Source organism: Melopsittacus undulatus, chromosome 5 (assembly GCF_012275295.1).
Source record: "Melopsittacus undulatus isolate bMelUnd1 chromosome 5, bMelUnd1.mat.Z, whole genome shotgun sequence".
NCBI classification, from domain to species: domain Eukaryota; kingdom Metazoa; phylum Chordata; class Aves; order Psittaciformes; family Psittaculidae; genus Melopsittacus; species Melopsittacus undulatus.
This window is the reverse complement of record NC_047531.1, coordinates 37,847,889-37,919,977: the sequence shown is the minus strand read 5'-3', so window position 1 is coordinate 37,919,977 and position 72,089 is coordinate 37,847,889. Positions and strand designations below refer to the sequence as shown.

General features: G+C 40.2%; 2 protein-coding genes across 5 annotated transcripts in view; both read right to left on the bottom strand.

Moving 5' to 3' along the window:
• YEATS4 (YEATS domain containing 4) overlaps nt 1–5,141 on the bottom strand; it is a 5,480-nt gene extending 339 nt beyond the window's left edge. The window contains exons 1-7 of the mRNA XM_005142578.3: nt 5,006–5,141; nt 4,745–4,864; nt 3,954–4,020; nt 3,761–3,855; nt 2,159–2,251; nt 1,994–2,081; nt 1–230 (exon numbers count right to left, since the gene is read on the bottom strand). The exon at nt 1–230 is cut by the window's left edge and continues 339 nt beyond it. Coding sequence (XP_005142635.1) covers nt 61–230; nt 1,994–2,081; nt 2,159–2,251; nt 3,761–3,855; nt 3,954–4,020; nt 4,745–4,864; nt 5,006–5,056 — 684 coding nt within the window. The 5' untranslated portion in view covers nt 5,057–5,141 and the 3' untranslated portion in view covers nt 1–60. The remainder of the gene's footprint in view (nt 231–1,993; nt 2,082–2,158; nt 2,252–3,760; nt 3,856–3,953; nt 4,021–4,744; nt 4,865–5,005) is intronic.
• Nucleotides 5,142–18,254: 13,113 nt separating this feature from the next.
• On the bottom strand, nt 18,255–48,160 carry CPSF6 (cleavage and polyadenylation specific factor 6). 4 transcript variants are annotated; one of them, XM_034062709.1, is made up of 11 exons: nt 48,026–48,160; nt 35,578–35,787; nt 33,605–33,708; nt 32,737–32,882; nt 31,788–31,961; nt 30,226–30,730; nt 28,954–29,046; nt 27,844–27,959; nt 27,363–27,516; nt 26,170–26,364; nt 18,255–18,670 (listed from the first exon to the last, which is right to left on the bottom strand). In XM_034062709.1, exons 1-10 carry the CDS (start codon nt 48,083–48,085, stop codon nt 26,175–26,177), a joined length of 1,752 nt encoding a protein of 583 aa, XP_033918600.1. In that variant the 5' UTR covers nt 48,086–48,160; the 3' UTR covers nt 18,255–18,670; nt 26,170–26,174. The 4 variants fall into 4 exon arrangements, with proteins under 4 accessions (XP_033918600.1, XP_033918601.1, XP_033918602.1 ...); XM_034062710.1 differs by having other exon boundaries at nt 26,170–26,361; XM_034062711.1 differs by lacking the exon at nt 28,954–29,046.
• Nucleotides 48,161–72,089: the final 23,929 nt, after the last annotated feature.

The window sequence follows — 72,089 nt, the reverse complement described above, 5'->3', positions numbered from 1 at the left end:
AATTTCACGACTGAAGTCCTTCTGTTTTCAGTACAGGCTCTTGTATCAAGTCAATGCTTGTCACATATCCTTAGACTGATCATCTTCTTCAAGTTTTCTGATCTCACTCTTTAAACAGTTGATGGTTTCACGACTTGCTTTTAGCCTCTCTTTAAGCTCAGCAATTTCAAAACTAGTTTTCTTTTTGGCAGCTTCCAGCTTTTCCCTGGTTTTCACTTCAAGATCTGCAACTGTGGTGGCGACAAAATAAAATGATCACAGTGAGTCCCATGAGAAGTTGTGATCATGTTTTTTTAATTTGCAACAGATGCAATTTGGATGAGGTGTCCTGAAAAAAAATGTATTTTAATGTATTTTATAAATAAATTATATTGCTGGGCCTCGTTTAGCCTGTCAGTTGTGTGGATTGAGTTATATAATTCACTAAATCATAAATCATTTTCCAGAGCTTTTTGAAGATTAAGTAGGAAGAAAAAACAAAAAACCTGACGTGGTAATAGCAAATAAATGGGAGATTACAGAGAGTTACAAATAATTTGTATGTGGTGCCCAGTGCCAGGACACGAGGCCATGGGCACAAACTGAAACATAGGAGGCTCCATCTGAACACCAGGAAACACTTTTTCGACCAAGCAGTAGTACAGGCTGGTTAGGTAGGTTGTTGACCATCCTGTGAATCCTTTTCCATGTACTGTAACCACTTTCTCTCTCTGCCTTACTGGAGTTCATGTATCTCAAAGACTCAGTTGTGCTGCCACTGCTGTTGTGAATATCTGACATTAGAACACCTCGATCTGCTTTGCTGAGATGTTATTTTTAATTTGCTCATGCACAAGTTTTTGTACAAAGCTGGTAAAGCCAATACACCAGGGAGGCCATGGATATCTCTTCTTATCCCAGACATTACATAATCCAGGATCATGGCAAAAAAAAAAAAAAAACCCAAACAACTTAATTTTAACTGCTTCAGTTGCACATTTTAAGGGAATATATACCACAAAAATCCCAGTAAAATTTCTGTTTACTCTCAGGAGAAACATCCAGAAATTTTAAGCGAGAAAAGTTTAAATTTGGACAATACTTTATTATTAAAGATCTTCTACACATAAACTGTAACAACATGCAACGTAAGGAAAATCCACCTCAAGACAGGCTAAACAGAGGTAGAAAATACAAGTAGCTCACAAGTCCACACACTCAAACAGACATAAGGCAGATGGGAATCCGAACTTTGTAGAGCTCCAAACTGATGGCTGTTCTTAGCTCCAGACACTGACTGCCCAAAGCCACCCAGTAACATGTGCTGTCAGGGGAACATGCAGATGAGCCAAAGGCCTGGTGAGCTGGCCTATGCTGGCATTACAGTTTGTAATAACAAGTTAGGGTTTGGGCTCAATAAGTATTACATTTGCTTTCTGAGTACTAAAGAGATGAAATCCAAACATTCAGAACAGAAATCATCAGTAAGTACATCCTAGTTTATGAATTACTATATTTTAATTTCCTTTCTTCAATTCTCTTAGTATTCTGATTTAGTTTTAAAGACAGATTAAAGGACTCAAAGAACATTAAACTATACTTAAGAAGCATGTTACGAAATTACCTGTAGTTCAGTGTTTAAAGTGTGATCTTTGCATGTAGTTAATATCCAGATGAGCTAAACACGACTGTACCATGAACAGTGACCTTGATTAGTTATCTGGTTTAACTCATTTCAAAGATGTTAAACTGGATGTAGATCATGTCAACATCTTCATAGTGAGTAATCCATAAGTAATGTTTTTGCAGCAGGTACACAGATCAGAAAAATCTTAAAAGTTTTTAAATAAGCATTAATATCTTTGCAAAAGTCAAAGATAATTTAATGCGAAACCACCACTTTTTAGCAGCATCCAAGACCACCGTACTGTTACAGCCCAGAAAAAAACAACACTAAAAGCAAAACCAACTACTGTTCATTTCTAAGATTAAAGTATTTTCATTTTCAACTTACACTCTGTTTCATGCTTATAAGCACCTAACGTCAGTTGACGAGACGTTGTTAACAGCTGCTGCATCATTGCAGTAGGATCTTGAAATATCTAATGAAGGAGAGAAATACATGGTATCACTAATGCTCTTCAAAGCAAAGTAAGGATTATGTTGAAAACTTCCATACCATTTCATCATAGAATTCAGAAACTACAGTTTTCTTTCCCAGGATGGCGTTGGTATCGGACTGGAAAAGCTTCAGCAAGTGATACAAGGTTACCTGTACAAAGACAGAAGTTTATTAGATTGACAACTGTAGAGAAATACAAGTCATCTTCTGGATATCAACAAGCAGTATTTGTTCTTACTGAACAACTGTACAGGACTTAAAAATCTTTCAGGAACACAACAATTAATGTCATTTAACTTTAGAATAATTACTAAAGTTTAGTATGAATCATTAAAACACACCAACTACCCAGAGTTACTTTCAAATACTTTAATATGATGATTTTAAAATATTTTCATGATACTTTAAAAATGCCTGGGCAAGTGTTTTAGGATCAATGTAGAAAAACTACCAAGAACACCTTTTCTTAAACATTTCTGAACAGATGGTTTACTTCAAACCAACTCTCCCAATTAGAAAGTGCTTTCTATGACTGTGTCAACCCTTCTTGTGAAAGAAAAACACCAGGCAGGAACTGTGAAGAGCTTCTCACTGAAGTTTCTCTTTGCAGCATTACTCTTCCATTACAGCACTGCAAATGGCAGAAGCCGATGAAGAATGGAAGCCCTCTGCCCATCCCTGAGGAACCACTGACCATTTGGACTATGACCTGGGAAGGGGACACAGAGGTCTCCACTTCCATGAACACACTTGTGAAAGGCTGCGGAAAAGAGCAATACCTGACTCCGGTTGGTACCTCTTGGAAAGGAAGAATCTGACAAGCACTGAAACAGCTTTCCACTAACAGCAGCAAATTAAAAATACACCCAACCAACTTTAGGACAGCTTGGTCAAGCTGTGAAGGGAATTAATACTACAAGTCAGGATGCTGCTGAGCACAGTGGCACAGGAAACCCTTTCTAGTCTACTACCAGTTACCAAGTATTCAAGAAAAACTTAACAGTTTGCCCCTCATCTGGCAAAAAAAAACGGCTAAACAAAAGGATCGAGGTAAAAGGAACTTAGTCCTTCCTGAAATAAACAACCCCTTCCCCTAAAATATGGTAACTGCATTTTCTACCTAAGCCTAGACAAACAAACCTGCAAGATACATCGAAAACATGGGATGGGAAGACTGGGAAGGAAGAAATTCATGCCAATGATTTATGCAACTAGAGATGTGCCTTATCCTGGTTTTGTTAGGAAAGAGGCTACTGCCAGCATAGTACCTTGGCTGTTTTCTGACTGGTTTTGACCCAGTCTGATAAGACCAAGAACAAAAAAAAAAAAAAAGAAAATAAAGTAATTCAAATATCCTAGAAGTAAGAACCTACATGGAAGAAAAATCCCCAGTATGTGCTCAACCCAGGTAAGGTGCAACACATGGTCACATATTAGCAAACGTCAGGGAAGCCAAGCGCAGGTAGAGCAGGTATCACAAATGCAACAATAAATAAAGCACAGAAACAGGAAAACATGGCCAGTTTTCCAATACATCTCATACAGGCTCTATTAATTCTGTGGCTGATGGGGCTTATTTTGACCAGCAATATCCATCCCACAGCTCAGCTTCACATCACTGCAGCAAATTAAGCATTGATAGAAATTCATTGTACTTACAGGCCTTTCATTTGGATCAATGAAAAATATCTTAATGATGATCTCAAATTCACCCCAGCCTGTTTCGGTGATTTCGTAGGGTGGTTTGGTAACGACTGCAGAAGGAATCACAGAAGCGTTAATATGGGTGAGAGCTCCCCAGTAGAACTAGTCAAAATCCCAATCGTAGGAACAAGCCAGGCTCAAGACCTACCTCTCAAGGGGTTCCCATAGCTCTCATGCAACTTGAACTGGATTTTTTTCACATAGGCTGACATGTCCTAAAACAGAAACGCTATTATTCCCAATGATTTATACAGCACACCAAACTACTGGTAATCATCCACAGAATCAACCAGGCTGGACAAGACCTTTCAAGTTATCAAGTCCAACCTTTATCCCAGCACTGCCAAAGACCAACACTGAAGCAAGACACTGGGGGCCTCACCTATACTTCCATGGATGGTGATTCCACACTGCCCTGGGCAGCTTGTTCCAATGCTTGAGCACCCTCACTGTGAATAAACTTTTCCTAATATCCACTCTAAACCTCTCCTGGTGCGGCTTGAGGACATTACCTCTTATCACCTGGGAGGAAAGACCAACCTCACCTCACTCCATCCTCCTGTCAGGTACTTGTAGGGACGGTAAGGTTCCCCCCGTGAGCCTTCTCCAGACTGAACTTCTCAGGTCCCTCAGCCGTTCCCCATCACACCTGTGCTCCCGGCCCTGCACCAGCTCTGCTGCCCTTTTCTGGACCTGCTCCAGCACCTCACTCACTCCATCCATGCATCCCCCAGGCCTGTTGCTTCTTCTGACAAACACAGAATTTCCTCTGACTTTAAGCACGAAAGTCAGGCAGTAAACCCACACACTCCTGCCGGCTGGCGGGTCTGTCACTGCTCTGTCCCCTGTCCTCATAGCCCGGCTTTTTAAACCCCCAGTTCCCAACGCGGGGCTCGGCTGCAGCGGCCGGGCAGGAGCTGCCCCCGGCTCGCGCCTCACCTCGTTTCGGTAAGGCTTCACGTACACCGTCCACTGGTGAGTGTGCCCATCTTCTTCCCTCTTCTTCCCGAAGTACCGCGCCACGTTTCCGTACACGATCGGCTTCACGATGGTGACGCCCTTAAGAAGAACAAAACCAGGGATAAACCACAAGTGACACGCTCCGACAGGCGCCCGCAGCCCGACTCAGGCCGTGTCCGCACGGAGCCGCTCCCGCCCCGCCCCGCGGGGTCGGGTCCGTGTCCGTGTCCGTGTCCGCACCTTCACGCGTCCGCCGGAGTCAGGCCCGAACTCGGCCATTCTCTTGAACATATTGCCCCGGGGGGGCGCCGCCCGCAGCCGCCGCCCGCGCACCGCTCCCGCCAGGCCCCGCCAGCTCCGCCCGGCACCGCTGCCCCCGCCGCTTCCGGCGGCGTGCTGCCGTCATGGCGCCGCGGCGAGGCGGGGCACGGCGCGGGGGGAACATGGCGGAGGCTATGGGGCTAGCGCTCGGGTGCGGCCTTAGTGCTGTGGCTCTCGTAGCGTTACTTCACAAGTCTAACGCAGCCCTGGCCATGGGTGTAGCATGGCGCCCGGTGGAAGGAGCCGTCCTGCTCGAACGGAGCGGTCCCAGGGAGGGTTCTGTGGGTGCAGCGGGAGGGAGAGGCCCGCGTACCACACAGGAAAGGGGTGAAGGAAGGTGGCAGCGTGCTAGTAGCTGTGCGGCCGCACCGAGCTCCGGGACAGTAGGCTGAGTGCTCCAGGAATCCTTGTACATCTCTGGAATATACAGAATACCACCTTCGGCAAGACATGAACCTGTTCTCTTCCAGACAGGAACAAAAGCTGTGTACTTCTTTTTCCCTTGTCCAAAGGAAAGCAAAGAACTGCCCTCTGGCAACTCTCGGTTACCTGAATGAGCAGAGTAAGTCCAGTGAAGCAAGTCCACATCTGCTGCATCTCATGCATTTATCTTCACAAGATAAAACACAGAATGAGGTTAATGGTGTGACAACCAGCTGGCTTCTGTCACTGTTTTATGGTTACTCTGCAACAGAGCTCCTTTGCTCATGGGTAAAGAGCTATATCATCAGCTGGTCTTCTCAGCAGATACCACTTCAGTTTTGCAGCAAAGGGTTATCCCACCACAAGTTATGCTTCTGGCTCAGCATTGGACCAGGTTCAGAGTTGAAAGTTCTCTGGCTGAACAAGGTATAAAAATTAACCGATGCTTAGGTGTAAGCAGCTTGTGCTGGTGGTCCTTGTCTTTGTCAAAACAAGCTGGTTTATCAGGAGCAAACGCCTTTAAATTACAGCCTGCAGGAGGGCTGGGGGAAGCACCTTTCCCATAACAAAGGTAAGCACAGCCCTGTTTGAATTTCCATGAAGTCTGTTGAAACAGCAATGCATCACAGGACTTCTTGCAAGGTGCACATGGTGTTCTTGAGGTGAGGAGTGGCAATAAAGGATTACACTTGTAGAGTTGCTTTAGAGTTGGCACATCTGTATAGACTAGAGCTCCTATGCTCTCTCATTGCAGAAATGAACTCGGTATTTATTCATTTCTACTTCTAGAACAATTTTTAATTCACTTGGAATACTACTGGAATTTTCTAGATCTTCTGTATGTTGTTTCCCTTCACCATTTGAGCTGGGAAACAACCTAAGCACATCCCAGAGGAAGTAAAACTTGAAAGTTAGCTTTATTTTCAGTTCCAGTTGATTCTATAAACCTGAAACATGTTACTCAGAACATGCTGCAGTCACAGCTAAGTGGCTATATTCACTATCCACATATGCTCCAAGGCCCTCCTGTGGCTGGAGCCAAACAGTATTTTCCAGCCTTAGTCTTCATGATGGCCAGAAGATGCCACTCTCTCCATTTTTCGCGGGTGCAGGGAGGAAAGAAGTGAAGGAACTGCCTTCATTTATTGTCACTCACACAGTCAGTCTAACACTCTCCTACCGTAATACTAACTAGCAATAGCTCAGCCAGGAACACTTTTCTTTTTCAAAAGCTGTATTAAAAAATGCCAAATAAACAGCTTCTGACTTTCGGACCCCAAAGCTTTGGGACTTCATCCTTTACTTTGTAGGTGTGACAACTCCCCCTGTGCTGAAGAGAGCCCTCCTCTTTTTCTTGGGTATTGAAAACATTCCCTTGTTCCACACTCACACAGACCTAACAGCTCACAAGCATCATCATTAAAGGAAGACCTTGCCTTGGAGCTAACAAATTCCTGACATGTTCCCATCTAATCTGGCAGTTCTGACTAAAGCGTAGAGAAGCAAAGATGTAATGAAATATACATAAGCATCTACCTGGGAGGCATCAGCCAAGCAATAGTAAAGGCCTGAAAAAGGCTGTACAGAAATAAACAGCTTGGCTTCAGCTTGGGCATGTTCTTTGGATGGGCCGATTTAAGTTTTATTTCTAAACTAATTCTGAATAAAAGCCATACAATTATAACTAAATGGAACAGTCAGGGGATAACTTAAAATTAGAAGGGCACAGTAGGGATCCCACCTGACAACCCCCCCCCCCCCCCCCCCCCCCCCCCCCCGGTATTTTTCTGAAGTATCATACTGTTACCACTGTGAAACACCAAGGAAATGTTCCCAGGCTCCAGCTGAGATGGAAGGCAGCCAACAGATCTCTTTCATTATGATGGAGCATTTACACTAACACAGAGAAGCTCAAAATACAGCTTTTTATAGCTGCCAATAAAACACCGGCTTTCCCTGACCCTTTTCATTCAAAATAATTTATGTGTTAAAAGGCCATCGCACAGTTTCAACGTTATTTCCTGCAGTTCCTCCTGCAGAGCTCTGTTGGCCATTCTACACCATTCACAGTTCCTGTTACCTTTACACTATGGGTCTTTAAGAAAATAGGAGGTATGGACTTATCTCTTGCAAAGATTCCAGGCTAAATGACTGAGGAAAGTGAGAAGTGCAGTTTTAATTACATACAGGCTCTAAACGACTTTCTGAGGTGGGAGCCCAAGTTCCTTACAGCTTGAGCCATGAATAAGGATTCTGTTTGGGATGAATGGTCTCTGTTTTCATCCCTTTCCTCCAGTGTGGAGCTTTAACACATCCTGGCAGACACATATTTTTAAGTGAAGCACAGTCTGAGGATTGTAAGTGATGGTGAGGGCTGCTGCTTGTCAGTCAAACAGTAGATGGCTAAACAGGAAAAGGGGATACCAGCAAGCTTCAGAAATTACTTTTAAGCATCAATTTAACCATTCCGAAGTACAACAGCTTTGCGGAGCTTGCTGCTCCTTCAGAGAATGCTGCCTGTTCCACACAGGAACCCACTCATTGGTTTGTTCAGCCTGGAGAAGAGAAAGCTCTGGGGAGACCTTAGAGCAGCTTCCAGTGCCTAAAGGGGGCCCACAGGAAATCTGGAGAGGGACATTTTACAAGGGCTTGTAGTGACAACACAAGGGAGAACGATTTTAAACTGACAGAGGGAAGATAAGACTAGATACTGGGAATAAGTTCATGCCTGTGAGGGTGGTGAGGCACTAGCAGAGGGTGCCCAGAGAAGCTGTGGCTGCCCCATCCCTGGCAGTGTTCAAGGCCAGGCTGGACACAGGGGCTTGGAGCAACCTGCTCTAGTGGAAGGTGTCCCTGCCCATGGCAGGGGGGGTGGAGCTGGATGAACTTTAAGGTCCCTTCCAACCCAAACCATTCTATGATCTGCCAGGTTTTGGAGGTGTGTTCAATTACAGCCAATGTGTTCTCTGCCTGTGTGAACAGTATCTTCCAGTGTCACGGAAAGGCTTCTTAGCATATTATACAGAAAACACATCAATTTAAGAGCAGCACACTTGAAAGGCATTGAAAATAATATGTAGGAAATAAGGCAAGAAACGAGAGCTTTTTCATAATGTGTCACAGCAAGGACAAAAAAAATAATACCTGTTTATTTTGTGGAAAAATAAGAAGCAACTGCCATCTTCTTAAATTTAGGGCAGGTGGGGATTATCATATCTGGTTCTGCTGATAAAGCTCAGAATGGATCTGGTTATGTGGGATAAATGGCCAAGGTGTAGATATCACAGTAATTAGACAAAAAAGGATCGCAGACAATTAATGAGATTGTGAATTAAGCAAAAAGGAGTGGCTTTATGCCACTAGATGGCAGGAGAAGACCCTTTCACACCAACTCTGCACATTGCACTATTTTGAACATACCCTTCCTTGTGTGACAGAACACCCGGGGAGTGTGGCTTCACCATTAGTAATATACAGGATAAAACCTATTCAGTGAGTGTGAGTGCAAAGTATATCCATGTGCTTTGGATCTAATGTTCAGAAATATATATATTTTAAAACACCTGTTCATATTGGGTCATTAAATTGGGAAATCCCGTTTGAGAAGAAATTAATTTCCTCTATTTCCCACTCACACAAAGGGCACAAGGTTAACAAGACTTGCAGCTACTGCCGTCTGATGGGCAGCAGAACACAAATTTCTGCTTATCATTCAGAAGAGATGATGAACAGGTTCAGATAATTAAAAGGGATGACAACCTTCTACCTGCAGCAAAAAAAGACCTGCTTCCACAAATGAAAGTGGTCTGCAATTGTTTTTCACACCATCTCTCTGGGAGCAGAAAACAGAATAAGAAAGGTAGTAAAACTTATGATCAGTTCCTTGACTACCATATACCTTGTGTCTCAGCTTTAAAAGCATGGGCTGAACAGCATCTCACTGTTTTCTATGTTGTTACACGTAGAAAAGATTTTCTCTCTGCCAGCTCAAACTTAACCAGCAATATCTGTTCAGCAAAGCAAGAAACCCCAACCCATTCCATTTAGCTCCAGTCCTTCTCCCTGCCTCGGCCACAGGACAGCACCAAACCTCGCAGTCCGTGACATCCTTGAAAATAAACCTGCTCCCTTCCCTGGCTCCCACTTTCATCAAACAGCTTCTGCACCTTCCACAAACCACTCCCATCATCTCCTGTTCAATAAAGGTAATCCATTCTCACCCAATTTTCACTTCAGCCTCTCTTGTTCATCTCCCAACAAGTTACTTTTCCTGCAGATGGAGCAGGCTTGTCGCCTCCCCACTTGCAGCCATTTACTTGCATTTTTCAGAAGTCATCATGTGCTTTTGTATCTTCTAAGATTCAAAACAGATAAACATTCAATGTGACTGACACATTTTCTTCCTCATGCAGTCCTGGTTAATCTGTCCATGTCTTACAAGACACTCTCCAGAGCAGCAACTGCCTTACCTGTTTTTATAAAGCATGAATGAGCATTAAGTCTTCAAATTACTATGTCTGGAATAATCTGTTGTTAGCCAAGATCCATTCAGCATGTAAGTAGTGTCATGCTTCAAGAGCTTTAGGGCATGCCAAACCAACTGTGAGAGGTGCTGAGTGTGCAGACTACATTCCTTTAATAAATATGCTATGCTACTGGGTGCTTATCTTTGGAAAATGCAGAGGTTAACCTGGAAAACATCCTTTCTCAGTAGACTACTTGATTTCTGAGTGTGATGCTACAGGACTTCAAGAGGACACAGCTAATTCCCAATGCAAAACAGAGTTTCTGGCCCCAAAATGGTAAAACCAGCACTTCCTTGCCTGGCACACTATGATTGTTTATAGTCTTAGCATTTCAGGTTAAGTTGGTCATAAAGACACTCAGCTGCCTGCATCTGATTACCTTGTAATGTCTGTAAAATCTTCGTGATCGTGAGCTACAGATGCACCTATGGTTTACTCAGTCTGCACTGGACAAACTTACCTTTCACAGCTTCATACAGACTTCGCTGCTTTCTGCTTTCAATTTGCTTTCTGCTGCTCCTCTCTTTTGCAACTTACCATCTCCCCTGGACCAGCTGCAATAGTACAAAACAGAATGAAGGACAGAGAACAGCACTAATACTGTGAACCTGAGAGTCTCTTCCCCACCCTTAACATAACAGGGGTCAAAAAGGACAATTCTGAGAGCTTACTCAATGTCTGCTTTCCAGCAAGTGCTTAGGTGTCTTTCATTTCCGTAAAGTCAGATTTAAAACACGAAAGCCTCTCCCCGACCAGGAACACTCCTCTGTTGACAGGAAATGAAAAAAGATGCCACTCTGCAAGAGGAAGAAGTTCACTAGTGCCTTCCTTGAGGCTTCAGGTGCAACAGCAGCAGAAAGGAAGACTTCTTTCCAGAAGGATATCCTGGTGAATGTGCTGTGCCACTTCCTGGGATGCAAACCCCACAGCAGAACATCTGCAGAACTCTAGAGCTACCTCACAGAAACAGTTCCTACAGTCCAGAAATCTCCCATTAATTGCAGCTGGTGCAGGAACACACGGCTCGTACAGATGACTATTTTAGGCTCCCCTGCTAAACCTCACAAAAGCCTTCCACCACTCTCTCCTCCCAAGAAGCTGCCAGTCAGTATTGAGGGTTGCACAGGTACTCAGCCAAGTACAGGCTGTGCTCAGAACAAGTTTATCCCAGCGTGGGTCATTCTGATTTTGCCATTTTTCCTTGCAGTCCTCAGAGGTCAGGGTTAGCACTATCTTCGGAAGGCCAGTCAGCCTGCAGCCAAGAGGTGGCAGAGAGGCTTTGGCACCAGTGAGGCACTGTGAGGCACTGGAGGAACACACAAGAACAATCTCCTGCAGAAGTCTAGATTCCAGCAGGATCTCCAGCTCATCTCAGCCTCTGGGCCTTTTAATCTGCAGCAGCTACTGAGAAGACACTGAAAAGGGTTGGAGGCAAGGTTCTTGCACATAAAATTGAGCATGGAACAGTTCTCATAAGCATTATGAAATTGTTTCCAACTCAAGGAATGGTATTTTTCCCCAGAGAGCTTACATGGAAGAACACTCCCACAGCAGTACTCAGAGTGCTTACCTTCCTCATTCTTCTGATACCCTTTCAAATCACACCTTGATGATCTGGCATCCTGGTTAGGTTGACCTGTGCTGACACAATGAATTCATCCATGTCCTACTTAATCCTCACTGTGTTTACTTTAAGAGTGTACATTCTATGTTTTTGGGGCAGGATGCTTTACAATTCCCTCCCATTCACCAATGGGAACTGCTGAACACCCTAACCTGGAGGAAAATTCCAACAAGATACTTAAAGTCAAGAATTAGCAATCATTTCTCTCTGTGTTCTCCACCCAGAAAGAAGACTGAAGTACCCTGAGCCCAACACAGCTGATTACTCCTTCTCTGTCAATGAAGCCATGTCACTAAAAACTCAAAACCATGAAATTCAGACACAGTGCAGTAAACAATCAGTGGCCAAGTCAGTTTTGCTATCCTGTTGCTTGCTATTTTTACCAATCTAAGCCCTTTAGAGCAGGTAAATTTTAATTTCTTTAGTACAAGTTTAGAGCACTAGCCAATGAAATTCAGGTTAATTTTCTAATGAGCATTTTGTTTCTTCTAAACACATCTGCACAATCAGCCACCTTATTTCACTCACAAATCAGGTTTAAATAAAGTCGTGAATGTTGTGGGTTTCCAAGCCAATCAAACTGCATTTCACATTTCTGAAGCTATAATGATTAGAGAAAATATTTTTCCCAAACAACCAGTGTCCTAACATGATCTCACCACTGCCAAATGCTGGAGGCTCAGAGACAAAAGTTTGACCCAGTAATGCTGTAAAATGGTACCAATAATCTAAGATGTTACAATAGATACAGCTTATTCTGTGCTACAGTAAGTCAATTTCAAGAAGTATTATAAAAAGTCTGTCAGTGGCAGGGCATTGTATGACAATGCTAATGACCTGTATATAAGGATAGATACATTTTTTGTATTTGCCCAGAGAAGCTGTGGCTGCCCCATCCCTGGCAGTGTTCAAGCCCAGGCTGTATGGGGCTTGGAGCAACCTGGTCTGGTGGAAGGTGTTCCTGCCACAGGCAAGGGGGTTGGAACTGGATGAGCTTTAATGTCCCTCCCAGTCCAAACCATTCTGAGATTCTGTTTTATGTAATGACCTGATTTAGCAGCAGACTAAAACACTTGCCCATGAAACCGCAGTGCCCAAAGTAGTTTCAAAATCAGTATAGGGTGTATACTGTCATTGGTACCAGACTGTCGTGTGAGATGAGCTGACAACAGTTCAATCTGCCATAGAGCTGCTTTAGCACTGCAGTGTTTAACACACACATGCTTTGTAATGATTAATCTCTGCCAGGTTTAGTCAACTCAGGAAGCCAAGTTAAAATAGAAAGTTTTACTATCACTGGCAAGCAAACAAACAAGAATGTCTGCACTTATCACTAATTTTAAACTCCACAAAAAGTCTTTCAAGATCAGATGAGGACAAGAGCTAAAATGAATAAAACTATTTCTAGATTCAGAAACAATCACAGCACAGAATCTAGCTATAAACTACATTAGAATTCCCTGCTGTAAGTTTAAACATCTGAAAATCTGAAAAGACTGACAATCATGAACACTGTGAAGGTATCAAACAAGCTGAAATGAAGACAGACAAAGTATTTTTAATAAAAAAGGTCTTTATTTCTTCAATACAAGGTAAACTACTATTGCAGCTTAAGACCAACACAAAAGTTGGACAGCAAATTGCTTAACAGTCTCCTAAAGGCTGAAAAAAAAGAAACCCATGAAAGCTAAAAGTTGTGCAGTATTTCAAGTATAACATCTAAAAAAGATGAAATGATCCCTAAACTTATTAACTAAGTACCTCTGCTGAAAATGTATTAAACCCCACATTTGCCAGGATACCATCTTACCTTGTTGAGAAATACCGGTCTCCAGAAACTCAAGTATTCAACAGACTCTTTGGCCTGCCAGTATCAGGAAACTCTTTCATATATATGTGTATATATGTGTGGGTGTATATATATATATATATAAATATATATATATATATATAAAAAATCCTTTGGAGTCAGGCATTCTGACAGGCATCCATTTCCTTACATTCTGAATTCCAACTTAGACAAGCCCCACTCCTGTATTTCAAAACCATTTCTTGAACAGCTTACTCAAGACATCCTTGTGCAAAATGGGAACCGGGAAATGGAATGAATGGTACAATTCATTCAGGAAGACAATACAGCCTTTTGTTTAGAAATTCAGCAGTGCTGGCAATAGTCATAAAAACATTTAGGGTTTACCAAACAGGAATGTGTTTCACCTTTTAAAACACTTGGAGCTTTTTTTTTCTTTTTTTTTTAATATATATTTGCTTTTATTTTAAAAAAAGGATGCCTGCAGTAGTAAGGAAACTGAATTTGCAATCACTTGTATTTATAAAACCACACACATTCCTCCTTTTCTTACACTTGAAGATCAAGGGAATGTCTGTTTCATAATGTAATAGTAATATGCACAGTTTAAAATATTTTCTATTACAAAATACAGTATACAAGAGGGTGAGGCCAAAGTCTTATTAGCTGAATATATTCCAAAGTGTTAGCACTAAGTCATGTAAAAAAATCACATTACATGGTATGAATAGATGGGAATTTTTACAACTTGAATGCTCCATTTTATTGGGATCAAAGGTATAAATGTTTCATATTTTCAAGAGACTTCACTAAAACTAATGTATCTCCAAAGAAGGTTTAAAATACTTAAGCACAGGCATAGGTCATACCAGAACCTAGAACCCACTGCAATAACTGGGGATCCAGAAAGGATTCAAGAACTAACAAGTGCATAATGTGCAAATAGAATGAGATGATTTATCATATTTTGTCCAACATGGAACAAAAAAAAAATCCCATGAGAACAACAAATTGAGGAACTTCCATGCTCCAAAATACTCCTTAGTAATTTGTTCTCTAAAGCCAAAGTCAATCTAAAAGTACATGTCAGATCTCAATATGGGGGGACTGTGGTAGAGCAGGTGAGGGGAGTAAAAGTAACCAAAGAAAACCCCCAGAACACCACATCACCTCCACCCACCCCAAGCCTGCCTGCAACATGAACTGCAAGGCATCATAGTTGTAACAGACAGTACTTCTGCATAACCATCATAACTAATGAGCACACTGCAACCATTATGTTTAAGACCTGTGCAGTCAATTACCAAAATAATATAAATTCTGAGCAAATCAATGTTGCTTCTTTCCTACATCAAAATACTTATTTTGCAAAGAATTACTTTTAAGTATATGCACACTGACCTGCGCCTTCCTACATAAGATTTTGAAAGGTATCCATTTCAAAGCAGAAGCAATTTAGTGTCATGGATCTCTTTAAAGAGTACCAGTCTTAAACATGCACATTTTATATTTGAATCTACATGACTAACAGCATCTTAAGAGCATTATTTTAGAAATTTTAAGGCTGTATCTCAGTTTACACAAGAACTAATGATAAGAGTCTATGTATAAAATTCTATAAATAAAAATAGGAGTAAAGTCTGTTTAACCTGTACAGAAAGAATAAGTGGATAAGAAAAGGAAATCAGGAACTAGGTATTTCTATAAAGAATGCCATGTATTTGTACTAGAAACACAAATGACAAGTATGTACAACATGTAAATCTCCAATTATCCACACAGAACTACGAAAACATTTACAAGGGTTTGAATAGGCAACTAAACAATCAGGTAAAAAAAATGCAGTTAGAAAAACTAAGCCTCACCAGTTTCAAAGGAAAACCAGAAAGCACTCACTCCTTTAAAGAAATAAAACAAGAATTTCAAGCTAATGCCTAAATTTAAAAAGGTATCTTGCTTGTAACAAAACCAACAGCTATCCAAGCTTATAAGCCACACTGTAAATAAAATGTCAAAGAAGTTCTGACAAATGTTTCTTAAAATGGAAATCAGAACTAAAATTATTGGCACAGAAAGCAAAAAGGGAATGGGGGGAAAAGGCCTGTACAGTTTCCAAAATGGTATGTTGTCCTTCTGAAGAAGTATTTTTGACCTGTCAAAACAAGCAGTCCAGTAGAAATCTTACTTAAAAAAACCCCAACCCTCTACTTCTAAAAAAAATAAAAAATGGACCTCCAGAAAAACAGTTTCTGTTGCTAAAGCACTGTCACCCCTAAGTCACTACTTGTTGGTTTTGTCTTTCAAGGTAAAGGACACAGCCTTAAGATAGTATTTTCAACGTTACTTATAAAAATCAGTATTTGAAAGAAATACAATATTTCCTCACAGACTACTTTGTCCTTTCATCAGCAAAAAAAGAGGTGAAACACCACTGAACAAATATCAAAGAGCACAGCAGTAGCCATCATGGCATCATCACCAGCCCATAAATTACCAAACTGCTATTTCCTGAGCGTGCACAGGAAATTGCTGGCAACATTTAGTAAAACAAAACCCAGTAAAAATTCTACTACAGATCCAGTTATACATGTGTGCATTAGGCATATTCCTTTTTGGTGTCTATCAGGGTCTTTGGATTTTTTTCTGTACATTTTTTGATTAATTAAAAAAATTCTAACAAATGAAACTCACAATAACAAGAGAGTATTACCTAAATTGCAACACAGTAAATTTATCAGTTAAACCTAAGTATTCAGAACAGGCAGAAATAAGGGGCTTAATATGGGGATCTCATCTTTCAAGTCACAATGATCACTCAGTTTAGCTTATTTCCCCCCTGCTACTCCCTCCCTGCCATTTCCACTGCCAGCAATGGAAATCTATACACAAGTGAGAAATTTAAACTGTGTAAAAGGAGTAACAGTCTCCTTAAACCTATTTCAATGTCGAGTAAAATATTAGTTCCTGCATAAAATGCTTGTACATTTACTTTTTTATTTTAAGATTTAATATATCTATGCAATGGAACATTACTTACCTGCTGCCTCTCCAGTATTAGCTATTCCCCACGTATCAGCTACAGGCAGGTTATTTCTTCCTTAAACTTATTACACATAGCAGTAAACAACATTTTTAAGTAAAAAAAAAAAGTTACAACAGTACTGTTTGTAACCAAGACCTATTCACAAAAAGCAGGAAATGAGTCATGACTTGTTTGATACAACTTTCAGTTTTACAAAATTTTAAAAGGCAGTTTTAATTTCCAAACAGGATTAAACACGTCAAATATCTTCTCAGTAGCAAATAGTTCAATAAACACCAGTGATCCCATGCATGAGGAACTGAGGTACACAATTTAGGAGGGAAAAGAAGGGGGGGGGGAGGGGGGGAAGAGTCTGAAGCTGTAGCCAAGTCCAACAGCATCAACCTGGCTGCAGGAAAGCTGGCTGAGTGATAGGTGACAAAAATATTAGAGCATTTCAGACTTCAGCAAAACTTCCGCAGTTGCACAGGCTACTGGTCCCAACTCAGTAAAGCATAAAAATCACTGATGTATGTAACGAAGGTACTTAAAGCATATGTTTACGTTCCTTCAAATCTATGGAATGGAAGCACACACTTTAAATGCTCTGGAAAACCATACTGATTTAAGTGCTTTCCTGAACAGGGTTAACATCTTAGGTCAGCTACAAAAATCTTCAAAATTGGTAAAAAAGAGATCAAGACTTGTCCAAGAGTTGCCTCTTAAAGCCATCTGAGGTCTTGAAACTTAACTTAAAACATCAAGTGCAGCTATTTGAATAAGAGAAAACTGCAAGAATAAATCTGCTGCATAACAATTTAGAATAGACTGGAAGTAAGCCTTTGTGCAAGGCTGCCAGATACTAAGTTTTTGAAACTTACAGGAACTTTCTATTTGCTTGCATGTCACAATTTAATTTCAAACCAATTCTTAAATTTGAAGTCAACTTTCACTGCGAGCTCCAGTAATTTGTTTTTAGGTAAATTTACAAAACCTCATCTGACAGATGTCATTAGCACCACTTTTTGCTAAGACATTTTAATATTGCCCATCACTTCACTTAACAAGGACATACAAGTGTACCTTCTCTTGTATATGCATGTGTGAGTAAACCCCAAAGTATTAAGAAAATACCAAACCCATAAAGTCTGAAAAATGGAAGCATCTTGTTTCTTGTGGCACATTTCTGATATACAACTATGTACAGACAGCTACAGCCTTGGGGGTGGACAGGGAACAAACGCAAGCACTATTATTATAAAACTGTAAACAACTGCAGGGTTTGGTTTTATTTTTTAAACCTAACCTTTCCACCCCTTATTATGGACAGTTTAAGTTCATGTGAACAGTTTAAGTCTATATTAACTGTAGTGTCAATCAGGATCAAGGCTGTATGACAGAAATTCACAGACCTGGGACCACCTCTCCTCAAAACAGGCCACAAAGAGCTGCAGTTTTTACAGTTTTATATATGTCAATCAGCAAATTCACAAGCCACCTAGGTAAACACTGCTAGAAAGCAAAAATAGCTTTGAAGATTTTATGTAACCACCTATTTTCATATCAAAACTGAATGTGAGAGCAACATTAGTATGTTTAACTCACTGAATGCAATATTAGGTGGAGGCATATGCAAGAACTATTGCCATGTTTTTAAAAACAGCATCAATGTTTTCATTGTAACATTATCTTTAAATATTGCTGAACACAAGACTTTCCCTGAGGTGTAAACATCAAATAACTTGAACAGCTTTACACATCAGCCCCATTAAACAGTTTATTACAACACTACATCTATTGTAATCAGTGGTGCTGTGTACAGACATTATCATATGAACAGTTTAACATGAACAAACTACTATAAAAACAAGCATTTACTTGACTTTTTCCAATTGCTTGCACATTATAATTGTCAAATGTATATAACCAGTAATAAAGTTGCAAAAGCTATAAGGTTTAAATCACACAGGTTTCCCTCAAATAAAACAGTTAAGCAACATAAGAAAGTAAAAGAGCTACTGGTTACCATGTATGCAGATTTGCTTTATTCAGATCTATTCCTGTTCATTTTATCCATGAATCCTTACAGGCTCAGTTCAATCACATGAAGCAAACTGCTGGACAAGCATCTTTCCTTGAAGAATGTATCTTGTCTTGCACGCTGTTCCTCTTCCTTCAGCTGTAATGTGTCAAAATTTGTGATGTAGATTTTGCTAGTCCTCATAATACACAGAAAATTGTTGGCTTATCTATACATACACAAGTCGTGCATCTACTTCACCAGAATGTAAACTAACACAAAATACCCAGAAGCAGTAGCTACTTGTTTGTGCACGGAACTGTTTTCTAATACAATAGTTAAAAAGAAAATCAGTATTGTTGTACAAAGTTGAAAGAAGATAAATTTCACAGCTGAAGAATCGTATGATAAAGGGAGAAATAGCTACCGTTCCTGTGACTGATAGAAACATTTATATAGAATATTTCCTAAAGTATGCATTCTGCGAGAGTAAACGAACAAGCATGTAAGGTAGTTTTACCACAACTAGAGCTTTACATTTTTACCTGCCCACTTACAGAAGTTTTAAGCCGATTTGACATTTAAATAATGCACTGGTTGTATAATGAAGTGGATGGCTCACAACTCAATAACATTTAAAAGTGCACAGATGCTGATAACACTACTTGAAAATGTTCAGACTAGTGGCAAGCAGGATGGGCTTCACATCTAAAAATAAGACACTCACAGTTTAATCACAAGAACCCACTTTTCAAATAATACAATATAGATTTGCAGGTCTCCTCACGTACTTGCCCTAGGGAAAACTCCAAACCCTACTTCCTAATCTCACCTATTTTTGCAAATTAAGGAACCACGCTATTCAGAGTTAAGGACTTTAAAAGTTCACAAGATACTTGGGATGGTATAATTCCATACACTGGATTTCAGTTGAATTCCATTACAAAACAATTACCTATCTTCATTTCATTAATAATTCACAATCTCAACATTCAGTATTTTCATAATAATTTAAATCAAATTGTTCGAAAAAACAACACATTAAACTGTTCATTTGAGAACCAAGACATTTAGAGGAGCAATTTCATGAATGTGCACCAGTCACAGCTGTCAAATATTCTTGTACTAGCATAGTAATTTTAAAGCAGTAAGCAGCCAGGAAAAAAAAAAAGTACTCAATTTTTGCATGAACAATTGACACATTTCTTCATCCTCGCCTCAAACTGACCAATAACTATAACTTTGAAAACCAAAGTATAACCAGGTAGGCTCTATAGGCTACAAGTATGCACACAAATTAATCTAAATCCAAAGCAGCGACTCGAATTTCCTTTCTTATTCACAGACTTTATTCTCAAGTCCCAAATGTATCAACCAGTAACTACATTTAGGGAGGATCCTTCCCCAAGAGACCAAAATTTCCATAGGTGTTATACACTTTTAAAAATAATTAGTACCAAAGTGACAAAGCGCTGCCTCCACAAGATGTGTTCACAGTCCCAAGCTAAGTTAGCACAGAGGGGAGAATCTGTTTTTTTTACTGGAGAAAGTAAGTATATGACAGCTGTGAGACTGCATATCAGAATTTGCTGCTCTTATCATACAATTCCTGTGGCAAGAATTACGGATCTTTATCATTTCTATGGCAACAGTTAGCAGATCCAAAGCATCATATATATGACTTATAATGCTAGCATAAGAAAGATTCAGTTCCTGGAAAGAATTTGCTAGATTTGTAAGGGTAGTTATGGAACTACAGGAACTTTAAAGAATGAATGATAAACTGGATTTAGGATTAATATCTTTAATTATAAGGCTCCTTAAATGATCAGCACCACAATGAACCTTAATTTAAACAACATGACCAACTAAAATCCAAGGTGGTGTACGTTTTGGTTCCAAAGTATTCTGCCACTATATCTTGGCAAAACTGGAAACTTTTGTGGTTCCAAAAGGAAGAAATAGATCTGTATGGATTATACGTTTATGATCAACTGTTTTCAGTATTCTACAAGCAAGCAGAATACTGAAGTAAGAAACAACTTTAATAAAAAATGTTAAATCTCTAGTCAGTACTTCTTGGCAATGCTGTTTTCCAACTGCCTTTTCATCTGACTAGGCTCACATAAGCTATCAGTCCCAAGCATGAGTTAGGTTTGTACAATTTAACACCGTACAGCAGTTTCTCAGCATTTCTACGAATAAAGCCCAAATTTCAGACTTATCTGTTTGTTATTTTCTCATTTAAAAGTTAGTTTATGCCAGAACATTATACAAATTAAAGCCCCGAACTTAAGTGATCAGACATTTTTTGTATTTATGCAAGATGCAACTTGAGCAACTTCCACCCCCCAAAGACAGACTCTTACAACAAAATCCAACAATTTCTTATATATGTGAAGCATCTTGCAGTAGCAACTATTTTTCCCTTTAATCCCAATTATCCAAATAAGCATAAAAAAGCTTTAAATAGCTTTCAGAGGTGTAAAAATATACAGTACTTGAAAGCTGTATGTGCATACACCTGTCGAGTTTTGTTATAGTGTATTTTTTGATATTCTCAGAGATTGAATTTCAATCTCCCAACATATTCACATTTCAGTAAAATGCATGATACACATTTGTGACTATATCCTAATATGTCCTAAGAATTACTTCATGTAATTCTTCATTTTATTTTATTCTATACACAAAGAAAAATACACAAAGCAAAAATCCCACAGAAAATAGTATCAGCTTGAAAGCCAAAATTTGTTTTAGCTTAACCTACATTCCAGAACATCACAAACCTCCAAATAGTGTGATGCTTTAGCTATAATACAGTGAGAAAGAAGAAATTTCCAGCTTGACTCTATATTTTTTTTTCTGCATGTAAGCTGAGATACAGATGTGATTCTGTTCACCATACATGTACAGACTATTTTGCCACCACTAATACCTTGTTCCATTAGTTGCATATTTTTTCCCCTATTATTAGTGTACTTACCTGGTATCTTTGTTCAATCTTAGCGTGTAAGATTGACACCAGAATAACTTCCTGATTTTATAAACAATTTACAATGGAAGAAAAAGAATGCTCCCCAACTAGTTTCATTCATAGTATGTCTTTCTCCTATTATCCCAGCTCATCTATTCACCAAAAATAACTGATGAAGAAGTATGTTCAGAAAACTCAATCTCTGGTTTACAAATTGAAAAGATGTGAATTATTAGCAATATCTTTCACATTAATATATGAGGAAGACACAGAAAGGTAGATCAGGCTGCCACAGGAAAACATAAAAATGAAGATATATCATGTATCTTTCTCCTTTTTTTTTGAATAAAACCGAGTCTTAGTTCTCAAACCACAATGAGCAAAAGGAAGAATAAGTTTTTTCTTTTATAATCTCTGGAGAACACTGCATGAAATTAACAGTTTCACTTGCAAATAATTTCCATTTCAAATGCTGTAAAGTCTTAAAGTTTCTTGGGGAACTTTCACACAGGTCAAATTTGTCAAAACCACCGATTTCACAAACAAAAACAAACACAGGACATGGGGAACACAAATCTCTGTGTGTGTCTAAAGACACCTCAGAAGATATCAAAATAACAGCCACATGGTAATGGAAAAATTAATAAAAGTTACAGTTATGCATTTGAAAAAAACATAATATTTTCAAGGTTTTCAAATCATCTTATCTCACCCTCAAGAAAATAAGTCACTGATACTTAAGCAAAAAAAAAATGTATTTCTGTAAAGCACCAGAACAGTTTTAAAACAATTTTTAAGAAGCATATGAAACAGTGGCACTGCTTGCCTTGGTGCACTTCGGGTTACTGAATCAGTTGCACAAAGAACTATTTCCCTGAGGAACAGTGCCAGCCCCACATATGTGCTTCCTCAAAAATATGCATTTTACAAAAGAGATGAAGAAAATAACATTCACAATAGCTTAATACTAAGAAGATCTGAAATAATCCTAGACAGGTAAATATACCCAGGTTTTGAAAAATGCTAGCACAATTCACTGAAAATTCTGTTATTAACCAGAAGCTTATTATTAAACTAACTTACAAAAGTAGGCCTTTTCCTGTTAATTTACAAGTTTCTTAAAAAGGCTGATTTTATACTTGATGTTTAAGTGGTTGTTAATACACTGTTACAGGACGGTTCCTACTTATACAAGCAAAAATATGAGTATTACTTAAACAATCAGTACCATTTAAACTCCTACTGACAGCAAACAAAAAAACAACCATGTTACTTCTTAGACCTCTCCAAAGCTTGAATTATTTCAGAGAGAGCAGACAGCAGCTTTTGAAAACGCATATGAGCCTCAGTCTTTAGATTATTTTGCTTACAGTGGTTTGAGAGCAGTAAAATCAGGAAAACCATGAAATATGGAGTACACAGTCTACATACATATCAACTGTTACAATGTTGTGGTTTTGTCTTTGCAATTCAGTCCAAATCCAGTTTAAATAGGAAATAATCAACCCAGTAACAAAAACATAAAATGAAGATTTTAACATTCAGCAGTTATAGAAATTCAGACAGATTAAGATTGGGACAATGCATTAGCTTAGAAATACATCATTGAGTATCAGTTAAACTAAAAAAGAAAAACAAAAAAATATCTGTCTAAAAAAAGGAGTCAAGACTCATGCTGATGAAGTTACATTACTATTCTGTTTGTACACATTAATTTTGCTGTTAATCTTCCTAAATGTCCTATCAGGTTCTTAGTATTCTTGACTAATACAGGTTAGACATTTGAGTTAAATCAAATTCTCTTTCATATCTACAGGCTTTCTACAAGCAAAGGCAAGATGTTTCAAGGAAACATGCAGCATATAGTAATTCTGTGGAATGGATTATCAGTGTACACAAAGCCTTACTCAAGTGAAGGCACAAAAATCTTGCAAGAATATGATTTTAAATCATGAAGTGTACAAACAGAAGTGTAAATACCTCCTATGGTACATCTACACTTTTTAATTTTTAATAGAATTTATTATTATAAACACATTTAGTAAGTTATTCCAATTTAACCCATCTCTATAAACGTAATACAGTACAAACTGAATTTCACTGTATACAAAAATGTTTACAATGGACCTTTAAAATCCTTCTAAACTTTAAAAAAATGCCAGTACAGTATCCCAGTTATGACTACAGATACACAGTAAGGAGTATAGGTGCCATTCATAGGGACAGGCACAGAGGCAACTTCATGTTATCTGGCAAAACACAGTAATACGGGGAGTAACTCCTTTCAGCTCTGCTGATATTTATTAAATGACTGAGACTGTTAAATCCAATTATGAATATTAATCAAGGTAAAGAACAAAACAAAAAATGTATGGCAACATATACCTTAGTGAAAATGAAACATACAAACCAGAAGATAACTGTATTTCTTTGGGATATGTGTGTATAAATACATAAAACCAAAAACTACAATAAAGCCCTTCTTCATTAAGACGGCAACAAGACAAAATGTTTACAACTTAACTTTAAAAAAAAATATACCAAATGCTTTCATTTATGATCAGAATACTAAATTTGCCCTTTAAAACAACTTCCTAGGACCTATTTTTTTATTTTGCACAGGGAATCTTACCTACGTAACCCCCCTGAAAGAGAAGTCCCAGCACACAACAAAGTTGAAGGATATTGCATATATAAGTCCCACCTAAACTGAGACTGAAGCCACAGTCTCATTTTAAAATTATGCTCTGTAAATCATAAAATGCAACCTAATGCTATTAGATACGTTTTCCTGAGGTAACAGGGTAGGGAATCTGTAACTTGGTAAACAAATGCCACATCTACATGCACAACGCTAAACACACAAAAATGAAAGCTAGATTAATAAAGTATGCCATGGGTAAAAACAAAATTAATCTTAAATTCCAGGTTATTAACAATTTTTTAGTATGGCTTGCTCATCTCCACCAGAAGGAAAACAGTCTGGAAATACATCCATCACCCAGCTCAATGGTTAACAACTGTTTGCAAATACCACAAATACTCACTTATCATAAAAGGTAAAAATCCAGTTCAACAAAAGAAACTATAATTACTTTTGTTAAATCTCTATTTTTATGTTCCAATATTTCACAATTAAGAACCACAGTTTCTATTTTATGCAGTTCCAGAAATATTTCTACCAATCCATTTTCTATGACAAAAAGTGGCATTAATAAATATACTGCCAACTTCATTTCAGCTGCCACATTTCACCTTCCTATTTAAGCCCCTGACTGCCCTCCTTTAGGCTGGTTACTGTTTCATGTATCCTCTATTTGTATGTAAACCCAAGACAACAACCCACTTAACAGACTGGAGCATTTAGTATCAGAATCTGGTCTTTCCCAGAGGAGTCAGTAACACAAAATCCTGACTAAAAACCTGACATTTAAATAATACAAAGTTATATTTTCATTTAGGAAGATACTACATTTTATGTGATTTCTAGAAAACTTTCCTCTAACTTCTGTAAATGAGCTTCCCTGAATAAATACCACATGCAAATCTGAAAACTAAATCAGAGGCTGAATGTAAGAAATGGAAGTTTGGCGGACAGGCAAGTCTGCAAGCTTCAGTTCTAATGCAGATGTAGCATGAAGTTTTAAAAAGAGAAAAGACCACTGCAGAGAAACTAACAGGTAGTTAACAGTACTTAATAGATTTTTTTTCCAATTGTCAAATATAAGGAATCATGGGTAGCTTGAATTCCCAATCTCCAAAATGTTACAATATATGTGATGAACATTTCTATGTATTTTAAAGACCTTGGCAGTACACTGCAATAAGCCTGCTACTTTGCAGCTATCTACAGGGTTGATGCATGCAGATATATGAAATAAAAGAACACATTAGTTTGTGAAAACAAGAAAAGAAACAATCCTTGTGTTGTACATTTGTTAACTAGTCTTCAGAAAATTATTATCACAGAGGGGAATGAAAAATCAGGGTGGTGGGGAACAAACTGGGTGTAAATCTTATTAAAGATAACACCTGAATTTAGCTTGAAGACAGAAGATACTGGCAAGTCACATTTCACAGAATAAAGAGCAAAGTCTGGCTGTATTTCCTGAATTTGAGGAAAAACTCACTGGGAAAGAAAAGAAACAACCCGAAACCAAACCAAAACCCAACAAACAAAACCCCCCAAGAGCCCACTGCCATACTCGTGCAAGGACAGCAACTGTATGTATACATGTACCCTAAACTGAAATAACACATGACATATGAAGGGCTAAAAGCTGCAGTCCTTACACAGGGAGATTTTAAAATACAAATTTGGTATTTAAAAATACTCGTAAAAAATAGAACCATAAATTTCATATAATCTTCTAAGATTACAAAAAGAGCAGACATACTAGTCTGGCTTACTGCTTTCATAAGAACTGCAATTAATACAACCTAAAATTAAAAAGGGAGCATGCAAACTGCAGAAGAGAAGCACACAAATACTCCCTCCCTCCCAAGACCAGTTACCTGTTGTTACTTACCTACATTCATGTCAGACGCTGCAAGAAGAAAGTGATTCAGTACATACTGCATGACCATTTAAATGCAGACATTAATGGTATAAATAATCCCAAACCCAAGTAGTTACTTTTACTAAGACAGTGAAGTTGAAAAACATGAATTAAATGCTCACCTTCTTTAACGGTGACGATATTCTCTCTCTCTGTCTCGTTCTCTGTCACGATCTCTGTCACGATCACGATGCCTCTCTCTTTCACGGCTTCTTTCCCGGTAATAGTCATCATGACGATCTCTACTACGTGATTTGTGGCGCCTACTTTTTTCTCGTGACCTACTGTGGTCCCTCTCTCTGGATCGCTCACGTCTTCTAAAAGAAATTACTTCATTAAATTTTTCTTCATAACACAAGCCACCCACATGCCAATTTTGTATTATGAGTATGGATTTGATCAAAAAAGGATACAAGAGAAGCATCTGTTCACTGTGATGCAGATATGTTTCTGTATATAACATGAAAGACAGCCGATATAAAAAGTTGACTGAGAACTCAGAGATAGCAAGGTGCAGAGCCACTTAAAAAGCACGTCTCCAGAATGGAGGATGAGAGGGCAGAAATCAGCTAGGGGAACACACCATACCTCAAATGATCACTACAACATGGCTGCTAATCTGTGTACTGAAAGTATGTGCCAAAACCAGCTGGTTTTGCATCTTTAATATTCAAGTCCAACTACACTACTGCTACAGTATCCTGATGAAACAGAACCTCAGTGTATGTCTTAACACCGAAAGGGGTGTTATTTATGTTTTTAAAGAAATACCTATGTCTTATTTACACTAGATAGAAGAGCACATGAATTTAAAATCTACCTACTCTAGATTTTAGACTGACAAAGGACCACAGGCAAAAATCATTCTGCTCAGCTTCCCCCCCCCCCCCAAACTCAAATGTATTCCTATTGTGACAAGTATGGAGAAAATTAGGTTTAGGCAAAATGAAAACTGGAATCAAATATCCTCAATCTTAATTTTCAATAGCAAATTATAATAGAAATTGTGCACTGGGCCTCTTAATTGACAAAGAACAATGCAATTCTGAAGTTTACAAATTGCGAGAGTACCATGTAGGAAAGGATACCAAATAAAACTAAGAGTTAAGTTTAAGATAGTCAGATCAATTTTGAGAAGAGGGTGAATGAAAAGGCAGCTAAGTTTGGGGAAACCCCTATTTGGTTCTTGCACACTTCTTGCACAACTCAATAAATCACTAAGTTTTATACACGACTTAATTTCTTCTCTGTGAACTAGTCTTGTGCTACACCCTCCCTTTTATAAGTTAGGGCAGATGGAAGAGGAAAGTTTTACCTGGATCCAGAACCATAAGACTTGGACTCAATTCCATGAAGGCAGTCCTGGAGAGAGCTAATAAGTACTTTACAGCGATCATCAGCAGATACTTTGGACTGTTTAATTAAGGAAATTGCAGTTACCAAGGTCTCTATAGCACTTCCATAGTCCCCTGAAAATGACAGAAGATCATGATCAGAAGATGATGCAAATTAAACCAATGAATTTTATCTGTAATAATATTACCATTTTAAATCTCTTTTCTTCAACAGCCAGATGGATAATTTACTGTAGAACCAAGTATAAGGATACTGTCCAGATCGTACTCAGAAGGCATTCTCAGACACTACCTGGATCGCAGTACAAAATTAGTCATAGCTTGTACCTAGATTCAGCCTCCTTTTAGGAAAGCGTGGCTTCAGGGCTGCCAGTTTCCCAACAGAGAAACCATAAACTCTTTCCAGTTGGGTAGCAAACACATTAACCAAGTTTTACTAACCAGCACTGGCATCTGATACAGCTCTCGAAATGGCACTGCTTGAGATTGCCCTATTTCTATTCATAATTTCTTCAAATTCTGCTTCACTTAGAGGTGTCCTTGCAGCATCCATTTCTCTGCAAGCAATAAAATTAATATTTTAAAGGTTAAAAAAAAACAAACAAACCGAAACCCCCACAACTTTACAAGATATCATTGCAGTTTTAACAATCCAAGTTTGCAACTTCAAGCAAAGTGACAAACAGAAAAGAAAGCAGGATCTGGGTTTGGTTTTGATTTCTGTTTTTGTTAAGGAACATGTTACATTATAACATCCTGAAAGCTAAAAAAATTAAAACCAAAGTAAAATAAAAAAGGTAAACAATTCAGACATTGCTGTATAAGCAGACTTATTCTTGTTCATCCCGTCTATTTTAAATATTCAGCAGCACTCAATATTGTGCTTTACAAATACTTATAATTTTCATAAAATCCTTGACAGTATGAAAATAGGTATTATCCCAATTGAATAGATGTGGAAATACATGTACATATAGGCAATGCAACTCTGAGCAAAAGTAGAGATCATTTTTATAACAATACTGGAATTAGAACTATATGATCCTGTTTTCCAGATCTTAACTAAGACCAGAATGCTGTAACTTATGAAAAGCAAACATAGTCTACAGTATCTTTAGAACACTCAATTTTCTGAATGATACTTCAACATTTTACAGCTTATTTTAGGGTTTTATTTCTGGTCAAGTTCAAGGTGCTCCAATTTGATCTCCAAACCAGCCACAGTAAGTACACTTTTTTTTTTACTTTAATCAGTAGCTACCTGTATAGGGTTTCCAAAGTATCAGAAGGTAACCTATACAAAAACTTTCCTAAGTTTTGCAGTGTCCCATTAGCCAGTCTGGGTATCATATAGAAAAATTTGGAGACATGTTAGAAACAAATGTTGAGACTGGTAAACTGCCCCACTGCCTGGTATTTCTAGAACAGTGTTAGTCCTTCTGGTAGAGAGAAAATGCAGAATAATAAGCAATGCTATCCTCTTAATTGCAAGAAGTGGAACAAGATCCTATAGCCAGTTTAGCATAAGAGGAAATGTCTAAAAATTCATACCTCCCTGAGTTTTGAGTATTATTTTTCGTGTGCCTCCCATAGAATGGAATATGTAATTTTTCTCTTATGGACATGTTATTTCCAGTGAAACGCCTATGATATATAATTAATGACAATTTAAATAGTTATGGATTATAGTTTTAACATTATTAATGAAAAATACTGGACAGCAAGTTATACTGTCCTATTCCCGCTCCTTCCCTCCCCAAACATTCTACAAACTGCAGACAACCTTGATTTCTGTCTATCAAAAAACAATCAACCCCACATTTTTTAATATTTCAGGCAATTAAGCCAAATGCTTGATTTTTCTATAGCTTGTTTGAACATAGGATGTACAGATGCATGGGGGGTTTAAAACTTTGTGATAAAAGAGTAATCAAAGCAAAGTGTCTTTGCAGAAAACATTTTAAGTCTCTCATGCTAACAGTATAATCATACCTCAAAAACCCAACTGTAACTTTGAAAAAAGTGTCTTCCTTACAATTTATCCCCAAATTTTCTGTGACAAATACAAATATGGTGAATATCAAGAAACAGCAGCAAGGCAGAGATGTTTAAAAGCATAGATGAAAAAGATGTTTCAAACAAGACGTAAAAAACTTGACAAGTCAAAAGAGAGACTCGAGAACTCCATCCCAGACAGGATTAATCCTAGGAAAAGCCACGGCTACAAATACAGCACCAAATAAGCAGAAGTGTCTTGACAGGAAAGTAAAAGCCTTGCCGTAAATTCACACCTGGATTTTGAGACAAAGACTAACTTCGAATTGAATCCCGAAATAAAAAAGGGGCAAGCAGAGCTGATGAAAGACAGAAATGGTATGAGTTTGTTATGGCACTGTAGTCAACATATGTACATAATCATAATAAAAAAGGAGAACTCCAGAGCATTCTAAACAGACAGCCTGCAAAGCACGATGATAAAGGTGCAAGTCAGAAATTTGAGACAGAAGCACAGCCAGAAGCTGCTGCATAAGAAGCAATGTAAGTTTACATGTAGAACACGTGGAATGATTACACTGCCAAATACAACAGTGAAAACAAACAGTTCAGAGCTGAAAAATGAAAGTGATTACTGATGTTGCATTTCAAAATTTTCTTACTACGACAAATGTGAGATATTTCAGTGAAAAAGTGTGAATAAGAAGACTGTCTGGGTCCTTTCCAGCCCTGTTTTTCATTATTTCTAATATCTGCATTAAAAGGGAAAGTGCTTCCTATAAGAGGAATAAAATCTGCTATCAAGCACATTACACTGAAAGCACTCACCTTCCAGGTGGCCCATAGTCACCTCTGTCATATGGTGGAGGTCGGCCGTATGGATCTGTTGGAGGTGGGCCACGGCTGTCTGAAGTAGGTATGCCGCTATTGGCAGGTGGGGGGAAGAAAGCTGGATTCACATGTGGTGCAGGTGGTGGAGCACCTGGAGGTGGCCCAGGGAGATGAGGAGGAGGAGCAAGAGTCAGGGGTGGCCCAAGAGGGCCAGGTGGACGAGGGGGAAACGGACCCGGAGGTGGAGGTGGACCCTGCTGAGGTGGTGGCGGACCTGGTGGTGGCCCATAGCCTGGAACTGGTGGTGGAGGGCCTGGAGGAAGAGGCCCAAGTGGAGGCTGACCAAAAGGCTGTCCTGGAAACAGAACTGGTGGTGGTGGACGGTCACCACGATTAGGAGGTCCAGCTAATGGAGGTGGGAGGACCTGACCAGGAGGTGGGGGGCCTGGTGGGCCTGGTGGGCCAGGAGGACCTAGAGGTGGACGTGGGGGAGTTTGTCCAGCTAAAATAAAAGAAAAAAATAGAGAAATAAAGTAGAGTTAATAAATATAAATAAAGATTTAGTGAAATAATTAAAGTTCTGGCCTTTTTTTTTTATTCTTAAACAAAAAAAACACCAGAAACACCCCTCACTAAACAATCTGCAGCTCACACAAGACATGCACAGTCCCACTTTGGGTCCAGCAGCTTAGAAAATTTTTAACAGCTGCGTGACCGTCAATATCTGAAGAGAACAACATTAACTTGAAAATTGCCAACTCACCCCCCCATCACATAATCACCTGCTATTGTTAGCAACACCCCCAAAATCTTACAAAAAGGAGAAAACATTGCATCCTACTTACGCCTGCAGCTAATCTTTTATATGGGGCATAAGATACAACATATATTAAAAATTGGGAAAAGCTATATTGGAGAAGATAAGGTAAATGCAGTATTCAAACCTACTTTCAGGTCTTCATTAGTGGCTTTTCAATTGTTAGTAAGCAGTCTACTACAGAATGACATTTATTAAAAAGACTTAAGCTGAAATACGAAGTTCACTGCAACACGAGCCTGACTGTTCTGCCATATCAGATACCTGACTAAACATAAACACTTCCTCTCCAAATCTGCTGCATTCAAAGTGCCAACTAACCTGTTACAGGGCACAAATCAAAGGTGAATTTCTGATGGCATGCAAACTTGTAATGCAGGAAGGAAAAGTTACTTTACACTGCAACACAGGCATACTCACCCCATGTAGCAAATCTGTACTACCCTGAGCTAATAGCAAGTCTACTTCCCAACAGGAATCTGGTTTTTTACATAGTTTAGAAGTATATACAATGACACATTATAAAGACAGTTTCTAGAAAATGTTATGATATTGCTACCAAATTTAGGAAATACAAATTGTTTGAATATAAAAAAACAAATATTGGCAAATCCTACAGTCCAGCTGTGATCACTGATTACAGCACACTACTGAACTGTCTTGATCTTTTTAATTTCGCAAGTGTGCTGCACTAATACAAGAAAGCACAAATGAAATAAACTCTACATATGAATTATTTTACCTGGGAAAGGTGGTGGGGGCCCTCCTGGCCCTGCTGGTCCAGGGAATCTGTCTCCACCTGGAATGGCACCTGGAAAACGGCCTCGCCCTCTGTTACTAGGTGGAAATGCTGCACGTGAGCTTCCTCCTGGGGGACCAGCTTTACCTTCCCCAGACATCTGGCCAGACTGTGTGGCTGCAATGTAAAGGCCAAAGTGTAACTACATAAATCAAAATAGGCGAAAGCTTTTCAAAACTTGACCTAGAGTTTCATGCAATGATAAAGTGTGACCTTAGGAGCACGAACTTCTTGCTTGGTACCCAAACCCAAAGCATTTGGGGAGGAATAAGTGCTTTGCCAAAATACAGCAGTGATCCACTATGCCCCACACTAATGAAATGGCACCTGGCGATACCATCAGTACTTCCTCTAACACAGCCCAAGACCACAAACAGTTAGGTCTGGGAGCCACAAGACAAGATGCTGGAGGAGAGCACAACACAGAATCTCTTTTCTCCATTCTGTCATAAGCACCACTTGTGCAGACATCAGAATTTAGTCCAGTTTGTTCACAAATGCTGAATTTCTAAAATGCTTCTGTGCTTTTTTGTTTTGTTTTGGTTTTTTTTTAAGATTACATCCACAAGAAATTGAGAAAGCTTCTCCAACTCTAGCACAACAGTTTGACAAAGCTGCAACCTTCTCTCTTGCCAAATCAGTAGCTCTTCAGTGTATTGTTTTGGCTTTTTGTTTGGTTGGGTGGCTTGGTTTTGGGTTTTTGTTTATTTTTTTAAATTCACTTTTATTTCTGGGGATCATCTTTAAGCAGAGATGCAACCTCATTCACCTGGACTGTAAACACTTTAAAGCTGTTTTAAACTGTAGAAATTATCACAAGCTGAGAGGAAAAACTGACATGCTACTTTTGGAATAAACAGCTTTTTCAAGACAACACATAAGAAAGGCTTACTTTTCCTTGACTGCATTTCAAACTGACTTAGAAATTGTTTATTACATGGAGTTACAACAGGATTCTGCCCATGCAATTCTCTTTTAGGCAACAAATCCATCAACTTTTTGGAGGATGCTTCTGAGCCCACACCCACAAGGGCAAACCTGAAAGGAAGGGGGAAGGAAAAAAAAAAAAAAGGAAGTTACACCACAATTAATTCTTCCATTTCCTGGATAACTTGAGGCCGCCTGAAAAAGGTTACACACAGTAAATAAAAAAAAATACTTGAAAACTAGATACAGAAGTTGTCCCATAGGTTGCAGTCCAGTTTTCAGAACAAGGACATAAGAACCACCAAAAGTACAAGATGCATCAAAATATATCACAACAAAGGCAGCTTTTTGGTGGGGTATCACTATATATGAACTCATATGATCAAGCTATTATTAAGCATTTAGTGTGTTCTCATTACTACTAAGGAAGGAGAAAGACACATTTATGCAAAGACTAGGTTGCCAGTGAAAAAATGGGCTCAAGGACTCACTTTCAACAGTTACGGAAAATAAAGATGTAAAAAAAGATTTAATAACGGCAGCTGTGGGAAGTATCACCTCACCATCACACAAACTGAAATCTAGAAACAGTCTTAATGAAGATGGCCAAAAAGACACAACTCACAAAATAATGAGACACACAGTGCCATCATAAAAATTTATGCCTGACATTTAAGTCATGAGTCTGAAACAATATACACATTCATTGCTGCACATCAATGAAGATTATCAGTTCCCTTCCTGACAGTTATGAAAAGTGAAAACTCTTTTCCCCCTTTCTACCCTCCCAAACTTCAGGCCATTTGCAGAACAAACAAATGAGGAGTTCTTACCCTTTAGACTGGCCATTAGCACGGTTTTCAAAAAATTTTATCTCCAAAATATCATTCACCCCCAGCGAATGAACGGCTTCAGTCAGGTCTTCATCTGTCGTCCACTGAAAAAGATTTTTAATATGTAGATATATGTAATATTTAGCTATAAAAGCTTACCAGGAAAAGGACAGCTAAGTTTTCCATGGATTCTTCTGGGTGTGTGAAGTTGGTCAAGAGGAATACTTTATTCAGGTTGTCAGTTTTCTGACTTTTGGCAAGCAGTCATTTGTACATTACAATTCTCGGAAATTTAATCTAAAAGATATACACACTTGCCCATATGGTATACTGTATCACTCCCTCACATAGTACACCAGTTACAGTATGCCCCCAAAAACTGGATTTGGATTCAAGTAGCTTTTCTGAGAACGTAAGGCTTAAACTGGACTATTCCAATAACTTTTTCCACACCCAATCTATTTTTCCTCCCCAATTCTATTACTTCCACACAAATGTCAATTTAAAACACCATATTAACCAGGCGCTCTTTATGAGAGCTTTGACTAATGAGAGTTTAGTGAACTACATATTATGTGCACAAAATCAGCAGGATTTACAGACAAAAGAAGGCAAAGTAGACAAAAACTATACTTAGAAACAACTGCTTCCACTTAACCAAACCTACTTGCCGTAACTTCCTATTATGACTATATAGCATATAATGATTTCACTCATCCAAAGATACACAATGACACTAACACTTACTGTTTTCTTCCTACTTCCATAACTCCTAACACTTCTTTAAATTTCAAATGGGAAGTGCAAAGTAGGCTTTAAAGATTCTGAACTACTTATCTGACCTCACTCAAATCAAGGCTTCCTTTAAAAACTGAACAAATTAAAACTGTTTAGAGCTAAATGCAAAGAAAAAACACAACAGCAACACTAAAGTAGATAAATGCACTTCGTGGCTAACTTCATTTGTGAAGCCAAATAATGAATAATGGACACAAATTGCTGAACACTAGCCAACCTGCTTTACAAACCATGACACTTAACTTGGGTGAGTTCAGCTAAGTCATGTGCTTTTTACAGATGCCATTAATTTCAGAATGGTACAACTGTCAAGTCAATAGCTGCTTTACTTACCTATCAGTTCTTGAAATTAAGGTCCTGCAATGATTAATAAAAAAACCCAAACACCTCAGCACACATAAACTTTTCTTTTTCAAGTCTAGCAACAGTAAGAAATTAATCAGAAGGGAAAAAAATCCTGAATTAGAATTTTGCAAGTGTGGATCTGGAAGAACTGGATATCAACTTCCCTTAATTCAGCTACTGACCAGCTCTTGCACTTTGCCAAACTGCAATTGAGTTTAAAATACTTCAGTATGAACTGCTGTTCAGTGAGTTATCCCACATCTGCAAGTCCTAGGAGAAGTAACCCTCAAGGCAAATACCTGAAAACAGTTTTGCTGCAAGAGTCACTGCCTGGCAAAAAGGGAAGTGGAAAGTAGCCCTGGGAAAATATGAAAAGTAATTTCAAGAAAATCCCAGAGAACCTTCCAGCTCCTTTTTAAACTAAAACCTGCAGGAAGAGTTTACTGTAATCTGGGTTTGTTCAGCAGCCTTACAGTATCTGCAGGCATAAAGTATTTCACAGCTCAAGCTGGTTTTCCTCTTTCATTCAGTTTTCTGAAAACCTTAAGAAGATCGTAGCACAAAGAACCCTTCGTTAACACTTAAAACATAAGAGGAAACTTTAAATGTTGTATTTACTGAAGGTTTCCTTGATTTTGAAACATCATGACAGCTCCAGTCAGACTCACTGCATTTCAGGGGGTTTTGTTCTGTTTTTCCTTTTGCCTACCTGCTCTGCTGTAGGCTCAGCATCGCATATAAACCAATTTTAAAGCCAAAAATATTTACAAAGAATTACGTCCATAATTTTGAAGTTCTTGGCTACACATAAGTAGTAATAAGCTACTTACCCAAGTAAGATTTCCAATGTACAAGGCAATTCTCTTTCCAGTATATGTATAGACAACATTTGGTGCAGCTCCTTTACCTACATCATCCCCAACAGATGGTGGGAGAGAATCCATGTAATCACGATCTTCTGGAGCATCTCCATTATTTGCAGATGGAGAAATTACATCATCATACAGATCAATTTGGTCATGGCCACCATATTCAGCTTCCTAAAACACAAAAAGACACCCTAATTATATTTAACATTAAACTTCTTGAAACTTGGATGAAACAAAACGCTGTGATAGCTGCTACATTCCACCGACATGGTAAGTCTAATCCAACACCTCTGTAGCATCCCTGCTGAAAAGCTAATCCCTGGTTTCATTCACATTTAAGTATATAAAATTCTCATGACTTCTATCATATTCGAAACTGACAGGAGGAAAAAAATCCAAAACACCAAAATCCTAAAAGTACTTTTGGCCACTGTTTTGCATTACAGTACCTCAGCCCTTGTAATATAAACAGAAATCCATTATTCTTGGACTAAAACCAAAACACAGCACTGTACCGGCTACTAGGAAGAAAATTTAACTCTATCCCAGGCAAAAATCAAGACAGTATCCATCCCTCTCTCTCATTTGTGCCATGCCTAGGCCCCACAGTTTCCAATGCATCCCAGTTAACCACCATCACTGTTCCTGTCTTTTGACAGGTACACACAAGTATCAGTCCCCTAGTCAGTGGGGCACCCCTATAAAATGTCTGTTGCATTCATTTAGTCCATGGCTTTGGGCTCCATCAGAGCAGTCTTTCAGGTCAGGAAAGATGGTGTGTGGTGGTGTACTGCTGCATGCTGAAGCCAGTTCTGGTTCTACCACCACTTCCCATGTCTGGTATCACAGTTAATTCTTTATTAATCTGGGTGATTTTTATTGCAATACCATTGACATGGCATAGAGCCATCACAGAAGTGATGATATACAGTGCTATTAACATCATTCATACATGATATATAGCAATTAACATCATGCAATTTAATTTGCTGGGTATTCTCAAGCAAAATCAAGTCTGCTCAAGGCAGTCATTGGACTTCCCATCCTCTTGCATTACTCAAGTGCACCCAGGTCCTTGAGCGAAAGTAATGCCACAGGAGGGTTTGCCTCCGCATAAGTCAGGAACAACCCAGACTGTTTTCCCTAGCATATCTTATGTTTGTGCTACAGGAACTTTGTCCCCTTCTACATTATATGAAAGTTTTAACTGGGCCAGACCAAGCCAATCGTCAGATCCTCTAGTGTTGACTACTCAGGTGGCTTTTGCTAAATGTGTATCCCAATGTTCAAAGGTCCTACCACCCACACTGCTCTCAGTGTAGTTTTTAACAGTCCTTTGTATCATTCTTTTTCCCAGAGGCTGGTGCATGATACCCGCTCAATGCCATGCCCAAGACAATGAAGTTGTTTCTGATCTAAGTCCCACTGTCTAACTCAATTCTTTCTGGGGTGCCATGTAACCCTAAGACTCGTTCTCAAGGCCAAGGATAGTGTTCTAGGCAGTGGAGTGAGACGTAGCGTATGTTTCCAGCAGTCTGATGGTTGCTTCCACCATGGTAAACACATTGCACTTGCCTTGGTAGGTTGGTGGGAGCGTGATACAGCCAATCTGCCAGGCCTCCCCATATCTGTGCTTCAACCATCATTCTCCATACCAAAGAGGTTTTAACTGCTTGGCTTGCTTAATTGCAGGAAGCTTCACATTCACTAATAACCTGGGCAATAGTGACCATTGTTAAGTCCACCCCTCAATCACAAGCCCATCTAATGTGGCATCCCTGCCCTGATGGTTTGAAGTGTCATGGGCCCACCGGGCCAAAAATGATTCACCCTTATGTTGCCACACTAAATCCATTTGAGCCACCTCAGTCTTAGCAGCCTGATCCACCTGTTGGTTGTTCTAATGTTCCTCAGTGGCCTGACTCTTGGGTACATGGCATACTTATATCACCAGGTTCTGCACCTGGGTAGCGGTATCCTGCCACAATGCAGCAGCCCAGATAGGTTTTCTTCTGTGTTGCCAATTGCTCTGCTTCCATTGCTGCAACCACCTGTGCAGGGCATTTGCCACCATCCATGAGTCAGTATAAAGTACTGGCCTCTTTTCCTTGTTCAGCAATGTCCAAGGCCAGCTGGATGGCCTTCACCTTGGCAAACTGACTTGACTTGCCTCCTTCAGTAGCTTCTGTGTCTTGTTGAGAACATACAGCTGCCTTCCATCTCCAATTTTTCCTACAGTACAGCAGAACCCATCAGTAAACAAGGCATATTGCTGTTCACTTTCTGACAGTTTATTATATGGTGGAACCTCTTCAACACGTATCACCTTCTCCTCTGGTGACATTCAAGAATCTTTGCACTCTGGCCAGTCCATGATGATTTCTAGAATTCCTGGATGACTGGGATTTCCTGTATGACCTCATTGACTAATTAGTGCAGCCCACTTACTCTATGTAGCATCAGTTGCATGATGTGTAGAGGAAACCCTGCCTTTAAACATCCAGCCCAGCACAGGCAACAGGGGTGCCAGGAGAAGCTGTGCTTCAGTGCCAATCAATTTCAAAGCAGCTCAAACCCCTTCATAGGTTGCCAGTATCTCTTTTTCAGCTGGGGTATAGTTGGCCTCAGATCCTCTGTATCCCCAACTCCAAAAGCCAAGGGAAAACCTGAAGTTTCCCCTGGAGCTTTCTGCCAGAGGCTCCAGGTAGGACCAGTCTCCCTAGCTGCGGTGTAAAGAACATTTTTCACACCTTGCCTGGCCCAGACTGGCTCAAGGGCTACTGCATGAACTATCCCCTGTTTAATTTGTTCAAAGGCTTGTTGTTGCTAAGGGCCCCATTTGAAATCCTTCCTCCAGATCACTTGGCAGAAAGGGCTTACTATAAAACTGTACTTTGGAATGTGCATTCTCTATGGGGCTATTAAAGGGTGAGCAGATCCCACTGACCACTCCATTGCTCTCCAGCTGACAAATCAACTTACGGATGGGAATCAGGGAGTCTCTGTTGGTGCGATATTGCCACCAGTGCACTGCTGTGATATCGTCACATGCTGTTCTTCAACCCTCAGCAACCTCATAACAGAAGGGTCCTCTTAGAGACCAGCCAAGGTGGACAGCTGGTTATTTAGCTTCATCTCCAAGGCAGCTATACTGAAAGCCCACCAGTACCCTTTTATGTTCACAAAATATCCTCTATGCCAAGGATGCACAGAGCCTCTGGGCCAGTCACAATCGGATGCTTTTCCCACTCATTCCCAGTCAGGCTGATTTTGGTCTCCAATACCTTCAGCTGTTGGGACCCCAACACTGTAAAAATTTCCACCACACAGGTTGCATGCACTGGAGTCCATCTGGAGTAATGGGTGACTGTGTGTTGTTCAGTTCATAATAAATCAGATGTAACACAGGTAACTCCCATAGGTACCAGATATTTCTCTCCATGTTAGCCCACTTGTCTGGGTGACTTATAATATCTTCTTGACAGGGATACCTTTCCTTCACATTTGACAGGAGTCACCTCCAGAGTATGAGGACTTGTTTGTCTTTTCCAATCACCTTATCAATGCCCCTTCCCTAGGAAGTGATCCCAACTGCTTGGCTTCCTTACCCTCTACTTTCAGTAGGATCATTCTGGTTTCAACACCCCAAGGATATTCAACATTTTCAGAATTCCCAAATGCTGTTGTAATCAGAATGGAGAAGAAGGGAAAGATGTCTCCTCATAGACTGGCTCTCCAAGGAGAAAAGTTTAAAGATGTCATTATTAATAGTTTCCAACAGATGGCCTCTGAAGTACAGAGGTAATGGCAGTGCTGAGTACAAATACCAGCTTAGTTTCACAACCAGCAATTCTATCATATTGTAACCCAGTGTTCCAAAGTACCACAAAATGATAACCTCAGCCCAGCCCCCAGAGGTGATACACAGCAAAACAGGGAATATACTGCAAGTAAGGTGTTACAGAACACAACTCTGAGAATAAGCACAATAAATCAACATTGCGATGAGCAACTATTAAACCAATACAATGACAGCTTGTAACAAACTGTTTTAGCAAGCTCTGATCAGGTCTGTTGTTATCTCAACCCTTCATTGTTCCAAGCTGGGCATCAAGAAGAACTTTTGTGGTTATTCCCAGTAAGCTAAGCACCACACAGCCACATGCTCACTCTCCTCACCCTGATAGGATGGAGAGGAGAATCAGGAAAAGATAAAACCTGTGGGTTGCAATAAGAACAGTTTAATAACTGAAATAAAACACAGGACGATGTTGATCATCCACATAATGAGGATGATAATTATAATAACTGAAAGGAAGATAACAAAAAAAGAGAGGAATAAAACCCAATAAACAAAAGTTACGTACATTACAATTGTTCACCAACTGCTGACTGATGCCTAGCCCTTCCCTGAGCAGCAATCAGGCTATCCTGGGTAACTTCCTCCAGTTTATGTACTGGGCATGATGTGCTGTGGTATGGAATACCCCTTTGGCTAGTTTGGGTCAGGTGTCCTGGCTCTGCTCCCTCTGGCTTCCTGTGCCCCTCATCACTGGCAGAGGATGAGACTGAAAAGTCCTTTATCAGAGTAAGTGCCACTTAGCAACAACTAAAACATTGGTGTTATGAGCACTATTCTCAGACTAAAGCCAAAACACAGCACTGTACTAGTTACTGGGAAGAAATTAACTATAACTCCCCAAACCAGGACAGCAAGCAGCATCCAAAATGAGAAGCTAACATCTGCTTTCAAGCGATTTTTTTTCCATCCAAACATTTGGTAGTGAACAGACCATGCTTCTAGAGGAGTCCTACTGACAAACACAACATTCTACCTTTCAGACTTCTACTGCATTCTTAACTTGGTCTTTGTCCTCATTCACATAGGGGCAGACAAGGGCAGAATTCTATTTTGTTTCACTGAATTTAATAAACCCAAGGGTTTGTGTTTATTAATCATTTACTTATTCATGGGCTCCAGAGGGACTATTTTACAGCATCACAGCCACCTCTGGAATACTTTAATTCAGAAAAATATCATGAGGTTTTGGAGTAAATCGCTCCCTTCTCCCTTAGGTAGATGGAGGGGCCTGAGCCCCAGCTGCATCAATTTGCTGATGTGCTACTACCAAGCCGTATTACTTTCATTGCAGACACAGCTGTAGTGCCATCACAATTTAGAGGACAAAAACATGTTGACTGTAAACAATAATAATCTCCTTCACAAAAACATACAAAAACCTTTTTTTAAAAACACAATGTAACCTTAATCAGTGGGGTCAATCTCACATATCAATGAAGCTGGGTGTTGCTATTTCCATTAAGAAACTATTTTAAAATAGGTTTCTTTCAATATTTGCCATTTTTCATCTTAGGTACTGTCACTCATCATATTCAATGGTGCTCAATTCCACAGTAGGATGCTGCTATCCTTTTTTTACTATGCTAGCAACCACTTGTTCTACCAAACAGCTCAATCTGTGAGAGGGAGTAGCACTATCTAAATGTCTGCTGACAGAAAGCCAATAACTCCTTGGTGAACAAGAATGGTCCAACAAAGCTTAGGAGAGTCTTACAGTGTTTAAAGTTAACTTTCAGCTTTTATATTTACTTTTACAGATTGCTTTACAACACGCAAAATCTGGGTTTCAAAAGCCTACAGAGGGTTCCTGGATTCTTCCACCCTGATCCAGAACAGCAACCACCTCAACAAGTCCTGATATCAGAGATATGTCAGCACCTGCTATCTTGTAAATCTGTATCTAGAAACCCACACATGCATCCTAAATAGTTCATGGTACCAAATATGGTGACTAGAGTGAATCAAGTTTGATTCCACAAAAAACAGGCTGCAAAGCTAGCAATCCTGGTTAAAAACCTAAAATAGCCACAACCATCATCAGATGATCAGCTTTCTTAAACATGAACACATTGCCACTGCTACTCATACAAAGTATCACTAAAATAAACAAAAAAGATTAGCTAAGTTTTGGAATTGTCAATCAAGCAGATTTGATGTACAGTAAACTGTACTGCTCCAGTACACTCTAAACCTCAACAAAAAGTATCTCTCTCAAGTTTATCATCATTAAATTAAATAAGGGCTTCTTGTTTTCACCTAGTCTGCCCAGTTCTCTATCTCAGTTTGATTCCTCCTATCATCACACCTAATGAAAGTAGGCTCAAAATACTGCCTGAGACAGGCCTAAACATGACATCTTACAGCAAGATTAAGGATGAGATCACAAAACAATTAAGGAAACCCTCTGCTAAATGTGCAGTAATTCTAGTCATCTGTGTGTACCGGTGATGACTTCAGGGAAGTAGGATTTATAGTCTTGGTAGACAGATCCAAACAGGCAGCCACTAGTCTTTCAGCAGATGTACACTAACCTATCTCCCTGAGAAGGCTGAGGTCAGCATTGCCAAAATACCGGAGCAGGCAGCAGTGCACTGCTCTGCAACACCTCCCTAGTGCAAGAAACAGCTCTGAATCATACCAAGTTTCTATCACATCAGCTTTCTGGTCACCATCAAAGGAGGAAAAGAATTATTAGGGCAGCACAGTCTGCATACAATTTTGGTGGGCATGAAGTGCCTGACAGCATCAGTGACATATAAAAAATGATGGCAGAAAACCCAACGTTGCTCCCTATATCACTTCTTACATTGCGCTGCTTTGGTAACTGACTGAGTTCCATTTTGGCTACAAGTCTATCAACAAGGTGTGTGGTTAGATGATTAAGAATGATGAGTCAGCAACTGTAGAGGGAAGAGGAGGTGCCTCAATGGCTGTTACACAAGAGTCAACAACCCTTTCTCTTTCATACAGGGACCATGGAAATTTACCTACGCACACCCTTCTTTCCTAGTTTTAGAAGAACAAGAAAAAGAATACAGGAAGTGTTACTTCTCTGGTCTCAGCTATTTTGACAAATGCTTTGCCTGTACCATGAATTGTTTTTGACCTCTTCCAACTTCCTCAGTTAAGAGAAAATCATCAAACATGAGGAGACATTATTTCTGCTCAATTACAGTCATTCACAATCTTGCAGATAAACATGCTAAAAAAAAAAAGTTAGCATCATTATTCTGGCCCCCAGCAATGCATTTTCAGAGCCCATGTTTCAACTAGACCACTGCCTAAAATAGTAGATCATTTGCTCTGAAAAAATCAAGACTGAAATTCCACATTCTGTGCTACTACGCATGACTGTCTGAATAAAAAGGGTACTTAAAAGATATGCTCTCAAAGATTTATGTCAAACTAGCTGTTATGCTTGTAGTTACTCAGCCCTTCCTCAGTATTTTGTCTTAATTACTATTTGCAGTGGTTTGCAACATTCAAATATAATAGCAATAAAAACATGTAACACCACAGTCATGTCCAGAAGGGACAAACTAAAAGTATTACTTATTTTTGGAGCTTAGCAGCCAGACTGCTCTCCTGCAGAGAACTGGTCACTCCCTTCACAAACACCATTTTGAAAACAGCTTTCCCTCAGCAATAAAATTTCTTTTAACTGTATATACATCTGAGACCTGCTTTTTCTGCATAGCTCTGTTCAATGTAAGAGTTAAACTCTAAATTACACCTTCAAAAAGACATAAGATCCAGTGATGTAAATAAAATATACATTTTGAATTTTAAAAAATACTATTTTTCTTCTGGAAAAAAAACCCCAAACACTTGAAAAAGCTAATTATCCAGCTTCTCCCTTAGTACTTTTTTCATTCAATTTACAAAGTTTGTGCTCAGAAACTCTAAATGTATGTTAACATCCTCACCTTCAAAAAGTGCAGGTCCTCAAAAATAAGTTAAAAAGATAAGCAAAATTCTTCCTGGTCTTGTTCAGCTGTCTGCACACGCAAACTGGAACCTTAACAGAACAGCAGTTGTTTGATGTTTCTAAAATAGCACACTGCCTGTGGCAGAAACATCCACCATGGTGGACAAGTCTTTTAGACCACAAGATTCACATTTACTCTACAGACCCACATGCTCTCAGCTCTACAACTGGCACACACTCCCTTGTCAAACAGAGTAACTGAAAATTCACAAGTAGACGAAAGTATGAATTAAATGTAGGCATTAGTGCTGTCTGCATTAGAACAAAGCTAAGAGACAGCAGGTGAGATGATTTCCTTTGTAGTTTGGTTATTTGCAAACATAAAAAGGTTATCTATTCCCCTTGCCTCTTTGCGGTCAACAGAAATGACCATATACATACATAGTAAGGTATTGCACGTACATTTTCTAATAGGTCTGCCAGCTTATGTTTTTTAAGACCAGGATATCTCTGCCCTTCCAAGTAGAAATGTATTATACTACAGTGTGTCCAGTCCCTTCCATAAGGCACCCTTTCTTGCTGATATAAAGGTGTGTTTTACTAGCCTGATTTATGTGGCTACTAAATGCTAGCTTCTGTTATTTATTACACAGAAATAAAAATATTTTCCTCTCTGTTACAGACAAGAAGTCAAGAGAGTAACTAACATGTTCCTAAGGTTCTGCCACCACAAAGGTTTCCAGGTAATTAGCCTCTTAGCTGCTTGCTCTATCTAAATCACTTCTATTATCCAGTCACAAAATACAAAGTTAGAACTCTTTAATTTCTAATTTGTTAGCATTTAAATATCAACAGAATACTACAGGCATGTTTAGACACATCCACAACAAAACTATGCAAGTATACTTGTTACAGTATAAACAAAGCAAGCACTTTCCCTGCAGCATTAAAATAAGAGATCCCTAAATTGTTTTGTTTCCTCTTCAGCTTGGTCAGAAGAATTTTTATATGTAATTTTTATTATGTAATACGTATAATAAGTCCGGGGTTGGTGTTTAAAAAAAAAAACAAAAAACCCAAAAACCAAACCACCAAACAACTCTTGACAGGTGCAGCAGGGAACTTGACAATCAATGCACAATCACACCTTCATGACCACCAGAAAATAACCCAGTTTGCTGGACAAAGTTGATTCTCAAGGTTGCCTCATGCACTCATAATCTAGGATTATGTGTACAAAAACACCACCTAATATTTGCTAAAGTGCCCCTTACTGCTGCCTTCTGCCATCAAGAGAAGGCTAGCCTCAGTCATTCCTATGCAGACAATACAGGTCGCACGTGCAGCACAGATCTCCTTCCTGAAGATCAGGATGTGTAACATGCAGGCAGAGGCTTAAAGTGAAATGTGGCATGCAATACCTATTTCTTACAGGTAACAACCAATGTATGCAGAAAGTATTAGATTGATGAGACTCTTGTCTCAAAACGAGACTTCAAATACATATTAAAGACCACTGGATATGGAAGCCAGCTTAGAACAATGAAATGGAAAATTACTCGACCAAGTACTTGGGAGGGAGTGGGGAGAGGAAAGCACAATTAAAAAAAAATAAATGCAACTTGTAAGAGCCAAGCTGAGCAAAGCTGTAAGCCCAAGGCCAAAAAATATTATTATGATGAATAAGTTAATGAAAAAGTGAGAGGCAACACTGACAGACACAGTTTTGATGAACTCTAAGAAAAAAAAGCATTTTCAGTAAAAAGATTCAACTTCAAGCCAGTTAGGTCACTGCAACCAACACTAAATACAACCCAAGACAGTTCTGTTTTCAGACATCTTAGCCAGCTTGTAAAAACCATGGCTCTGTGGTCTTTATTTGACCTTTATAACCTGTGGTTCATTTAGCACTAATCAAGCAGAACATCCTTCCCTTCCTTCTCCTGGAAAATGGCATTAGCACAATCCCAGAAGGGCTTCAAAGATTAGTACCTTGATGCCCCAGAACAAGACAAAACAATCAAGGAAAGCTTATCCAGTAACAAGTCCTAAATAATTCATCTACTACAGATGCAAACAAAAGTTTCATCCCTGCTTGGATATAAATACAGTTATATTGTACTCAGAAGAGCTACAAAAATATATAGTTTATTTTTTAGTCAATACTATCATAAAACTAGTGGAAAGTGTTCCTATAGTTCAACAAATATTATTAAGCCAAATTAACTTGTGTGGTAGCACAACACAATCAAAACACAATACCTTATTGCTTTACATAAGGCAATTTTTCCTTAAAAATATGGTGTTTCATAAAATGTCCATTACATAAACAAATTAATAATGCAAATCACTTTTTCCCTACAGCATTTCCTCAACTGTCATCTTCACCCATCCATAGATATGCAGAATCATTCCCTACCTTAGCAGGTGAAGCTGACAGCTTCAAATTCAGAAACAGTAATTCACAAACAGAAGTTTCTAGAGGACCCATCACAATGACATTAGAATTAGAGGTAGTAATACTGTAGACAGTAACAACTAGTCTTCATTTGTACTTGACAGAAGAGAATGGGAAAATACAGAGCTGTCAATCATTCCCAGTAAAACTTTCTATTTTAAAGTAATAATACTTCAACTGTGCAGTTCCCGAGATAACATTAAAATTAAAAAAAAAAAAAAAAGCTAGGAAAAAAAAAGCAAGAGACAAAAAACTCCACCGACTTGGAAAAGAACAAAAAGCAAATGTTTTTTGCAAAGAGAAAAGGCAAACAAAACACAAAGCCAAGCTGAGGGAAATGGGCACCAGCCTCTTTTTGCTTTTCTGCCCTGTACTCTACAAGGTTCACAACCTGAGAAAGCAGACTGCAGAAACGCAGCACCAACAGGACAGCAACTAGGGTGAATAAACTGAGAAAGAGATAACTGGTCTCCTGACTGCTGGAATATGCTAAGCCAAATTATCACAAGACTGTCTTCATCCGTACCATCATCTCTCTTTGCAGCATGGCTATAGGGACTACCAATTTTAACCACAACCTGAGTAGACCAGGACCATGCAAGTGAAACACATCATCCCATCACTTTTGTTCTGGTAGTGTCTGCACTATACTTACAGCATAGAACAATCCTATTCTGAGGGCATCTATGCACATGAATTTGCACAAACACTACCAGATTCAAATTCGTTTTGTTTTGGGTTTTTTTTCCCTGAAAAACTCTGTTATCAGTGCTTTTACTTGCAACTGATTGAAACAAAACCAAATTATTAAACAATCTGAAGAGATGTACTTTTACGCTAAACGGTATTTGTCTTAAGGTTCACTCCTATTTAAATTTAGTGTTCAGCTGTAAGGTAGACACCTTCACCTGCAGACAAACTAAGAACACGTAAGTCCTCTCCATCACCTGCTTTCTGGTATGGCATTCTTTTATAGTATACCTTTACAAGACTACTGAATCTTCTCAATTATTTCATCAATAAATATCTAAAGGATTAGTTTCCCGAGATAGTTATAAGTTGCCTTCCAAGTTAACTATGACTTCCATAACCTATTCCTTATTTTCCAGTTCTCTGAGGGGTAGACAGGCACACACAGTAAAACCAATAAATGCGTGAAAGTGCAGTTGTTCTGGGTTATTTATGTTCTAGGACAGGAACAATGCAATCTGGGGCAACACAACCTGGAGAAGTGCAGGAGTCACAAACAGGGCAGATAGTACACAAAACCTATATGAACATTAGGGCTCGGTAGTAAAGCTGGCACAGGGCTTCGGGGCTGGCACACAGCTTTGGGGAAAAGATGAAGGATAAAAAGAGAACTAGGAAAACGGTCTGCCTGTAAACCAGAGAAGTTGTGTTTATTTCACCCATACTTCCTCATAAAAACACAAACCCGTCCTCTAAAGAAGGGTTTTCCCTTTTTTAGCGACCGAGAATAAAAGCCAAAAAAATAAAGCAAAACCAGGAAAAACAGAGTTTCCCCGTGCTGCGGAATTAAGCGGCACTAGTTCTGCCGCCCCCGCAAAAAGCGGCCGAGAAACTGCTCCCGCTCGGCGGCTTTTACATTTATCTGCGAACAATGGCAGTGCTTCCCCTCCGCTGCCGGGAAGGAGCTGTTCTCCTCACCGCACCCGGGAGGGTCCCGTTCTTCAGCGGCCTCCTCCGACCCGGGCCGGGAAAAGGATGTGGAGCCGCTCCTACGAGGGCACTTGAGAGGGGAGAGAGGAAAGGATCCCAGGGAGAAAGCAAAGGAGAAAGGAAAGGAGTAAGGTGGGGAAAGCGCTCGCTCTCGGTGCACCACATCCTCCCTAGCCCTGCCCGCCAGCAGCCTCCACTCAGCAGCGGCCGGGCGCCGGTCTCCGCCAAGCGGGGCCCCGACAGCGCCCACAGGCCGGGCCTGAGGCGCGGCCAGCCCCTACCCCGCCCCGTCTCTGCGCAGATCCGCGCACTCGCCGGCGGCGGGAAAGCCCAGCGGCGGAGCCAGCCGAACAATGGCGGCGGCAGCGACCGGGCCTCCGCGCTGAGGGCCCTGCAGGCGGCGCGGCGGCGAAGGCGGGCGAGGGAAAGGAAAAGGAAGGGAGGGAGGAGCCGGGCCGGGCCGCACCGCGCCCGCCCGTACCTGGTTGAATTCCTCGCCCACATCGGCGTAGATGTCGATGTGGTCCACGCCGTCCGCCATGATCCCGCCCGGCCGCGCCTCGGGCCGCCGCCAGCCGCGCCCGGCTGCCGAGCCGCCACCGGGAGGGAGGGAGGGGGAAGGGAGGGAGCGATGGGCGGGACGCGATCCGTCACTTCCGCACGGGGAGGGGCTGCTTCCGGCACCGCAGCAGCAGCAGTGGCGGCGGCCCGTGGTGGGAGCGGTTGGGCTCTCTCTGCCGGATCGCCCCGCCCCTGGGTGCCTCACGCTTTCCGGGAGCCGGGGACGCTCCCCGCCGCTGCCGCCGGGCGGCATTCGGGGCTCTGCTGCCCCGTCCGACCCCGGAGGTCGGGCTCATGCGTGCTCTGCCGGGAGCTTCTTCCGGTGTCCCACTGTCTCAGCGCCGGGCAAGGGGCTCCCGCAGAGCAGAAGCGCGGTGGTTGCTTTAAATAACTTCCGTAAAGTGAAGCAGAGGGACACATCTTCAGAGAGGGGCTGCGTGCACTGCGCTCAGGAGTGCGCTGTAGTGCGCAGGAAGAACCTGCAAGAATCAATCATAGAATGGTTTGGGTTGGAAGGGACCTTAAAGCTCATCCGGTTCCAACCCCCTTGCCTGTGGCAGGGCCACCTTCCACTAGAGCAGGTTGCTCCAAGCCCCTGTGTCCAACCTGACCTTGAACACTGCCAGGCAGCCACAGCTTCTCTCTGGGCACCCTGTGCCAGTGCCTCACTGCTCAGGCACACAAGGTGTTTTGTGTTTAGCCAGACTCCAAAATACATTGCTTTTACAGTGCTCAGTTTTAACATCACAAAGTGAACATAATCAGTGTCAAATCAAGAGATGTAGGGTTTTTTTCATAGAATCATAGAATACCGGATTGGAAGGGTCCTTAAGGATCATCAGGTCTAGCTTTTATAGGTAAAGCATGACCTAGACTAAATGTTCCAGCGCCCCGTCTGGCCACATGTTAACAGTGTCCAGTGTTTCGAAATCCACCACTTTCCTGGGGAGTTTATTGCAGTGGACGATTGTTCTCATTGTGAAAAAAATCCACCTGTCTCCAGTCGGAATCTCCCCAGGAGTGTCTTTATCCTGTGACTCCTTGTAGAAAAGCAATCTCCATCTTCTTTGTAGCCACCCTTTAAATACTGGAGGATGATGATAAGGTCTCCCCTGAGCCTTCTCAAGGCTGAACAAACCCAGCTCTCTCAGCCTTTCCTCGTACAGCAAGCTTCCCAGTTCTTTGATCATCTTTGTGGCCCTTCTCTGCACCCTCTTCAGCCTGCCCACATCTTTTTTGTACAGCAGGGATCACAACTGACCACAGTATTCCAGGTGTAGTCTGACAAGTGCTGAGTGGGACAGTGAATTTATCTCTGCTGGTGATGCCCTTGTTGGTGTAACCCGGCATCCTGTTGGCTTTGTTTGCTGCAGCTCCAGGTTTTTAATGCATTCAGAACTGTTAGAGTTGCAAAGAGAGCTTCAAATTATTTTTGAATGAATGTGCCTATTATCCGTATCTGTATTTAAGCTCCAGGTGATTTGGAAAAAAACAGCATCTCCTGGAACATACTGCACAATGTACATAATGTTCTACATCAGAGATTATGTTCAGCATTGTGCATTATGTTGCACATCCAAAAATAAAGCTGCTTTCTTCACTTTACCGTGAGCTGACAATGAAGAGCTTCTGTTTCTCAGACTGGATTAAAATAATGTAAAGGCATCACTGCAAGGAATAAAAATGCTAAGTCTTATTTTTAGCTTGACTCAAAATTTCTTTTTCCATGTCTGGGAGTACTTCCTAGTTCCTAGATCAACATCCACATCCCAAACTGTCCTGAGTGCATGTTCAGTCCAGGACCTGGGTACAGGCCATCACTATCTATCTTGCTGCCTCTGCATTGCAGTGTCTGTTGGAAGGAAAGATGAATGGAATAGAAATAAGTGAAAAACCAGAGAACCCAAACAAGGAATATGCTGTGGAGCACACCTGCTGACAGTCCGGATGTACCTCAAGCATGGAGATGCTTAGGCATTATTCCTGAGGTTCTTATCCAGCTTGTGGCACATTAAAATTATCAGTTGCAGATCTCTTGTGTTATTCCTGGCGTTAATAATTCTGGAAGACAAAAACTCTGTAACCCAGTCTGTTTTCAACTCTGTAACAGTGTCCTGGTTAGAGGAACTAGCACATCCCTTAGCCTTCGGAAAAGGTCGGAGTATCACCTGAAAAAAAAATACCAAATTTAGAGATTATAGGAGCAAGCAAACAAAAAGTCTTAATTGAACTTTTATTGTTGGCTACAATTGTGACTGATAATAGTATATCTGATCACAGGTTAAAAGTACAAGTTCACATCTATGAATGTGCAAATGATCCTTCCATTTTGCAAGGAAGATTTGCTTTTCCTTTGGATTTCCCACAGTCCCTAGAGGTACTGTTGAAGCACTGAGATCTCATTCAATCCATATATTTGTTTAATGATTAACTGATTTAGTGATGTAACCCTTATTATTCTAATGATCAGACAAAAATTTACAGGAGATAGTAGGTTGTGGGCAGTTGAATGTTTTATATGCATCTGAATGTCTTAAGAAAATTATGCATAGATTGTAATGATGTTTAAAAGAGCGACTGAATCAAATATGAATGAGAAAGTCATTGTCATCACCTCAGAAACCACCTCAGGGATTGTCACTAGCATTTGAAGGGCTCTGCCAGGGGTCTTTGAAGAGGCAGGAGAAGACATCAGTCTCTGCATTGTAAGGTAATGAAGGGTGATCAATGAAGCTTTTGGATCCCCCCTGTGCTGTATTTCATGTTTAGGGGGTTTTCCACTTCAAAGCCTTTTTAAGTAGTTCAGCTTACTGGATTTATTGTCCACGGATATTTACCAAATAGTCTATGATAATTTTTATTCTTGTATGCATATATAAAAACCTCTCTCAAAACTTTAATTTTTACCCTCAAGATCGGCACTAATCTACTTCTGGAATACTTTTCTGAAGTTAATCATTTCAAAATTGGCTGAAGCCTCCTACAGGTGCTAAACACATTAAACATATCTTTCTTTCTCTAAATGGGCTATACACATATACAAACAAAGAAACGGCACTATCAAGATAACTTTCAGATGGTTTGGATTTTGCAGAGAGTTTAAGCTCTGAAGTAACTTAGTTGCATACATTTCTGTTCAGTTTCTCCTTTCTTCTAATTTCTGCTTACTTCTGATGCCAGGCATCATTATGAATTTGGAAAAAATCTTTACTGCTCACTCATGTATTGCACCTGCCTTAGCACTTTGAACACAGGCTGGTGGAACACTCTTCTCCAGGCTTCTGCTCCTTCAAGCTGAGGTATTTAGAGATAATGGTTTCAGAAAAGAGAGACCTGCTCCATAACATTCAGGTTTGGTATTTTTTTCTGAAACTTGAACACTTCCAGATTTCAGGAGTGGCAACGTCTATCTTTACTGCGTTAGAAATAAGCAGAATTAGTCTGGAACTGGAAAGCAATAGATCTTCTTCAAGTATAGTGCCAATCGGTCTCACACTGCTTCTCATCCATGTCTACACATCTCTGCTGAGCAATGTTCATGTGAGCAGTTAGAGATGGTATGAGGGAATGTGCCCATGCCTGTGCCCTTTGGGAGTTCAGTGTTCCTGCTGCTAGGATGTCATTCTCTATGGCATGGCAAGTGCCAAGCCCTATCCCACTACTGGGATTGCAGCAGAAGGGCTTGGGGGTCCCATTTGTACCGCTGAGGTTTTAAAGAGTGGCTGTGCTAGGGTTTGGAAGGCAGGTGCAGTGAGACAGGCTGCACCAGGCACCTATGCAGAAGTGCAGTGGGGAACAAGGATTGTTCTCACCTGCAGCTCTCCCAGGGGCTATCCTGGCTGCAGACAGCAGTGAGGCACAGAGATGCTTTCCCTCCCACATGCACTGAAAGTGCCTTGGGGAATGAGCTGCACAGAGAGCCAGAGGGTTTGGTCTTGCGGATACTGCAGAATAAATCACCACTCTAAGTCCCATGGCAGCTTCTTGCTGCCATACAATTCAGGATGGAAGAGACTTGCCCCAGAGGAAGAGCCATCAACCGCAGCCCATACCATAAATCACAATTATGTGTACACTGATTACAGTTGTTACAGGACAAAGGTTTAAATTTCAAGACAGCAAAGGGAAGCAAGTAAGAATGTGAATTGATGAAGGCTATGTGTACTGGAGAGCTGACACCACCAGACTTACTATCAGAATACTTGTAATACAGCAAAGTTGTGGTTTTCAAGGCCACTCTCAAGGAGTGTTGAAAGCGTTGTTTTAATGTGTGGAAATAGAACATGCTTTTGTTGTTAACAGCTTAGTGACAGAAAAATATTCCTCATTCTCAACAAGGTTATTTCTTTAGGAATTTTAAGAGGTTTTTAGGGATAAATATTTTTATATGTAATAATTAACTTCTGCTGTGTAAAGTCTCTTTCTGGATTAGTTTTAGCCTGACTTCGTTTTGTGTGACAGAAAAGACATGAAGTACTGGTAATTATTTTGCATTTTTCTCAACACTTTAAATCTGAGTTTATTATCTATTTTACAAATGTTATAATATACTTATTAACTCTCTCTCTGAAAGTTAGATAAGTATATCTACTGTTAGTATCATGGAAATAAATATGATAATTATTTTAATGAAAAGGAAACATTTGGGCTTAAATTTCCAAAAGCACATATTGAATTGATGAGAATCTAGAGTGCCAGCCGCTGCAGTATTAGCAGAAGTTGGTAAACACTAATGGAATTTAGTAACTTTACGTATTTGAGCTACTCAAAATGAGTGGACATTTAAAAAAACATTGATTTTCTCTTCCTGTAGGTGTGAGGTCATATTTTCTACTTCAAAGAATTGAAAGAATGCTTCAGTCAATGAAAACTATTACAAAACCATATAATCTGACTAATTTAAAATGCAAGTAAATAAATACAAACTCCTGTTTTCTGTTTGTAACCTATCGGGATGACTGAAGATGGGCAAATGAGGAGAACAGATGTGAATTTATATTGGATTCATTAGAAGACAGGTGTCATACTAATATTAATCCAATACTTTATTGCAATGGGAAAGGAAAGGAAAAGTATCTAACTATAATTTTGTGTTATGTTTGTGTCTTTATTCCTTACTCCTTTTGTTTGGTTGGTTGGTTTGTTTGTGTTTTTTTGGTTGGTTGGTTGTTTTTATACTAGAAATATGTATTTTTATTATGACCTGAGCATGTATATGTGAGGAGCAATGGAGAACTGCATGGACAAAAATAAAAATTTGTATCCATGTTTCCAAAGAAGTTATGTTTCTTCCAGACATTTTGCATTGAAATAAAAAGCAGACATGAAAGAAAAAAAAGGCAAGAGAGATCAGAAAATGTGGGATTTGTCAGCCAGATATAAAATGGCTTTAATGGCTGTTTCTATGGTAACTGAAAATGAATGGCTTTGAAGATAAAATTGGTAATTTTTTCATCAGGGATATTAATGTTGCTTTCTGCTGGCATACACTCCAAATTATATTTTCTGCCTTAAACTTGAGTTTGTAAAGATTCAGTATCACCGTCATATAATTTCACTCAGATGACCTGCAACAATTTTTAATGCTGGGGACTAGTCCTTGGTAGAGACTCATCTGCCTTGCAGTTAACCACAGCTCTGATACTTTCCTTTTCTGAACTAAATCCCACCAGCACTTACCCATCTTTTGCTTCTGCCAAGCCAACTTAGCAGTTTTTAACTCCTTGGAATTACATTCCCTTTCATTAAGATCCATCTATTACTATGAGATTCATGATGTCTTTCCAAGACCAGTTGAAGTCCTCCAGGCACTTGAAGTGGACACTGCCACCAGAGGAAGGGGAGCTGCCCTTCTGCAAGCCCTCCTTCTCCTGCCTGCACCTCCCCTCTGTGCCTGGGCAGGTTCCTGATACAGTTAACTCCAGGATCCACCTGACTGGGCAGGATGGATGAGAATTTGCCAATTCTAGGTCCCTCTGTCTTCTGCAGTCCCTACTTTTCAACCCATTCTCTGCCCATGTTATCAAAGAGTGTGCAACACATAGCCACAGCTTCAGGCAATAAAAAAACCTCTCCTGGTAAGCTGCAACACAGCTATACCATTCTTTCAGACTCTTTGAACTGAAAAAAGAGCAGACAAAAGAGTAATTATGCCTTGGGGCCACAATGGCCCTGTGTGTGATCTGTAAAAGACCAGGGGCTGGGTGTTTTGTGGAAGGGAAGAAGCTGTTCCCAGAGGTGGCCAGCCATAAAGACAGTAGCTACAAGTCCCTCTGCACCATTTGGCACTCTTCTAGTTAGCAATAAAGTCATAACTTGTGTAGACCATGGTGAACCGGGTCAAAGCAGTGGTCTGGCACTAAATTACCGCATTAAAAAGAATAAAGCTGACACGAGGCTATATGAGCCTTTTTGTGCGAGCAGATGGGAGTCGTGGGGCCATGCACACAAGGGGAAGGGCAGGGTGACCTCTTTAGTGGCAACTCTGGTTTATGCCAGTTCCAAACAACTGCAAAACTATGGCCTTGCTTAGCACCTTAACCTGCCTTTTAGTTTGTTAAAGGTTCATTTTTCAGAAGTTCTGGTGCCATACACAGTGAAAAATAGCCATTTTTTCAGTTATATGTGCTATAAATGTGTTGAACAAAGGACTTTCATAGAAGGATGACTTCAAGCAGTAGAGTGTTTTCACACCAGGTTACTAAAATACCCAGTGTTAAATTCAGCCAACTCATACAGAAGCAAATCCTTAGGAAGCCCCATCTGGACACAACCAGCTAACACCAGTCTTTATAGGGTATGACCTCTCAGTGAACTACAATATCATGTGTTTCCTTAGGATTTGTTTTTCATTGCTCCATAAAAATTCCAACAGGGGAATCATTCACAATGCAAGCAGAAAGGAGAAGGGCATACAATGCAGTTCACTGAAAAGAGGGAATTAACCAGTTGTAAATTTCCATTGCCTTTGCAGTGCAACCGTCAGCTGCAAAATGGTCTGAGAAATCAGCAAAAAGGGCAGGCTGGTTTGAAGATGTGGGTAGCAAAAACAGAGCCCTGTCAAAGACAAAGGAGTATAGTCCTATGTAGAATCTGATGTTCGATGACACAACCAGATGTATGTTAGATATGAATCCTCCTGACTTTACTTGGAAGCTGATGCAGAGGTTTTGAGGAAGATATGAAATATTGCTTGGTGGCAGGTTCAGTAAATTAGTGGATGTTGTCTGGAATAGGAACAGAAATCATAGGCTACAAATGCTCACTCACTCTTCAGGGTGGTGATTTCTTTCTTTGCATTTAGAAAACTGAAGCCTGGTACAGAACTAGCAACAGCACCTTTTTCTTCATAGTGGTATGTGATGTAAATACACATTTGCATCAGTGTAGAGGGTCTGTGGGACATAATTACTTCTGGTATAAGAAACTTGTAGAAAAAAATGAGATGATTGTACATCATTGACTATTCTGCAAGGCTGTCAGGACTACAACAGCACCATGAACACATGGGCTGCTGAACTGTGGGCTGTGTGTTGGTTGTCCCTGTCCTAAGAGCTGCTCATGTCCCAGTCATGATACCAACATGCCAGAAGGCTCTCTGGAGGCCAGTCTATATCTGTGCCCACATTGCCTGAGTAAGGGGAAACATCTCTAACTAGCACCTGTCCCTTCAGTGTCTTGCAGTTGTCTACAAAAAGGCAAGATTTTCATCACTAGTTCTGTCTTATCAGTGTCCTGTGATAATTTACATATGCCCATCATCCTGGGGATATGTATGGAAATGTACTACTTTGCATCCCTGCTCTAGCAGTTGGGCACAGCATTCAACTCCGTGGCATCTTCTGGAGGAGGGAGGTGGCTAAGCTTAACAAGAAGTGCATTTAATATGAAGATTAATATGCATTTAATATTGAAGAGTACAGAAAAATATCCCTCCTGCAGCAGAACGGTTCATCTCTCGGGGCATTCTCTTCAGCAGCTGAGCTCTCAGAAGCTTCAAAAGAACCTGTGAAAACTCCAGACCTGGCATGCACGGTAAAACACACAACAGGAAAATTTCCTTCAGATTTCAGTTTCTAAAGACTGGCTTTTTTGGCCATCCTGAACTCTGAAGCAAGAGTTACACACTCTCCAAAGGCTCTCTTGTGGTTTGTGGTTCTGTCTGGTTTCCTAAAAATATGTTCTATGTTGTTCTAACTCTGGATGTCCCTTCTTTCTATACTCACATCTGATACAATTTTAGTGCTTCTGAACTCATAGCTGTATTTGATTGCAGCTACAGTAGAAAGTAATTGAAATATAAGCTCAGGAGAGGGGAATTTTATAATACATCTGGATTCTCTGTGGCTCTTACTACAGCAGATGGCACTGTAACTTAAGTCAAATGACCAAGTCAGCTGAACAGGGGATCTTACAAACCTCTATATAATAGGATTCTTTGTGCAGTTGTAAAGAACATTCCAACAAAGTAAGTAAGGATAAGGCCTTTGGCATGCATCTGCACTGTGGCTAAATTCCAGTTTTATATTTTTCAAGTCAAATTATTTCTTTAGGAAAACAACGAATCATGTATTTGCATAATTGTTTTTCCATCTGCTTGCATTTCTCCATTCAGAGGCTTATTTTTATTCCTTTAAATATTTCACCTGGAAATACATACATCTTATTTTCTTTATTAAATCCTGTGAAAATCTTTGGATTTCTATCATCAATATACAACATTATGATCTAATCTCGCTATCGTGTTATTACTGACTGAAAAAATCATGTCCTGCTATAAATTTGGAGGATCACATCCTGGAATGATACTGCACATACTTGGTATTTGCACACTGATTTGATTTATCTGAGCTAGGATATGTATGTGACCCTATATGTGTAATATAGGTGCACCCCAAAATGATTTATTGCTTCTACTCTTATAATATTCCAAGAGGTAGGATAGCGATGTTATTCTTATTTCCAGATAAAAAATCAAAGAACAGATAGACCAAATAGCTTAACCTTATTTACATGGAGACTTGCATTATAGAATAGAATCATAGAATCATAGAATAGTTAGGGTTGGAAAGGACTTTAAGATCATCCAATTCCAACCCCCCTGCCATGGGCAGGGACACCTCACACTAAACCATATCACCCAAGGCTCTGTCCAACCTGGTCTTGAACACTGCCAGGGATGGAGCATTCACAGCCTCCCTGGGCAACCCATTCCAGTACCTCACCACCCTCACAGTAAAGAATTTCATCCTTAGATCCAGTCTAAACCTCTGCTGTTTAAGTTTCAACCCGTTACCCCTTGTCCTATCACTACAGTCCCTAATGAAGAGTCCCTCCCCACCATCCCTGTAGGCCCCCTTCAGATACTGGAAGGCTGCTATGAGGTCTCCACGCAGCCTTCGCTTCTCCAGGCTGAACAGCCCCAATTTTCTCAGCCTGTCTTCATATGGGAGGTACTCGAGTCCCCTGATCATCCTCATGGCCTCCTCTGGACTTGTTCCAACATTTCCATGTCCTTTTTATGTTGAGGACACCAGAACTGCACACAATACTCCAAGTGAGGTCTCACAAGAGCAGAGTAGAGGGGCAGGATCACCTCCTTCATCCTGTTGGTCATGCTCCTTTTGATGCAGCCCAGGATACAGTTGGCTTTCTGGGCTGCAAGCGCACACTGCAGCTGGCTCATGTTCATTTTCTCATCGACCAACACCCCCAAGTCCTTCTCCACAGGGCTGCTCTGAATCTCTTCTCTGCCCAACCTGTAGCTGTGCCTGGGATTGCTCCGACCCAGGTGTAGGACCTTGCACTTGTCATGGTTAAACTTCATGAGGTTGGCATCAGCCCACCTCACAAGTGTGTCAAGGTCCCTCTGAATGGCATTCCTTCCCTCTAGCATATCAACAGAACCACACAGCTTGGTGTCATCGGCAAACTTGCTGAGGGCACACTCAATCCCACTGTCCATGTCAGCAACAAAGATATTAAACAAGACCAGTCCCAACACCGATCCCTGAGGGACACCACTCGTTACTGATCTCCAGCTGACATTGAACCACTGACCACAACTCTTTGAGTGCAATCATCTAGCAAGTTCTTTATCCACCGAGTGGTCCACCTATCAAATTGATGACACTCCAATTTAGAGACAAGGATGTTGTGTGGGACAGTGTCGAATGCTTTGCACAAGTCCAGGTAGATGATGTCAACTGCTCCACCCCTGTCCATCATTTCCATAGCCCCATCATAGAAGGCCACCAAATTGGTCAGGCAGGATTTCCCCTTAGTGAAGCCATGCTGGCTGTCACCAAGCACCTTGTTGGTTTTCATGTGCCCTAGCATGCCTTCCAGGAGAATCTGCTCCCAGATTTTGCCAGGCACAGAGGTGAGACTGACTGGTCTGTAATTCCCTGGGTCATCCATTTTTCCCTTCTTGAAAATGGGGATTATATTTCCCTTTTTCCAGTCGTCAGAAACTTCACCTGTATCTCAAACACACATAGAGCACATTTTTGTTCTGTGTATCCCGTTTGATGAAAATAGTTCACATTCCTCTAAACTGGTATTTAATTTGTTCTGGTGTTTGCAGAACAGATGCTTGGTCTGAAGCAAGTCTTGCTGTTAAGCCCTGTATGCTTTGGAAAAAGCCTTAAATACTGGATTATCTGAAATAAAGTTGATTGCTGTAGGCAAACCTAAGGCATTTATAGCTGTTACTAAACCACTTTCCTGTTACTAAGCTTCTTTCTGAAGTACTGAAAAATCACAGAGCTGTAAATAAATGAATTCTTTGCTTGATAATGTATTTAAAAGAGAAGTTGACTCTATCCAAGCAGCAGAGAAAGAAGTAATTCCAGAAGAAAGAATGAGAGATGTAAACCTTCCCATGATGTATTGTTTTGTTATTCAGTGTATATTGAAATACAGCTGTGGCAGCTACCGCATTCCATCAGGATCTTTCTTCAAGATAATTTTGGGTATGTATGGACCTTTGTTTCTTCAGTAATACACAGCCAAAATAAAGCCAGATCTTGAGGTGTAGGGTTCTCTTGGTAGTGTTCAAGAAGGGCAGAAAGGACTCTGGTATTTTTCATTATGTTTTGTTGGTGTCTATATGACTGTGTTCATCAGAACAATTGTGCTGCTGGTTGTACTTCCTATAATGCAAGGGTATGTTTTTCTAGTTTAAAAAATATAATTTAAAGACAACAAGGGCTGAATCTGAAAGTCAGGGAGAGCAAGATATTGCTGCCTTAGGAATGTTATTAGTTTGGTAAAGAACTCACAGAGCATTTCCAAAAGTTAAAACCTCTGTGATTCAAGTTTGCACTAGGGTACATTAGGTTGCTAAATAAAAGCAGAGAGCACGCTTTTATGCAAACAAGGAAAATCCTCAGAGATGTTATTCTGAATGTACAGTTTTCAGAAGATAGCTTTTTATTTGTTACCTTGACACATTAACACTCATGTAAGAAACCTCAAATGAGCAGCTATTCAAGACATAATTTAAAACACTAAACAACTGGGCCTGGATAAGACAAATGATTGAAACAGTAAAGGAGTGACTCTAAATATGTAAGTGCAAACTGCAGGCACATTTTTGTTCCCAGAAGAGCAGTTACCAAGGTCTATTTTAAAAGAAATATTTCCAGTGCAGATTTTGAAGGAAATTATATCCACCAGAGAGAGCTCATCTTTAGTTTCACATCTTTGGTTTTCATCTTTAGTGTGTTCTTCCTATGAACCTGTCTTAAAAATGAACCTAATGAGGGTTGTCATGTACTTTATGTTTGAGATCTTCCTATAATTATTGGAAACAAGCTTCTAAGTGAGATTGCCTGAGCTAATGTGCAGAGAAGCCTCATTCATTCCATTAACAAGGGTGTCCTGAACTAGATGCCTTAATTCAAACAGCATGAGTGTCCTTCTTGGGCTGCTATAAATTTTTAAGATATTTCACTGAAACATTACATGTGTAACTTGCTTATTGGATCATTAAACTACAAATATGAAATGAAAGGATCAGAATCCCTGGATCAGGGACTTTAAGAAGTCACTACTTTAAGAAATGTGTCTCAGAAAAGTTTATGGTTGACCTTACTTGGAGTATTGTGTGCAGTTCTGGTGTCCTCAACATAAAAAGGACATGGAAATGTTGGAACAAGTCCAGAGGAGGCCATGAGGATGATCAGGGGACTCGAGTACCTCCCATATGAAGACAGGCTGAGAAAATTGGGGCTGTTCAGCCTGGAGAAGCGAAGGCTGCGTGGAGACCTCATAGCAGCCTTCCAGTATCTGAAGGGGGCCTACAGGGATGGTGGGGAGGGACTCTTCGTTAGGGACTGTAGTGATAGGACAAGGGGTAACGGGTTGAAACTTAAACAGCAGAGGTTTAGACTGGATCTAAGGAAGAAATTCTTTACTGTGAGGGTGGTGAGGTACTGGAATGGGTTGCCCAGGGAGGCTGTGAATGCTCCATCCCTGGCAGTGTTCAAGACCAGGTTGGACAGAGCCTTGGGTGATATGGTTTAGTGTGAGGTGTCCCTGCCCATGGCAGGGGGGTTGGAATTGGATGATCTTAAAGTCCTTTCCAACCCTAACTATTCTATGATTCTATGATTCTATGCTTTAATATAAGCCATTTATATGTATAAGTGAAAGAATAATCTTAAAAATACATTCTTATAATAGTGATTATATTATTTTTATAGGTGGAACAATTATTTTCATCTGCCCATAACATATTTACAAGTTAAAACAAGCTCGTTATGGATGTATTCAACTTATTGCATAATTCTACTTTGCCAAGTCTGTGATTTCTTCCACAGGTACTTTGAGGTTATAAACATACTTGAAAAAATGATTCAGTACTAACTCTGTATCAGCCGGCAGTGTAACTGCCCTGCTTTTGAACCCTTGAAAAATCTGTGATGACTCAGAATAGCAGCTGTACTTATGGAAAGGTTCATTCTAAAATGCTTATATCGTTTTTTAAAACACATTACTTGAATGTATCCTTTCTCACACCTCTAAACTTGCGTTGCAGTTTGCTTCCCGAAAAAGAAACTTATGTAGAGAGTGACTATCCCCAATCTTCACTTGCTTCTTTTCCAGTTCCTCAGCTTTCTTGTCCTCTGGGGCTGTGAAGATTTAGACCTTCATACTTCTTTTGCAGGAGTGTGACACCTACACAAATTGGTATTAAATTGAAGCCTCATGATTTAAAATGTTGGCTAAACAGATGAATTTGTGTACTTAGCTGCTATACGCTGACTTAGTTTTAATCTGAGAATAGGTGTAATCTTCTACCTGTATGATCAGTGAAATATAGGTCACAGATCAAAATGAAAATAGTTATGCTTTCTCTTATGGAGAGCAAAAACTTTTTCTCATACAGTGAAAGGTAATCTTTTATCTAGAACTACCTTTTTTGAAGTAAATTAAATTCTAAATATTTATTTTACATTTAGTGCACTACCAGAAACAGTAAGTTTATAGTAATTCTTTGATTTCACATATTACCTGATATGTGACTATATTGACCATGACTTACGTGGGAGATACTGGCACTTTTCGTTCATTTTTCTTTAATTTTTAAGGTAAATTCAATATATAGGTCCTCAGTAGATGACTGTTTTCTTGTGTGTTGATATTGCACCTGTTATGATGCATTTAACAACCATAAGCTCAGTGAAACATATTCACTTAACAGACAACTTATGATCAGGAACAGAGGGAAGACTTCAGTGTGACACTTGGATTTGTAGACTGCACTAATGGGCAATCACGTAATTTCTTGCATTTGTAATTCTCGATGCCGTGCCAAAGTGATCAGAATTGTCAACTGTTTTTTTTTCCCAACTTCAAAAGCATCTCCCAAATCCTCAGCACACTCTTTAGCCTTAATTGAAAACACCTCATTGCCTGTGTTTCCTGAAAGGAGGAAAAGTCAAAATATTGATCTTAGAAACAAATTATTGGACAAATGGTGCCCTCTAGGTAATTTGTTGGGACAACAGGATACTTGGTTGGAAAAAGGGGGTGATTATGTAAAAAAAGAGATTTACAACTTACACAGTCCTCTGCACTGGAATCGTATCTCCTAGTAAATGAACTTTTCTCCTGGTTCTGTCTTATGTGTGTCATTTTAATGCCTATGGTGAGGGAGGTGGGAAGAGCATTAGGGAGAAACAAACAGTAGGCATTTCTGACAGCATGCTTTCAGACATGTTAGTTAATGCCTTTTCATCTTACAAGAATAAGTGTGAGCTTTTAGTTATTAATTTGATCTCAGAATAGGCTAAGCAGTAGGCAAGCCAATAGGAAATGTAAAGAAAAACTAGAAACTAACATAAATGTTGTGGTGATTCAGCAGCAGTGTTTTCTCATACAGGAAACAAAAGGGCTTCTTGATGAGATGACAGGCACAAATGGTTGATTAAATCTAACAGAGGAATAAAAGGGCTACTTTTAGAGGAGACAGGGAATACCTCTCCCAGTTACAGCACAGTGCTGTAGTTTCTTAAATGAGTTTTTGTTCTGTTCATGCTCACAAGGGGAACACTTAATGTGGATAATCTCTCTAATCACTGTGCAAGCTGAAAGTTTGTTTTTTCTGGAAAGGTCACTGCCAGAGCTCTTGAGAGAGAGGATGAAAAGGGTGTGAACTCTGAGAAGATGTAAACCGAAGGAGGAGAAAAATCCTGTCCTTGTAGGGGTGGGCTGTGGAAAGGAACAAAAGAAGGAAGGAAGATGAACCCTAAAACAGTGGGGAATACAGCAAAAATGTATGAAACGTCTTCTGTAAGGGAATCCGTGGGAGTTGTGTGCTATTGCTGTCTAAAGCTGGCAACAGAGACTCTCAGGACAATAATGAACATTATTTAACTGAGGAAAGTTATCTCCAGATGTTGTTTCCTCTCTCTTGCATTCATAATCCTTTTGTTCTGATTTATCTCTGGTTTATATCCTCCAGTTTTATCCTTCTGTGTATGAACAGGTACATCTTTACTCTAAAAGCATCCTCAGTCATATACAGTGTGCAGTTACGGTAACTAGAAAGACCTCTATATCTGTCTATCTATCTGTCTGTGTGCCCGCCCTTCTGTTCACTACATAGTCCTGGAATCCTAGGATTACATGATAACAGAACCTGGAAGGGGTGTCAGGAAGTCTGCAGCCCAGCCTCCTGCTCAAAGCAGCATCATCCATGAGATCAGACCAGATTACTCAGGGCTTTTTCCAGTCAGGTCTTGAAAATGGTCCAAAGATGGAAAGAGACTGCACAGCATCTCTGGAAAACCTGTTCCAGTGTTTGACTCTCCTCAGTGTGAAAAATGTGTGTGTACATTGTGTTGTATGGCAGTGAGGCAACACTGTTCCTCAGCAAGATGTACAGGTCAGAAGCATACAAGGGCTTCCTGCTGAAACTTCAAAATATTCATATTGGGATTCATGAATCATGTTTTTAACCGTGCTGTATGTGTGTAGGTATATATACTTGTGGAAGGCTGAAGAGAACACAGAGGACTGCTGATTAAACAGAGACCCTCAAAAATGCCCAGCTGGCTAACACCCAAACCAGATTAATGTCTAATAAAGACTAGCATTTGTACACTCAGGTGAGTATTGTATGGCATGTAATACAAGAAACATCTGTGGCTCCAGCCAGCTTCTTGTGAAAGGAAGTTCTGATTACAATGCTGTCATAGTAGTATATACTAATCTGTATGCTTAATGGAAATCTGAAGGAGAGTACACTGAACAGTACTCACCCTCTGGATCTGGGAAGTGATGTAAATCACAACCCTTCAAAACCCCAGAGACAGAACCTACTGATTCATGAGCTTGGTTTAAAAATAGAAGGGTTAAAAATAATAAATGTCCTTGTTGTTGGTATGCTGGTTTTAAATCCATATAGTTCACATTTTCTGGCTACACAGGCCTGAAATTACTGAAAAATGCAACTACTTAAAAAGTAAACAAATAGCCACTGTGACCATTGTATAATCCAATGAAACTACGAGCTTGGCTTTGTACTGATGAATGGGACCTTTACACTGCCAAAGGGCCTTGGAAAGTCGTGACTTTCTGCTTTTTGTTAACAGAAATCTCAGCTCAAGATAGAAGAAAGCTGATGCTTCCTTCTGAAATGCTGAACTCCTGATCCTGCTCTATAGATCATCCTTCTTTCCTGTGTTGTGTAGAGGGGCCAGCATGAGAAAACAGATGGATCTGACATTGACTGTCTTCAGCGTGCTACTCTGCTCACCCTAAGAGCTCGCCTGACATCATCAGTGTGTGCTACAACTGTATTTTAGACATACCATCCTCTACTCTGTCCTCGCGATGCCCTTTGCACTGTGACTCTGTTACACTGTGGAGCTGCTGGAAGACAGACCTACAGCTGTTTTCCTTAGCGCCTGCCCATGCTTGAGAAACCGTCTCAGTTACAGAGTGTTCAGGAGTCTTCTCATTTCTTTCAGGGCATAAAGATTTTAGGGTGCCAGTGAAAAATCTTGTGACAAACCAAGTCCTTATGTCCTTCCTCAGATATAATTTAAATTTGACTCAGTCAAGACTCCCACTGACTTCAGTAAATCTTTTGAGATTTGGCCCTATCACATGAGCACATTGCAATCAGCTAGAAAAGCAGGAACAGAACAGAATCCCACAGAGTAACATCACAGTAACATACATTATTTCCATCCAAGTAAAAAGATCTTCCAGGGTTTTCTTTTCTGGCCAAATTTAAAGCTAAACACATTGCTCATCTGTGCACAAGTCTGCTTTCCAAGGCAAAACTCAGTAGAAAAACAGGAAATAATAACACTGTGATATATAAAACTAGGTTGCTCTGCTCTGTTAATTTGTCAAAGCCACAAAATGTGTTTTCCATTAGCTTTCAAGTAAGGGGTGAAATGTTTTGTGTATCCCATCAGTCCATCCATCCATCCACGCATGCATCCATCCGTGCTTCTTATTTTTCCTGAGCAGAGGGAAAGTTCAGCACAGTTTTCAGCTTTATTTCTTAGAGTCTTTCGTTTAGAGAAAGTAACTGACATCAGAATTGAGACTGTTTTTCTCTTACTGATAAGATTATCCCTGTGAAAGGGGAGTGAAAGAGAATCAAGAACATCATGCTTGGAAGAGCATTCTGCTGGAGCCAGTCTCAGTGGTTCAGGAGGCACAGTCCTTCCTAAGCTCCTGCCTAAGGGTAGCTAAAAGTGAAGGAAGGCCACCCATTTCCAAGTACACTACATTAGGCTCGTCTTCATGTAAGGAAAAAACTACATTTTAGTGCATGAAGTAAGTAGATATTTAAATCACTGTGCCAAATATTTTACTGCAGGTGCCAATAAGCATATGCTACATACACCCTAGCCACGTAATTGCTATTGTTATTTCTTATTTTTTGAATAACACTTACAAAAGCAAACTCAAAGTCTGCAGCTGATGTATCTTACTAAATGCCATACACTCCATAGCGTGTCCAAAAGTCTTAAGCAATTCTGCAGTTCTTCACAGAAGCAAAGTTGCAAGATAGGACCCAGCAGCAAAACCAAAATGTGTCCAAAATTTTACCTGATTTCTGTAGCAGGAACATACTCTTTCAGTGGGAATTGAGGTGGGCTCAAGTGTGCTATTGTACTTTGGCCTGGATTTTTCCAATCTGAAACATATATTGGTCACATTTGTTCCTCAGGTTGAAGGACCAGAACGTGTGAAGGACTTTGGTACCCATAGTGGATTGTGAACACCAGCACCCAAAACTGCTTTTCAGACCAGTGTTCAGATACACACTCAGCTGGGAGGCATCGAAAATCATTGACTTTTTGAAGGTCCTGAAGATTCAGCCTCTGGACACCTGCAGAAGCACTTCAGTTTTGACAGGGCTCAGCAAGTTGTTTTCTCTCCTGCATGTACTACATGCATGTATCTCATCAGAATTCAGAAACCAGAGTTTCTCTGCTGGTGTCTTTGATGGTCTACTGCAGGAGGAATCAAAGCCTCTCTTTCTCAAGCACCAGCACAACACTCTTGGATGCTACTGATTCCATTTAAATCATGATGTGGTTGGTGTGGCACCATCACTCCTTTTTCACAGAACTGCCCCAGAGCTGCAGTTCTCTCCTTTGCCTGGAGCATTAACAACTCCTATTCCACATCTCCTGTCTCCTTCTGAGAGTGGCCTAACCACTAATTTGTGAGTTACTCCACTTTCCAGTTGAATCTATGCCCCTATGAAGAAAGGAATCAACAATTTCTGAGTCCTAAGGGAATACCCAGACAGCTCCTGACTTTGTGGGCAGGATGCTACTGGCCTTTTGGCTGTGCATGAGCAATACAGAGCCATAAGGCCAGTATGGGAAGGGAACCTGCCCTAGAGGCAGCTCCTGTGATCATACTGGAGAGAAACTAGTTCTCACCAGCTGCTGTTTCTCCAGACAGTGGCTGAGACTTGCCACTGGCAGCAGAGGACTGCTAGAGGAAGCTAGGAAGAAGGACAGGACTACCAGCAGCAACTGGAAGCAACTGGAAATGTCTATAAGGAGACAGGTGGCATATCTGAGGGAGGGATGAACGTGCTCACCCTCCTCCTCATCCCTCTGCCTCTTGCAGTCTCTGTGACACAGACAACTGTGGCTGGAGGTGCTGGCTAGGGAGGAAGGGCATCAGAGACCTGCATTTCAAGCCAGCATCAGTGAAAGCCACTTACTGTGGCACTGATTAAACCAAAAGCATCTATTCTGGTAGTAGATGCTGTAGCTGAGGTGACTACCCTGCCACCTGAGCAGTACTCACCTTTCTGTTGGCATTTCTGCTGCCCTTGGACTTGACTGCACTGTTGGGAGCTAAGGGCTTGACTGATAAGTGCACTGGGAACAGATTCACACTCAGCAGGTGTGCTCCTTATTAGAGGATGTGTCTGCCTATGATGCTGGCTCTGTGATTTACCCTTTGCCAGACTGAATACCCTCATCAACAACCTTGTGTCTTAGTGAGCTGGGGGAGTGGGAGGGTTCAGCAGAATCCTCCTTCCCCATTCTTCATAAGCAGGCAGTCTTTCTTTTCCCCATGCAAAGCAAACATTCGACTGTCAGGGGAAGAATGTAACTGCTAGGACAAATTGTAAGCTTCTGCAGCAAAAAGCACAGACAATTAAGTCCAGTGACTAGGCTCTTTATTATGGGCTTTTCAGTCCAGGTTCATGCATGGGAGGTCTGGATTCATGCAGTGCGTGAAGCTGAGCAAAGGAGCATAGAGAATGAGGGATTAAATCAAAGGGAGGGTGGGGTGATGGAAACCGTGGGAGGGAAGAATGAGTGGGAAGAAATAAGAGAGAAAGGGAGGGGAGATAGGAAGGGTACAGACAGTTGAAGAATGGGAACGGGTTAGTGGGTGATCATGCAGATGGTGTGAATCATCCTGTGCTGATCTCTTCCACTCTGACTGCTGGAGCTATTGCTTGACATCATTTCATGATGTCTGAGAACTGAAGTAATTCTCATGTTTCCAGTGAGTGGAAGGTAGTGTTAAAGACTACAAACCAGTAGCTTTTGGAAGAGATGCATCTCCTCACTAATCTGAAAAAAAGATGAGCTGGAAACTTCATTAAAAAGTCCAAGTCCTTGCCACCTGGCAGATTTCCTACTCTTCAAAAGGGTAATTACAGTCCAGCAATGTGTTTCGTGAATGGTGGGAAATTATTTGGTCTTAATGTGACTTTCCCAAAAGAATTCTTTCAACTTCATTGTATATTTTCCATCTCATAATCAGTTTGAGATGTGTAAATATCAGTGCATGATACCTGCAACTGGAGTATAAATTGCAGATCTTTTCCTGAATTAAACTCACCATCTATGAGACATCTGAGCATTTTTGTAAGGATCAGAAAGACAAATTTTAAGAGTTTGACTTTCCTTGTGGGCTGCGGGATTTGGCTAGTCCAGTTGTAGAGACAATATGTCTGTTTTGTAGACTTTTCTGGATCTGGGCATGCATCTCTTGTACTTCATCTTCCACCACAAATATCCCCCTTGAGGTTCATTTGCCTGTCCTGGTAGTGTTGCCAAGAAGAATTAATTGCAGTAGCATCTAACAGTATTGTTGGACACTGTGATTTTAATTTCCAAAGTGAGCACAGTAATTTTCTTCAGCTGGGCCTTGGTGCTCTGCCTGGCAGCCACCTTGTTTGAGAGGATGACTTTCCGTTCTCCTCATCTTTCAGCAGAGTCCCCTGTCGCCAGCTGCTTTATCGATGGTATTTTTGACAGTTTTGAGGCACCCGCTGGTTTAGTCTAGAGGGTTTGATGGAAGCTCTGGGAGTGAGTGGGTATCCAGAGACATCTGGCCCAGCAGAGTACATCCCTTTTGGCCACATGACCTACCAGGAGTCCCTCCAGCTGTGCTCCCCAGAGTGGACGACAAACTGTACAGAAGGTGACTTTGTTTTGCTTCTGCTGCCAGAAGCTGGGCAGTTTTTACTACCTGTGTGTATCATTCCGTATATATTATCAATTAGAGGAGGTTGTCTAGGCCACAGTTTGGCTGATGAACCACCAGTGTCACGTCAGGCATTACAGAGGAAAAACCCAGTCAACTAGATCACCATGCCCATATCCAAAACACTGCCATATGTTAGAAGAAGCTATATACACTGCAAGGAGGACATAAAGCAGCCAAGATCTGGAAAAAAAAAAACCACCAAAAAATCTGTAAATGGAGACAAGAAATATTGGTTACCCCTTTTTGAGCACACCCAGAGTGTTCATGACAAAGCTCCTATACAAACAAAACCAAGACAAGCCCACCCAGGTGCTGCTGGTAAGGTACAACAGAAACAGCTTTCATATCTCTGTGTGTTTGATTTCCTCCCTGACTTTGGAATGAATAGCTCTGGAAACCAGAAAGATGTGTGATCACAGAAGCACAAGTTCATGGCATGTTTCCAAATAAAGCAGAAGAATCATCACGCTAAAGGGTTTAAATTATTTATGTCTTTTTCATCAAGTTGGTTTGTCTGAGGTTGCATCTTATCTGTATCTCATTAAAAAGAGTAAATAACTTATAGTCCTGACGGGATCATGTTGCATGGACAGATCTTTCCAAAACTCTAACATCAACATGTGGAACTGCTGTAATCCAGACCTGGGACTCTTTGCTAAACAAAAATAGGCCCTCACTTAGTTTTGGTTCTTAAACCTGATTGCAAACACCATACCATTTTTTTTTTAAATGCTGCTCAACATTCCAGTACGACTGAAAATCTTCATTAATTTGTCAATTATAATTTATTTATTTCCAATGTGACACAGGGAACAGTTTCATCCATGCATGCTGTCAGAACTTTTCAGACTGGAGATGTGCTCCTCATTGCTGTGAAATGTGTGCCTTAAGATAAAAGAGGAAGATTTATCAGGAGATTGCCAGATGCTGTCCAGAGGTTAGTAGAGGTCCTTGACTCTGAACTGGGCTGAGTGCTTGCTCCTTACCAAGCCAATAAAGTCCTGGCACTGTCACAAATGCTGTGTATGTATTTGAAGGTTTGAGAGGCAGACAATGGATAATAAAATATCCCAATTGAATGGGGACAGAGTTAGGTTTGAAAGACAAAACATTTTTTTGCAAATGTCCAAATTAAAGCCCATCTCATTACATATATATAAAAATATCTTGATAATTACATTTATGTATTAAAGATGTGAGTCTTTGATAGTTTGTGGAGACTGTGAGTTTTAGAAAGCTGTTTCCCATTTGTCCTCCTTGCTGCTGCTGCTGAAGTAAACTACAAACTCTGACTTCCAGGATAACAGCTAAGTAGCAATTGGGTAGCGATTAGTAAAAACGGTTCCTAGGAAAGACTAGGTTTGTTCCCATGCTGACCAGGCTGTGACCAGGTTTCTGTCTTCCACTAAACATACAAACATTCCAATAGGAGAAAATAAGTTTTCTACTCCCTGTTCCTAAAATAAAAGGCACAAGAGAGATACCATGGAGAAACCATATGTAGGAGTAAGAAAAGCTGTACTAGCCTGGAGGATGACAAAGTAAAAGAAAACCTCCAGAGAAAGAGATGATTTAGAGTTTTTACAAAGGGCCTTCCTGGGTCTTCATAGTAAAATTACAATTTGGCCGCTGTGAAAAGCTCTCCAATCTGGTGGAGAATAGGGTGAAAAAGGAGCAAGTAGTCCTTGGAGGCTGCTGGATATTGGGATATTGCTTCAATTAACAGCCAGATATTGGCATATCCAGCAGTATAATGAAGAAGTATGAATACCTGCAACAGAAAAAAGATGAGGTAGAAGAACTAAAAGAGAACTGCTTACTTTTCTTGGGCCTGGCTTTTTTTCTCATTTTCATTTGCTGCTTCAGTTTTACATTTGTGGAATAAAAAAAGAAAAAAGAGCTATACATAAAAATGTTCCCAATTGTTAGCAAATTTAAGGCAATTAAAATGAGGGATTCAAGTTAAACAAATCTGAGAGGCAGCAAGATAAAAAATAGTTCAGGTTTAAGGACGCTAGAATTATGAAGATCAGTAATGTGTTTTCAAATAAATATGTGAGTACGTGCAGGAACTTGGAGGAATGTGTGCATTGGCAGCACAGTAATCAGTGAAAAGAAAAAGAAAAGTTTCATATGAGGACCTGAAAAAGCACTGTTGGTACTGATGGGGTTAAGAGCTCAGAGAATTGTAGGTTTAAAAAACTACTTTGAAAGGCTGATAACATCATCTGTGGTTTTGCAGCACTGAGGTTAGGAAAAAAGTCACTTTGTGCAGAGCTATATAGGGGATATTTTTAAATGTTTATGGAAAGAAGCTGATGGAAAGCAAATACATGGTCAAAATCAGAGGTCTGTCATTTGTGGAGACTGATAATCAAACCTTTCTCTGTGTGTACAATATGCAAACAATTTAATGAAAAATTGTGTGTGTTTTATTTGCAAAGATCCAACTGGTTAATGTTAGAAATGTCCAACTATGTTAAAAGAAAGACATGTTGCCACTGGGGTCACATAATCTCAAATCCACCTACTTGCTTGGGATGTGATAACCCAAAATATGTTCTGCTTTAACCTTGCTCTTTATCAGTCAAGAGATTAGAGCAAGAGAAAACTTTCTGGATGGCTTGACTGTCCACATACTGTTAGCTTAAATTGCAAATCAGCCCGTGCAAAACATCCATGAAGACCTGCACCTACAGCCGTCAGATGATGCTTATATTTTAACGTAACTACAATGAAAGGTCATGATTACAATTACGTCATACACATAGAAATGACCATCAAACTCCATTACATAAAGACAGGTGGTTTATAACTTTAAACTAGCACCTTTAGATACCTGCTAAATTACTGAGGTACATGCTAGAACACCCTGCCTTAACTGGATTTGTCAGCTAGGTAGCTTTCCAGAAATTACACTCTGTTAAAATAAGATTACTCACAATGCAGCCATGATGGGGATCCTTCCTAATGGTGGCTTTCCACAGCTACAAGCATTTTCAAATGGGGCTTTCCCTTTTACAGTTGGCATTTTAATTGTTACAATGATTTTGTTAACTGTGCAGATTGTTTTGGATGTAAGAATTAAATGCTTGGCAAAATGAGTAATGGCAGTACACCTAAACTGTGAATTATAGGCTATTCACTGGCCTGTAACCATCATTACAATGCAGGACCAGGTAGGAAGTAACAGATGATTCCTAGAAGAGCCTTTGCTCAGTCCTAATCAGGAGCTTTTAGATAAAAGGACGTATCCTTTCTGTTCTGATATGTCCTTTCTGTAAGTGATAGAGCTTGCAGCTAGCAGACTGTCACAAACGTAAGTTTTGGTTGTCAATAACATTGTGTATGTAACATTAGAAATACCTGCTCTGGGGTGGATCATTTCTATGCATATCACGTAATCACACCCCTTTTAGGAGATTACACTTACAAATACACATTTTTTCTTTTGTTAGCTTATACATTGAAGAGATTTA

Excerpts from the sequence above, each read along its gene's own strand:
- CPSF6 (XM_034062709.1), bottom strand. The coding sequence starts at position 48,085 with ATGGCGGACGGCGTGGACCACATCGACATCTACGCCGATGTGGGCGAG. Across the intron at positions 30,731-31,787 it reads GCCCCCACCACCTTTCCCAG|CTGGACAAACTCCCCCACGT; the intron begins GTAAAATAATTC and ends CTTTTATTTTAG. Across the intron at positions 27,960-28,953 it reads AATACTCAAAACTCAGGGAG|AGAAATGGATGCTGCAAGGA; the intron begins GTATGAATTTTT and ends TATTGCTTGCAG.